This window comes from Helianthus annuus, chromosome 4 (genome assembly GCF_002127325.2).
Source record: "Helianthus annuus cultivar XRQ/B chromosome 4, HanXRQr2.0-SUNRISE, whole genome shotgun sequence".
NCBI lineage: Eukaryota > Viridiplantae > Streptophyta > Magnoliopsida > Asterales > Asteraceae > Helianthus > Helianthus annuus.
The window spans coordinates 26,906,066-26,978,154 of record NC_035436.2 but is presented as its reverse complement, the minus strand read 5'-3'; the positions used below and the strand labels follow the sequence as shown (position 1 = coordinate 26,978,154).

At 36.8% G+C, this 72,089-nt stretch overlaps 2 protein-coding genes and 3 long non-coding RNA genes across 28 annotated transcripts in view; 2 read left to right on the top strand and 3 right to left on the bottom strand.

Moving 5' to 3' along the window:
• Window positions 1–10,213, top strand: part of LOC118491376 (cytochrome P450 Tp4149-like) — a 19,302-nt gene extending 9,089 nt beyond the window's left edge. Inside the window, exon 2 of the mRNA XM_035989123.1 lies at window positions 9,472–10,213. Within this exon, the coding sequence (XP_035845016.1) occupies window positions 9,472–10,080 (609 nt within the window). The 3' untranslated portion in view covers window positions 10,081–10,213. The remainder of the gene's footprint in view (window positions 1–9,471) is intronic.
• A 29,537-nt stretch (window positions 10,214–39,750) lies between these two features.
• Window positions 39,751–42,060, bottom strand: LOC118491082. Its single transcript, XR_004890311.1, has 2 exons — window positions 41,151–42,060; window positions 39,751–40,181 (listed from the first exon to the last, which is right to left on the bottom strand). It is a non-coding gene; the product is annotated as an uncharacterized LOC118491082 (long non-coding RNA).
• A 2,122-nt stretch (window positions 42,061–44,182) lies between these two features.
• On the bottom strand, window positions 44,183–48,531 carry LOC110935871. Of its 5 annotated transcripts, none has more exons than XR_004890310.1 (9): window positions 48,247–48,531; window positions 47,898–47,971; window positions 46,909–47,505; window positions 46,688–46,764; window positions 46,475–46,593; window positions 45,706–46,389; window positions 45,448–45,608; window positions 44,986–45,096; window positions 44,183–44,246 (listed from the first exon to the last, which is right to left on the bottom strand). It is a non-coding gene; the product is annotated as an uncharacterized LOC110935871 (long non-coding RNA). The 5 variants fall into 5 exon arrangements; XR_002589508.2 differs by lacking the exon at window positions 46,909–47,505 and having other exon boundaries at window positions 45,706–45,927; window positions 46,118–46,389; XR_002589507.2 differs by lacking the exon at window positions 46,909–47,505.
• A 171-nt stretch (window positions 48,532–48,702) lies between these two features.
• On the top strand, window positions 48,703–52,422 carry LOC110935872. Of its 20 annotated transcripts, none has more exons than XR_004890308.1 (11): window positions 48,703–48,965; window positions 49,102–49,163; window positions 49,276–49,312; window positions 49,408–49,469; window positions 49,599–49,720; window positions 49,793–49,932; window positions 50,107–50,192; window positions 50,328–50,460; window positions 50,546–50,692; window positions 51,057–51,202; window positions 52,068–52,422. It is a non-coding gene; the product is annotated as an uncharacterized LOC110935872 (long non-coding RNA). The 20 variants fall into 20 exon arrangements; XR_004890307.1 differs by having other exon boundaries at window positions 49,382–49,469; XR_004890309.1 differs by having other exon boundaries at window positions 49,276–49,336.
• A 3,836-nt stretch (window positions 52,423–56,258) lies between these two features.
• Window positions 56,259–56,789, bottom strand: LOC118491460 (psoralen synthase-like). The gene has a single exon (XM_035989264.1). The coding sequence runs from the start codon at window positions 56,787–56,789 to the stop codon at window positions 56,259–56,261; it is 531 nt and encodes a 176-aa protein (XP_035845157.1).
• Window positions 56,790–72,089: the final 15,300 nt, after the last annotated feature.

Genomic DNA, 72,089 nt, shown 5'->3' with positions numbered 1-72,089 from the left:
CAGTTGGGTGCTGATGCTCCTGATGAAACAGCATGTTTTGCTAAAATTGTGGAAGAGTTGGTTCACACCAGTGGTAGAGAATCTTCTGCCAGTGGTGGTGAATCGTCTGAAGATGAAGACTCTTCTGGTTATAGCAGGAGTGCTGATGAAGAATCATCCAATTCTGGTGATGATTATGTGGGTGAGACATCGAATGCAGCAATCGATGCAGATATTGATGAACTCTTGGAGGAAGCTGCAGCAGAAACTCAAAGGAGATCTATTCTGGTGGATCAAGCTGCTTATACTTCGTCTTCTCTCCATTCAGCCTTTATGGCTAATGTCGACGGTTCATCAAGTCAGGTATGTGTCGATGAACCCACTGCTGTTAATTGTGATGAATGTGCTAGGCTGCATGCTAGATGTGCTGAAATGGAGAAAAGTATGTCTGAGTTGCAAGGCAAACATGATGCTTTACAAGCTTGTTTGTTTGACTTGCAAGACAAACATACTACTGTGAATGAGAATTTAAGTGACTTGCAAAGCAAGCATGAGGCTTTGCAAGAGAAATATGATGTGACATTCGTCCACAATCAGAAGTTGACTGTGGATCTCTCTAAATGCACAGAAGCCAACATGTTTTATGAAAACCATGAAAAAGAATTTAAGTCAGTAATTGAAACATTAAAGAAGGATAAAACTGAACTGACTAAAATGGTTTCAAGAAAACAAACTGATATTAATTTGTATATATCTCGCCTTGAGAGTATGCAAAAAGAGATGGCTTGTGTGAAAACCGAAAGTGATGCGATCCAACTCAAGCTAGACAGTTATTTGAGTTCTAGCTATGTGTTAGATCACATCATTGACGTTCAGAAGGAAAAGAGAGATGTCACATGCATAGGGTACAAGAAGTGTCCACCACCAGTGAGACATAATTATGACGCCATGCCTGATGAAGAGGACAGGGTTTTCTTTGAACCTTCTGTGCCTCTAGATGTTAAGGAATTTGCTGCAGGACTCGGATACCAAAAGGAAGTATCCTCAGATTCAGATGTGTCAGCAGATACATTTGTGAGTGCTGAACAGAATCAAGATCCTCCAATTGTGATTGAGGATGCTGATTCGTCTGATGATGAATCTGATGATACTGTCCCAGCAAAGTCTGATGCGGTAGTCAAAAATGAGGACATACCTCTTGAGAATCACATTCTATGTGATCCCCCTGTCAAACCCGCTAAGACTGTTGCAACTGAGTCCTCGTCTGAAAAGGAGTCGGAGAGTGTGAATTTGCTGTACACTCTAGTTGGTGATGATAAAATTTACTCAGACAAAGATTTTCCCATTAAGAATGTTAATCAATCCTTAATCTGCAAAGTCTTTGAGAATTCGACGAGTAAGTTCTTGGGAAAGGCAGGACCTAAAGTTACAGTCACACAGTGTCCTCCAATCCCAAAGGCTGAAGTTCGAAAGCAATTTGGCAACAAGAAATTGCCAACAGTGCCAACACAGCAAAATCACACCAAACCCAAAGGTAAATCACCGGCTCCAGTGCAAAAGAAGCCGAATCAAAAGAAGAAGAAGAATGTTAACTTTGTGAAATCGATGGGAACAGACAAAATTGAAAAGTTTGAAAATCAATCTAACTTAGATTTTGTCAAGAAAGCTTTTGTCGAGAAAAGAAATGAACCAAGCAGTTCAAAACCTAGTACCTCGGGTTCACAAAGTTCAACATCATCGGCTAGACGATCACATGATTCTTCGGGGTTTGTAGAACGAAGAACATGTTTTGAGTGTGGAACCATTGGGCACATTATTAGAAACTGCCCATATCTTCATAAGCAGAAAGGAAAGGTTGATGATCCCCGTGGCAAAACTGACCGTAAGCCAACTGTTTCCACAAAACAAGATCCCCGCCTTGTAAAAGAAAGGGAAAAGAAACAGAAGCGGCAACAGGTCAAAAAGGTGGAAAAAGCAATTAAAACCGATGTGGTTCAAAAACAATCTGTTGTTGTAAAACCAGAAAATTCTAAAACTTCAAATCATCAAGAAGTTAAAATTTTAAAGAAAAACACTGGTGAAATCAAACAGACTTGGAAACCAAAAACGGTTGTTGAATCAGGGGGACCATCACAATTCACCAACCATCAAAGACAAGAAGTGATTGTCATTGATGAAAATGGAAGACCCAAGACCACAATGGCTTGGGTCCCCATCTCCAACTAATTCATTTGAGTTCATGTGCAGGGTGCTTCAGGAGGAACTATCAGTAGTCATTGGATTGTTGATAGTGGGGCATCCAGGCACATGACGGGCGACATGAAGCTTCTCTACGACGTTAAATCTATTAGAGGAGGTTATGTTGCTTTTGCTGGAGATAAAGGTGGATATATAACGGGAGAAGGAATGATATCTAACGGGATTGTCAGCTTTGACAAGATCAATTTTGTGCAACAACTTGATCACAATCTTCTTAGTGTTTCTCAAATTTGTGACAAGAAATTTTCAGTACACTTTGATGCTAATGGATGTTATGTGCTGAAACCCGGCTTCAAAATTCCAAAAGAATGGATTCTCTTGTCGGCTCCAAGGATAAATGATTTGTACGTCCTTGACATGAGCCAGGCTATTACTACGTCTGCACAAGCAACTTGTTTCGTTTCTAAAGCCACAGAAAAAGACACTATCTCTTGGCACAGACGAATGGGTCACATTCACTTACGAAAAATGAATCATTTGGTTTCAAATGAATTGGTGAATGGTGTTCCCCTCAAAAATTTCCATCTTCAAGACATCTGTGTTTCGTGCCAGAAAGGAAAGCAAACAAAGAAGAAGCACCCTACAAAGAAGATCAACACAGTGGCAGTTCCTCTTGAACGTTTGCACATGGATTTGTTCGGTCCTGTCAAGCACAAGAGTATTCGGGGTGATCAATACTGCCTTGTGGTTACTGATGACTATTCAAGATTTTCTTGGGTTGCGTTCATGGCACACAAGAGTGAAACCTTTGGCATTATCAAAAACTTGATCATTCAGATTGAGAATTTGTATAAGTTAAAGGTTAGGCGGATACGTAGCGACAATGGTACTGAATTTAAGAATCATTCCATGGCGGAGTTCTGCACTTCAAAGGGTATTCTTCATGAGTTTAGTGCAGCTTATACTCCTCAACAAAATGGTGTCGCTGAACGTAAAAATCGCACATTGATCGAGACTGCTAGGACAATGTTGGTAGAGTCGCAGCTACCTATTCCATTCTGGACTGAAGCTGTGGCCTCTGCATGTTACACATTGAACAGAGTCCTTACAGTCAAAAGACACAACAAGACCTGCTTTGAGCTTCTTCAAAAACGGAAACCAGATTTGTCTTATCTAGAACCGTTTGGAGCTCCATGCACAATCATCGATCCTAATGGAAAGTTTGGGGCAAGAGCAATTGATGGATACTTTCTTGGGTATGCCACCCCTAACTTACGAGTCTGGAATCTAGAGACTAAAAGGGTCGAGGAATGGTCTGAAGTCAGAGTACAAAGGCACACCTTGCCAGTCAAAAATCCGGGTCAACCTTGGATGTTTGAGTACGATGACTTTTTCAATTCGATCAATGTTGAAGCCGTTGAAGAAAATGCTGCGGCTAGGATGTTTTTCGAGAGTGACAATGCAACAGTTTCACCGGTGGTTCGTCCAATTCTTGTGAATCAAGAACCATCTTCTTCGGTGAACAACAATACTCTCAACAATGAGGATTTTCATGATGCAAACGAATTGAACGAATCTTCAGAGGATGATGAATTTCTAGATGCAGATCAAGAAGCTCCTACAACAGCAGTTCATGGTACTTCAGAGGGTACTCCTCCAGTTGATATACATAGAACAGCTGAGACTACTGCATCATCCTCTTCGTCAATTCCGGGTCTTGAATTGGTTGTTGATCTTAATCTTAACAACCTGGGTATAAATGTTCCAGTTCCAGATAATCCAGAAACAAGGATTCACAATACCCATCCTCAACAAAACATCATTGGAAATGTGCAAAGTGGCGTACAAACAAGAAACATGTTGCGAAACAACAACAATGCAGGCTTGTATGCAGCCATTCGAGAATCCGGGCAACAAAACGACTGGTCCTTCGCGTGTTATGTCTCACAAGAAGAACCAAGAACGTGGAAAGAAGCCTTGAAAGATAATGCTTGGGTTGAGGCAATGCAGGAAGAACTGCAACAATTCCAGAAGCTGGGTGTCTGGAAGCTAGTAGAGAAACCTGCTGGATACAAGAAGATTGGTACCCGTTGGGTTTTCAAATGCAAAAAGGATGACCGCGGAGTTGTTATCCGAAACAAAGCACGTTTAGTCGTTCAGGGTTTTCGTCAGATTGAAGGGATCGACTACAACGAAGTCTATGCACCAGTGGCACGTCTCGAAGCAATTCGAATCTTTCTAGCCTATGCGTCTTTCAAAGGATTCAAGGTCTATCAGATGGACGTGAAAAGTGCATTTTTACACGGTGTGGTTGAAGAAGAGGTGTACGTCGAACAGCCTCCAGGTTTTGAAGATCCTATCCATCCCGATCGGGTTTGGTTGCTCAACAAAGCTCTTTATGGTCTTCATCAAGCACCACGAGCTTGGTATGCAACCTTATCACACTATCTGCTGGAGAACGGTTTTCGACGGGGTCTTATCGACTGTACTCTTTTCATCAAGGAACAAAATGGAGATCTTCTCCTGGTACAGGTATACGTCGATGATATTATTTTTGGTTCTACTAATGATGTCTTGTGTAGGGAATTCGAGCGCATTATGCAGGATAAATTCGAGATGAGTGCTATGGGGGAAATGACTTTCTTCTTGGGTCTACAAGTGCAACAAACGGAGTCTGGGATATTCATCCATCAGACTAAATATGTTGGTGACATCTTGAGCCGATTCCAGATGTCTGATGCAACGCCCATTGGTACCCCATTGCCAACTAATCACGGAATTACTCCAGACTTGAAGGGAGAAGCTGTTAGCCCTTCAATCTATCGCGCTATGATTGGATCTCTCATGTACCTCACAGCATCAAGGCCAGACATAATGTACCCGACGTGCCTGCTTGCCAGATATCAAGTTAATCCGAAGGCCTCACATCTTGCTGCTGTTAAAAGGATTTTTCGTTATTTGAAGGCGTACCCTGACACCGGTCTGTGGTACCCTAGGGATAATAACTTTGAATTGGTAGCTTTCAGTGATTCTGATTTTGGCGGATGCAAGATCGACGGCAAGTCCACAACGGCTGGATGTCAGTTTTTAGGAAATCGCCTAGTTACCTGGCAATGCAAGAAGCAGACGTGTGTAGCTACATCAACATGCGAAGCTGAATACATTGCTGCCTCAAGTTGTTGCTCCCAAGTTCTTTGGATTCAACAACAGATGCGGGACTACGGTTTTGAATTCCTAACTACTCCTATTTACGTTGATAATTCTGCTGCTTTAGATATCACTAGAAATCCTGTGCAGCATTCAAAGACCAAACACATCGAAATCAAATATCACTTCATACGTGATTGCTTTGAGAAAAGGCTAATCGATGTTGTTAAGGTCCACACCGATGACCAACGTGCCGACTTATTTACCAAAGCATTTGACAAATCAAGATTTGACTTTTTATTATTGGTAAACGGCATTAAGGTCAAGCAAGAGTAAAACCAGCATCGGAAAATCATTTTTGTAAATACCTTTGTGTTTTAAATTTATCTTAGTTTGTTGATTTTAGGGGGAGTATATCCAAAAATCTGAAAATCCAAAAACATCGAAAAATTTCAAAAACACAAAAACAATAGAAAAACAAAAATGAGTTTCCTGGAGAGCAAAAGAGAAAATGATAGTACATCAGTGGTCTATCCAAACCTCTTTAAACCTTAAATGAAAAACGATAAGCAGCTCTATATAAGATGTATCGGTAGGCTCACAATCATTTTAAAGTGTGCAGGGTGATATAAATCTTAATCAACTGAAGACCAGGTGGGAACCATTCATTGGCATATGGTCTTAGTACCGAAATTTCGTTTGATAGATTGCCGAGGTTCTGAGATATTCGGTCTTTATGCTGCTTATCATCTGGGTATCATGGTTGTATCTTTTACCGAAAAATAACGGGGACGCAAGTCTAGATCTTCCATGATACTATACATACGTGTACATATTGCATACTGCATTCGACCTCAATAAGTGATAAACAATCACATGTCCAAATCAAATAAGTGATAAAATATCACATTTATCCGGGTGTCAAGTTCGTCTCTCTGCTGTACGGAAGTACTGACCTGTTCACGGACTTGCACCTGTGCCCTCATGCATATGAAAATCAAGTTCCTCATCAATAAGTGATTATATCACATAGGGCTTGTTTTCAAATCAAAATAAGTGAGTATCTCACAATTTATACGGTCAAACAGATGATAATCGGTATACTCACCGGTAAGATGAACTCTCGTGCATACCTTGATACGGGAATGTGTCGTGATGTGGATGAACACCGGTCGGTAAGTATAAATCATACCTTAACGTATCCTCTAAACATGATTACATCTGATAAGTTGAGCTTAAGTGGACAACAATACCGATAATTGTTATAGGATGCTTATCTTAATGTTAACTAACTGAACAACAAGAGTGTTTTGGCATGACCGTACACTGATATGATTCTCTTACCCTCGAAACTCGCAAAAAGAATGTTTGTATATATTTATTTATTTACTGCTTAGCTCTTATTATTTCTTTTAAACAGTTTCGTCGTTTGGTGCATATCAGCACGACATTAGCGGTGATGTCGGTTGATAACACTCAAAGGATTTTAACTTGTTGTCTTTTAATTTCAAAAATACCAAAAAGATTTTAGGCTTGTTTTAATATAAACTTTATAAAAGCCAAAAAGATTTTATTTCTGCTTTATTTTCGATCGTACGATGTTGGAGCTCGAGTCTTCGTTACCTGAAACCTGAACTGAAAACCGAACTGACTAAATCTTCATAAACGGTCGAAATTTGCAAGTTTTGAAAGTTAAATCTGAAATTGACAAATTTATTAAACTTTCAAACTGTCGGACGGTGTTTGTTTGTGACATGGTCATTCGTGTGTCATTTGTTTATGTTAACTATATTCCAAGCAGTTGTTCTCATTATGCGTTTAGATTTCTTGCATGTGCAGATTCTAAAGGCTGGGAGAACATAGTCGATGACAAGCTCTGGAACGAAGACACCACGAGAAGGCGCTCAAAAGATGAAGATGATCGAGTTGCCGCTGGCCATCATCAACACCACAAGGATCTCACTTCATAAAGATAAAGTCTTTTCACGAGCATAACTCAAGGGGGAGCTTATGTTAAGGGGGAGTTTGTCAACACACTCCCTACATGATACGGGTAGTTTGTTGATACACTCTCTGCTTTCAAGACGTGAAGACTTTGAAGATCCTCCGACTTTGAAGACGTGAAAGGACATCAGAGTTTGATAACTCGAAGACCAAAGACCGTCGAAGTTCAAGACGAGTCTACAACCATAGAGGATAAAGACAAAGCTACAGCCAAGGGGGAGTTTGTTGGTGCACTTGTGTCTGTACTTTGTCTGTATTCGGTCTTTATGTAACGATGTCCTGTTTGGTGTTGTAAGTTGACCTAGTCAACCATCCTCCGGTTTGACTTGGACAACAGTTGACTTGTTGAAAGTTGTCTGGCTCGAAGGATGAGTGATCGAAGGATAATGTAGATCCTTCGATCACCTCGAAAGATATGCTTCGACTGATGGTCCTCGAAGGATGATCCTTCGAGGTCATTGCTAATCCTTCGAAAGCATTGTATCCGAAAGATGATCCTTCGGACCATCTTTCGGATCCTTCGACCAAGACCTGCTGAGCTGGGTATATATACCCATGCATGTGTTGAGTTTCGGCAGACAGACACAAAGACAGAAAGTGAGAGCATTCTTTGAGAGCATTCTGTTCAAAACTCACACACACACTTTGAGAGTTTATAGAACACTTCTGTAAACATTGAGCTTGTAACCGAACCCTCATTGCATTAATACAAGTTGTGTTAATCGGTGAACTTGTGTGTTTGTGTCTCTACTTGCTACTAACTCGGTTTGCTTGCTAGCTTGGATTCCGCACTCGCTAGTAGGTTTGTATAACAAGGTTTAGGTTCATAATCCTCCGCGAAATAGGGACCTACAAAGGAAATGAGAGTATTCGTGAACGGTTCACGAACACAAATAAATTTGGCAAACGCGATGAAGGATAAAGGTAGATGGCTCAGAGAGTAGCATTGGAACTTGAATCCCTTATTGTGGAACAGAGGTCGATCGTATTCGCCGATGTAAATAATGAGAAATGAAAGGGAAATGGTGCATAAAGAAGTTGAAAGTGGGTTTCCTCGTTTAATTGTTAGGGTAATAAAATAAATAAAAGTTTAATAATATAAAAATAATAGATAAAATATATGAAAGTTCAAAAATATTCAATTAAAACACAAACATATGAACATAAACATAAACAAACGCAAATGAACGAATGTTCCTGAACACGTTCACGAACACGTTACCGAACGTTCACGAACACAATCGAACGAACAAGACCTCTGTTCATGTTCGTTCATTTAACTAGTCGAACGAAATTTCTTGTTCATGTTCGTTCGTTTATTAAACGAACGGACATAAACGAACTTCCCGCCGAACGGTTCACGAACTGTTCGCTGAACGTTCGGTTCGTTTACAACCCTACTTTTAGGGTTAGGTTTTTAGAGGCTTAGAATTAAGATAGGCTTTTTGGGTGTGTGTATGTGTGGGCGCGGGGGGGTTAGACTTTTGGTGAGTGGATAAATTTAGGTTTTTGGGGGTGGGTTAGGTGGTTTAGACTTTTCCGTATTATTGGACCTGTGCAATACAACTTTTTTGAAAAAAAAAATCTTTTTTATATACTAAATAAAGCGAATTTTAATAAAAAAATTCAAAGAAAATTGGTATGTTTTTTAGGTTTTTTTTAATTACTTTTTTTTCTCATTTAAACTAGTTTTTTTAATTAAACTTTTGGTGGGAGGGTAGATTTGGGTTTTTGGGGGTTGGTTAGGTGGTTTAGGCTTTTTCGTATTTTAGGACATGTGCAATACAATTTTTAATTAAAAAAACTAAAAAAAAAAAATTGTATGTTTTTTAGGTTTTTTTAATTAGCCTTTTTCTTCTCATTTAAACTAGTTTTTTGATGATTATCCCTTATATATTATATATACAGGGTAAGGTTCATATGAGAACAACCCTTGTCACGAAGCAATGTGAATACAACCAAAATAAACCCACTACATCACCACCCAAAAACATAAATACCCACCTCTACCCCCCGCCCCCCCCCCCCACCCCACCCCCACCTAAAGAAACATGACTTGTAATATTCTTGAACCTTCTAGTTGGTTTCTTGTAGTATATATCAGCATATATTAAACCATTAAAGAATATTTGTTCCTTGTAGGAGGCATTCGTAGCTGGAACTGATACTATATATTCAAGTCTAGAGTGGTCAATGAGTGAGCTAATAAGAAACCCAAGAGTTATGAAAAAGCTCCAACAAGAAGTAACGGAAATAGCACAAGGAAGATCAGCGATTTCTGAGGACGATTTGGAAAAAATGCCTTATCTTAAAGCTGTCTTAAAAGAGTCTTTACGATTGCATCCTCCGGCCCCACTTCTTGCTCCTCGAGAATCAGTGCAAGATGTAAAACTAATGGGCTATGACATTGCAGCTGGTACACAAGTGATTGTCAATGCTTGGGCAATCGGAAGAGATCATTCCATCTGGGAGGAAGCAAATGAGTTCCAGCCTGAGAGGTTCTTGGACAACTCTATTAATTATCAATCGTTGCAGTTTGGATGGCTTCCATTCGGTGCTGGCCGAAGATCATGCCCGGGTATGCAATTCAGTGTACCTGTTTTGGAGCTTGCATTAGCAAATATCATTTACAAGTTTGATATAGGGTTACCTAGTGGAATAAAAAACGAGGATTTGGACATGAGTGAAGCATTTGGTATTTTAATGCACAGGAAGTCTTCTCTCTTGGTTAGGGTGACTCCTCGGTTCTAATGGTTTCCCTTACTATTTAAACTTTCACTCCTCGGTTCTAGTGGTTTCGCTTACTATTTGAACTTGTGTTTTATGTTATCGACTCTATAATAAAACGTACGATCATATATATTGGACTTTCATTTGCCATTGCAACCACGCAGAAGTCAAATATTACTACACGAATCATATATTTCGTTTTTCTCACAGTTATGTCAACTTAAATCCAAAATCATACACGTGTAGGTACTTTCATATTACACAAGACCTAAACATATGTAAACCCTGTTTTAATTTCTTATCAAATTTTAAGTTAACATGAAACCAAAATTAACACATACGTTGGTACGTACCTACATATATGTATAGGTAACTAAATCAAAATTAATGAGAAAAATGTCCGCATAGACTATGTGATCGATCCATATTTCAATTTTAGTGATCCTCAACGTTTTGAAATTACATTCTTGCTCCTTGTGATTTGCTTAGTTGTTGCTTGGTTAGTCGCCCGAATGCATGGCTATTAGTTTTTCCAACTAAGTCTATGTAATATTACAAAAACACCCTTACTATTAAAAATACAAATTAAAACACTAAAATTAAGAGAAATTTAGTTAATCATTTACCATTAATTCAACCCAACCAAAATAAAAAATAATTAAAAAACCCTTTGTGGGCCCTACCAAACCACCACCTGCAACCACAACGTCACCATAACCACCACCCGCCACCATAACCACCACCATCAACCATACGAACACACATTCATCTTCGCAATCGCAACAATGGAAAGATAAAAACAAAAACAAACAATGTTTCACCATAGATCCAAATTCTAAACCCTAGTCCAACACAAATATCGTCTCCTAATCCACTCATCAACACAAAACAAACAAAACGCAACTGCACAGATCTACCAACTAGACAAACAAATCATCACATTCCAAATCAATGATCTAACAGAACGGATATCGATGACCTAAAAGTAAAGTTGAGGTCTGAAATGGAAGTTAACCTAATGATCGTAATCCGAACCAAACACCGGCTATGCGAAGAGAGGAACGAAGACCAATAGTGCTGCAATGGTGGAGGATCTGACTAAGGGTCGCATAAGGATTGTCGGTGATTGCGAAGATGACTGTGTGTATGAGGTGGTGGAAGGTAGCGGTGATCATGATCGTCAAAGAAGGTGGTTTTGAGTGGCAAAGGTGGTGAGATCGGGGGTTTTGGTGGTGACGCACAATGCTCATGTTGTTATGGTGGATGGATGACGATGGTGGGCAGTGAAGAAGTAGTTGGCGGATGTTGGTGGTGGTGAAAGGTGTAGATGGTGGTAGGTGGTTTATAATGAAGAAGATGAAATGGGTAGAGTAAGTGGGTGGTGGGACCCACCTAAATTCTTATATATTCATTATATTTCTTTTAACCTTTTTAATTATTATATTTCTTAGTAAAGGTAGTTTTATGATTTCACATTAACTTAACTGGACTAACTAAATAACCTTCATCCAGTTAGAGACTATCCAAATAACAATTGAGTAACCCATATGGAACAAAAATGAAATTTTAATACGTTAGGGACTAAAGCTAAAATATTGACAAACCACATAATTTGGTATTTACTATTGGTTCCAAAATGGGCTGATGCTGTTATTAAAGATGTATGCAAAGCTAACAATATTGGAAAATAAAAGAAAACATGTTTGGTTAAAATAATAAAAAGAAAGCAGGTGATAGAATTGAGCTTACAACCATGAGAAAAAAATAGAAAAACTCTTTCTTTTTAAAACCACTTAAATAGATGAGTATCACAAAAATAAAAAATTTGTGATGAAGGAAGTTACCGATAAAAATAATTCAATAACAACCAATCAGGTTTCATTAATGGGTGAACTCATTAGTGACTTAATAGTGATTACGCTTACCTAGAGATAGATACGGTATTAGGGACATGGAGAGGCTTGTGGCCAAGCCACGTGGTCTGTGGCATTCGAGGTACCCCCCATCACCACACGTGGTGAACGTGAGGCACACAAAGGTCTTCACGGGCCTCCTTTGCTGATTAAAAGAAACTATTTTATATATTTTTAAACAAACCAAATAACTTTTTTACAAAAAAAATCCTCGTGTTCTCTATTATTTGTTATTTTCTTCCAAAAAAAAAAATCAATAACCATAGATCTAAACGACCAAAACAATCCACCACCAACCCCAATTCATCACCTGGCTACACACCCGTTGATCCGATGTGATCAACACCACAATATTCTTTTTCGGGATTCGATAAAGTTTCAAACGCGTTCACTCAACTTTAACACATTTAACCCTCAAATGCATTCAACCAAATTCAAGACAATCAACCTTCAAATACATTCTTTCAGCTTCAACAAATTTAATTCCAACAACAATATCATCAACAAATGCAACGAAAACAAAGCCAAATTCGGCCAAATCAACCACTCTAACCTTCTAATGTACAAAATCAACCAACACCGGAGAGCCAACTGATTTAAGATTTTGGCGATGCTGAAGTTGTACCTAAAACACAAATTCAAAAGTCGAAGAAAACAAAGTCAATGAAGCGATTGGTTGGGTCGGAAAAATGAATCTACAAGCAAATCAAGGGTTGAAATATGAACAACTATCGAAGATGAGGGGTTAGCATGGGCGTGGTGCACTGCTTCTACGTGTGCAATAATAGGTTTATTTTAGGTATTATTATTTTTTTCATAAACATTATTTTTTTTTTTTGCTTTCTTTACTATATAATTTTTTTGTTATATACATAATTATTTTTACTTTGTTATTATTTTTTGTAGGGGTGTACAAAGTCCGGTTAATTGAAAAGTATTAACTATAACTGATGATGGACGGTTAACTGTTGTTGTTCAGTTAACCATTGGTTATAGATCTGTTTCGATTAATTTCGGTTAATTATCCAATGTATATTAAACTTGTATAACATAAACTCAGAAATATAAACTTGCAAAATTGTATAGATACCACATGCATATAAACTAATGAATACAAACTTGGAGAATTATATAGACACCATATACATGTTGAATTCATCAAAAATCAAGTGTGTATAGTGTGACAACTATCAAATTTGCATGCATCCGTACATTTAATTAATATTGATTTATGCTTAATGATTGTGCTTAATTTCAACTATGATTAAACTGCTTTCCTTTTTTTGATACATACATACTCATGCATCACATCTTATACTGTCACTCCATTTATTACACACAAACAATAGTGACAAACTTGATGCACAAAGCACACTTAGCACAGTGAGCGGATAACCTAGTAAACATGCTGACAATGCCAGCACCTAAATAGACATTGTTTTTGAGGCTAGTGTGAGCCAGGAATAGAATACTACACTAGTAGGGAGTGTAGAGAGGTGAGGATCATAAAACTGCGTCACTAGGTGATAGTTATAGTGCCCGGAAGTGCCTAAAACATACTTAAAGTGCAGAATTCTGCGCTAAATACCAAAAATTCAGCATTTAACAATGCTAGTAAAGTGTAAAAACTTGGAAAAATAGTCCTAGACACTTTCCAAAGTGTTGGGAATTTAATGTGTTACTAAAAAGAATATAAAAGACACTTTAAAGCTTTATTTAGCACTTTAACGGATCAACATCCAACCGAACAACCGGACTTTACCCGGAACATAAAAATATTGCCAAACATATTATTTCTACTTTTCTGAGCTAGTTAGGGTCCCCGAACACCCTGACGCACCTTATATTACATAACACACACTAATATACTAACTAAATACCTTAAAGCCTAACTAGTTCCTAACTAATTATGTAACCAAGAATTACAACCCAACCCCCTACCTCCCCCCCCCCCACTCGACGGTCACAAGGTGTGGGGACACCCCCCACATTCTTTTGATTATTTAATTTGATATTATTGGTCATTTAGAAGCATAATGTATGATGGGTAAAGAATGAATTGAATTATAAATAAACACCTTGGGTCTTGATCATTTCATTTCACCATCCAACAAACTCAAGCTTTCTTCTCCCCTCCTTCCCCACCTACGGCCGCCACCACCATCCACCCTATCACCACCATCAACTTTCATTCAAGCCATTTTTCATACACTCAAAGGTACAAGAGATCATACAAGTAAGCTTGGTGCACTCGGAAGCTCAAGGACCACTCTTGTTTTCTTTTATCCACCACTTTTACGCCTTGTTTCTCCCCTAGCCTTGTGCTAGTAGTAAGTGCTTAAAAACTTCATCTTGTTCTTATTTTTAGTGGTTAATAGATGATTGAATGGTGAAATATTAAGAAACGCTAAAGAACATAAACTAATCTTGTAACATAAAGGATAAAGAGTGGATAAAGAGGAGATGTATGGTTAAATCATATTGATCTTGTGTTATTATGCTAAATACATGATGTTTGTTAGTAGAGATAAAATGGTTCATCATCTAAGACTTGCTAGATCATGTTTAAGAACAAGAACTAGTAAGATGTAAAGGTTAAAGTTTTGAAGGATGATGAAACCATCCACACATGAACCTTGAACTTGAATAAATATAAGATTTCTTGAAAAATAAAGATGTAAACTTGTAGATCTAAAGATATATGAGTGAGTTTTCGGAAGAACCAAGTGAAAAATACTAGTTTTGCGAAAACCCGGATCTTGTATGAACTAAAATCATTTTTAGTAAGTAAACAAGTGTATAAACACTTGTGTAACAAGAAAATTTCACAAAGAAATATTTTTGGAAATCATGACTAGAAGTTGTGAGAATACACATTCTTTAAAAATAAAATTTTTAAGAAACTAATCACATTTTTAAAGATAACAAGAACTACTAAGTATGCTACTAACTTTCTACATATTTTTACAAACTTTCAAGTGTTCATGAGTTTATGATTTAGCCTTATTTTTGGCAAGATTAGTGATTAAAGATTGTATATTGATGGTTCGTAAATTATTTGAATGATTTTACAAAAGAAAATGATATGCTAAAAGCATGGACACCTCCATTTACAGAGGAAATTCTGGCGAAATTTTTCTAGAATTTCAACACTTAGAAATATTTTTCTAACAAGCGTTTACAAATATATATTTTAACTTGGTTTTCAAAATAAATTTCGTCATGATTTTTATTACAAAAATACCAAGTGCCGGAGGTTAATTTTCGTAAATAAAATTTTATAAATATATATTTAGAATATATATTTTATAATAAAACGCTTGTGTGATTATTTGATTATTTTGTGAACTGGATATATATTATTTTTAGGGTAAAAATAATATAACTTGAAAATATCATGAAATTACTCCAAAATAATACCAACGCTCTCACAACAAAAATATTTAAGTTACACAAGTATTGTTATTACAACTCGAACTTTAAGACGTAACTTATGTAGTATTTCTGAAAAATACTCTTATATGTATATTTTGATAGGTATTATTTTGGAAAATGTATGAAGTAAAATATGACATTTTTGGGATATATATATATATATATATATATATATTTGGAATTAAAACGTTTGAGACAAGTGATTAAAAATATATTTTCTAAGTGGGACTAAAAATATATTTTTCGGAATTATAACGTGTACGTGTATTATTACCCCCATCCTTGGGAAGGAAATAAATATTTGAGAAGTAGGAATACGAAATATTGATTAACGACTATTCCAAACATTATAATGTAAAGTTAAAATAATTATTTTAACTAATAATTATAACTTGGAAAAATTTTGAGAACACAAGAAACGTAACTCAAAAAACCTTCAAACTAAGCAAAGGCACGGCCCGTTCGTCTAATAGACGTTAGTACACTGTAGGTAGTCGTGTTGGCTGAGGATACTTGGGTTACACATACTGAAGACGCAATACTGTGAGTTCATGTCCCCCTTTTCTCTTTACTGTTTTCAGTTTTATACTTCGGGGGTGAAATACATGCTACAATTATTACAGACATTACTTACATGGTATGATTAGCTTAAGGAGGGTTTATACTACTTTGATCATGTGAGTGGGTAGGTAGAACTTAAGGCCATTAATCCTCGTTGTAGGACCGAGGGACATAAGTGATAGATCTATTCGGGTGTAGCGAGCCCCACTCCTGAGTCCGCCGAGTGGACCATGTGGTGACTATGTGCCCGACGCACAAATCTGCTAGGTTTGAGTCTTCCTACATCACTTCACACATATCATTGGCTTTGCAGCCCAATGATGATCTCTTTTTCCTTAATTGCTACATAGCAGGGATTTTCATACATACAAACACATTATAAAGGCTTATACATACTCACTTTCACATGAACTCGCTCAACTTTTGTTGATTTTTCAACTTACATGTATTTCAGCAAAACTAAGGGATCTGGCAAGTGTCTGCATTTGTGTCAAGCTGCGTACTAAATAAAGACGTCATCCAGGGTAGTAGGTTCAGGAGGTGTAACCCTTACCTGGACGGGTTACATGTCCTTATACCATGTTTTTATTCAAGTCTTTTATTATGTCATATGAACACGTTTTTAAATTATGTTATTGTTGTACTTTGTTTTATGAGTCAACAATTTCAAAATGATGTTGTATTGTTATTTCTAAACCTTATTAATGGATGAACATCTCTTGATTTTATCATATTGCATTCTTATGATTGATTGCTATGGTATTAAGAAGTCACACCAAATAAACCCACGCTTCCGCAAAAGCCAGGGTGTGACAACTTGGTATCAGAGCCTCGATCATAGAAAACTAGGATTCTTTCTCGAGTCTAGACAATGATCATCAGGGCTCTCACGAAAATATTTTCAAACATTTTTACATTGCATACACTAAACGTCCAGATCCAGGGTACAAAACATTTTTACAAACAAACGGCACGAATACACATTTCAAAATTTGTGTTTATAATTCAGTCTTAGAGAATAAGGGAGTTCAGCCTTAGAGGTTGGGGAGAGTCAATCTTAGAGATTGGGAAGGTTATTCAGTCTTAGAGACTGGGAGTTGGTCTTAGAGACCAGGGAATCAGTCTTAGAGACTGGGAGTTGGTCATATAGACCAGGGAATCAGTCTTAGAGACTGGGAGTTGGTCTTAGAGACCAGGGAATCAGTCTTAGAGACTGGGAGTTAGTCACAGAGACCAGGGAATCAGTCTTAGAGACTAGGAGTTGGTCTTAGAGACCAGGGTGTTAGTCTTAGAGACTAGGGAGTTCAGTCTTAGAAACTAGGGAGGTTTAGTCTGAGAGACAGGATGTGTTAGTCTGAGAGACTAGGAGATTTGTCTGAGAGACTAGGACGAATATGTGGATACATGATTACATTATGAATTGTCTTTGTTTGCAATATACAAAGTGTTAAAAGTTGCTGTAAATATGCATGCTATGACTATTATGTACCACCACACACGTCACTTTCCTTAGGGAACGAGTAGTCAGATGATGATGACCCTACGGCCACCGCCACAGATGATGAGACTATACCTGCGCCGGAGATATCTACGACAGACACTGAGAATGACCCTGACATGTTAACCCAGGGCGAGGACAATTTCCAACCGTCCGCGCTGCCAGACTTTGGTGATGAATTACCCTTGCTGATGGTTTCCTTGACGAAAGTCTTCCTGTCATTCTTGATTCGGTCCACGACCGCCTCACCATTTGGACACTTTGGTGGAGAGCACCTCTTGACTCCAAACCTCGACAATGCGCCTCCTGTGGACATTCCCTTCGAAGATCGACTACCCAACGAATAATTGATGATGACATTGGCATGTTATTGATGGCCCTTCTGATAACACCTATGATGATGGAAAGTCTGACGAGCACGTTGCTACTAATTTCACTTTTGAGACCCCTGTTAACGAGCTATCATCTGATTCTAGCATACATTCGATTTCAGACTCCTTTGAGTCTGTGACATCTGTAGCCTTACAGACGGCCGGACTACAGCTTTCTGCTACTGACATAGGCGACGAAATCGCTATCACTATTGCACCAACACCTGCTCAAGACGCCACACCTTTACACAACCCAGAGCCTGCTCCTAAGCCAGCTCCTGTTCCTTTTGGGGTCAGCCTGATGTTGTACCTGCTGATCCTGCACCCTTACTTGATCATGACCCTGTTTCTTTTGATTTACCAGGCAATGCACCCCTTATACCCGACCTAGTACCTGCACCTATTAATTCTCCTTTCATTGCAACATTCCTGCTTCACCTGCACCCGCTGATGTTGCTCATATGAAGACCAACGTCCATTGCGCCAACATGCCTATCGCTTTCTTTCAAAACATACCCACACCCCGGGAAGGTACTCCAGGTCAGCACCCGCGTAACGGTCCCTTTTGCTACAGTAGCATTTTCTACGACCTCACAGGTCGCACCGACTGATGCATTCATCTCTACATCGCTGGACGAACCGTTTCGATGGTTCCTATAACACACTATACTGATTTTAGACCCTTACCATCCCTCACATTATGGAGGCTACACGTGGAATGAGTACACCTGTCACATCAGCTGCAGTTTGAGGATATAAGTCGCAGAATGTTGGAGCTTGAGCTGACAACACGTCCTCCACCCTGTCTATTGCCAGTATACTTTCATCAAGATTCCTTTGCGCTCTCACCTGCTGCTATTACACCTTTCCTAGGTTTTGATGCTCGCACCTTTACTGCCAAGCAGCAGAGCGGTTACCGTTTCGAAGTACATACGAGCTCGAGTTTACTTTTCTTTCCTCCTTCACCTCAGTCACCAGTATAGTTGGTTGCTGGATTACGCGGATTTCATTACATTTGGGTAGGACATTAATGACAAGCTGAGATTGTGGAGACTTTTGAAGACCTCATCGGACTGCGTAATTTTGATACACTAACGTATTTAATGGACAAGGGTAGGGTGACCCTGTGTCCCTATTGGTGTGATACATTTTAGAAGACGATACAATTGTGGCCAGGGAATAATGAGAAGTCAATCATCATTAAGCATGCGACAATACTTTGTGACCAATGACCAACGAAAGCTCAGTCGCTATGTCTTCATTAAGCGCGTATTTGACCTATATATGTGTGCTATAATTATAATGCTACGTGCTTACTTGCTATAAATATAATTACCAAGTTGCTTGGTTATACTATGATTATACTATTGCTTAATTGGTTGGTAACCTATTATGTGTATGTGCATATGATCTCTAAACAACTGTATGCACTTCCCGAACGAATAAGACCTGACCTAACCGATCTTCTTCTCAGAAGATGTCGACACAAGGGAACGTCGATACCGACAACCCTCTGCCGCCAACAACGGAGTCGGGACTGCAAGGACGCATCTTGCAAGCCATCGTAAAACTCGAGGCCCTTCGCTCTGAACACGGTGGAGGTACCTCAGGAAGTAACCCACCCAGCGGCTGCACTTACGAGCAGTTCTTGAACCACAAACCTCGAGAATTCGACGGCACTAGGGGTGCCTTAGCTTTTGTGCGTTCGGTAGAGAAGACGAATTTTGTCTTACGGTTGAGCAAATATGCCCTAGAAAATCAGGTCACGTACGTAGCTGGACTATTTGTAGAAGGGGCTCTGTCTTGGTGGAACCTTCAGGTTCAAACAATGGGCGAAACTACTGCATATGCTTTGACGTGGGACGAACTGAAAGAACTAATGCGCAAGAGATATTGCTCTAGGGCGGAAGTCCAAAAGTTGGAAACTGAATTGTGGAACCTAAAAATGGAAGGTCCAAAGATAGCCGAATATGTGCAGAGATTTGGCGAATTATCACAAGTTGCATCGCGTTTGGTGGAACCAGAATCTAGGAAGATCGAACGTTTCATCGGGGGATTGGCACCTCAGATTCTAAGCCTGGTAACAACATCTAAACCTTCAATGATCACCGAGGCTATCAGCATAAGCGTGGCACTCACTGAAGAAGCAATTAGACAAGGAAAATTCTCCGGTATGGAAGAGAAAAAGGAGACTCCTGTAGAGTCATCTGGAGATATCAGAAGAAAGCTTGCAAATTTCAAAATGATTACTCGGGCGAGTAACAAGAAGAAGGCCAGAAAGGGAAAAGACTACATGGGTATCCTACCTAATTGCGACAATTGTCTACGTTATCATGTCGGGCGATGTAAATATGGAAAATGTGATAACTGTGGTAAGAGGGGGCATGCCAAGGAGACTTGTAGACAAGGTATTGAAAGTGGAAATAAAGGTCAAGATGATAGTGAGAATCACGGAGGAAACAACGACAACGATGAAGGCATGACGAGTGACAAACAAAAACGTGCTGAAGGTTGTCTTAACTGTGGGAGCAAGAAGCACTTCAGAAAATACTGCCCTAAGAAGAACCAGGCACAAGGATAAAAGCTCAGTAGCAGAGCTAGGGGAGCACGCCAGGAATTCAAGCATGGATATCGGTACGTCCCATATTACTCAACGTTATGCACTTGCGCTGCTAGATACTATTGCAAATTTTAGCTTCGCATCTCTAGGGTTTGAGAGAATACTCGGCTTAGTAGTAAGTAAGTTAGATAACCTGCACTCGATAGAACTAGCTAATGGGAAGCTAGTAGAAGCCAACGAAGTAAATGGGACATGGCAAGATTGGACCCGGAAAGTGTGAGTTTACGCTTGATCTACTGTCAGTGAATTGGGAGACTTCAACAAGGTAGTTGGATGGATTGGATCGATAGGAGATCGATATCCACACCGCGATGGCGAACGAAGAAACAATCTTGACTCATGAGGCGGGATACGCCTCTGCAAATTACTAATTGCTTGAAGGCATGGAGGATGTTGCGTAAAGGATGTGTTGTGTTCTTGACTCATGTCGTGGACGAGGGAGTCGAAGAACCAAAACATGAAGGTATTCCTGTGATAAGGAAGTTTCCTAAAGTCTTCCTCGAAGATTTTACAGAAATACCTCCTCAACGACAAGTCGAGTTTCCCATCGATTGGATTACAGGCGCCGCGTCTGTAGTAAATGCACTCTAAGAGACATACACCTTCGGAAATGCAAGAATTGACAGTGTAGTTTCAGTAGTGGATAGAGAAGGAAGATAACAGACCAAAATTTCCGTTCTGGGTAACCCCAGTTCTGCTCGTCAAATGAAAGGACAATGACTTTCAAATAAACATCAAACTACCAGGAGTCGGACGAGCTAGCCAACAAGAGTCAGCGACTCTTGCTAAGGATTGACGAGCTACTTACTGGACTAACTACGAGGATCCAGCCAGCATTCCTGACTGAACGATGATCGAGTAGCTGCAAATTCAGGAAGAAAGCATATCGGAAGAAAAGTGTGGGACAATAACTTGTTTAAACGTACACAAGAATGGCGTTTCCTACACGATGCACAGAACGATTCTACACCAAATACGAAACTCTGAGAATTTAGGAAACCTGTACTTAGGACCATAGGGAGCCAGTCCAAATTCACAAAGGTCATTACTTAGAAACCACGTCCGCTCACTCAAGCAGGCACCTTTAACCTGACACATATGCCAGTTCCGTTGACCAAACCGAAAGTACTTGAATTTCTTTTACTTCTAGCGAGTAGAGGTTTGCATCTCTACTCCCCTTTAATGGTAGTTGCATCACGTTAATTTTCTTCACTAAGGGCGAACCCACATTTGCTTCGATATCTAGTCATTTCTTCATTTTAGCAGATACTCATTTTTCCTTTTCTTGGAAACTTATTTGTCACATGCACCATTTGCTACGCATGCGACTTCACTCCATTTCAAACACTTCATTTAAGATCAAATGTTATGACGCTAGATCTAATTACCGAATTGTGAATTCGAATGACCTACATATTGTGATTGTTGACTCTTTTGCTATCAAGCCAACACACCCTCTTGAAATTTCCCTCATTTCAAGTTACATACATGGTTTATCTTTACAACCATGCCGAGATTTCCTTTATTGATACATACGTTTATTGTCGGATTATGCTAAAACCAAGTTCGATTGCTTGAACTTATCCATTTCGTATATTCAGTTTAAGACGTCATATGATGTATTGAAGGCATCATATTCAAATATTTTGCAAAAATTCTTTCGTTTCGAGTCGTGGATCTACGACTCCACTAAATCGTTTGATTGATTTCGATACCTCGCGGTGATGCTTACACAAAATTGAAGATTGCGCTTGTTTGGTTACTCACTTCACACACGGATTTAATTAATTTTTTGATAAATTGCCGTAAATCCGTCTTGCTTATCATGATGAAATCGGTCTCAACTCAGTTGTGTGTTGAGGTAAAGGTACATAAATTCATTTCATATCACAGTGTACCTCCTAACGGTTCTTTTGATCGGTCAAATGCCTTGCGGTACATATTACTTTCTCACCTTCGATCAAAAACAACGACTCTTTGATGTTCCATATTCAACTGAAAACCCCATGACATTGTGTAAATCAAATCTTCTGGCCTGTTTCAGTGCACTTTCATTTGATTTCCAAAATAGTGAACTTGTTCGGTCACCACTATACTTGAACTATGTCATTACGACACCTCGTGGTGTCATTACAAACTTGTAGCTTGTGCTAATCATGGTCAACCGTTTCACACAAAACTGCATATGCTTTCGTTTGGCTCGTCATTTAAACATTTCCGATGCAACTACAATGAGACACCACATTCACTTGAATTTCATTTGGCGTACTTTCGCAATTCAAGAATGTCAACTCACTAAACCTTACCATTCATATACTCGTTAGATAGCAGACCATTTGACTATTACATTTGAGTTATTGATTTTGAAATCTCATAGCGGATGCTATGGTTCGAGAACCTTATTAGCCAAACTCCTCTTTTGCGAAACCCCCCCCACTAGCTGGATTACACTAGACTATACGTCAAATACGTCTTGCACTTTTGACAGCAGATGCTAAAAGCACACACCTTTTACCCATAGGATTCAGGTTGTTATATATTCTTGGACTCACCTGATGTGAGTAAGGTTTGATTCGGTTTAGTGATTATTTACTTCGGTATTATTCATATACACACGCGTGTGACGTCTCCATAGGGAGTTAAGGTAGTACAAATTTCGAGGACGAAATTTTCTTAACAGGGGGAGAATGTGACAACTGTATGATGGGTAAAGAATGAATTGAATTATAAATTTTCTTAACAGGGGGAGAATGTGTCCCCACTCGACGGTCACAAGGTGTGGGGACACCCCCCACATTCTTTTGATTATTTAATTTGATATTGTTCGTCATTTAGAAGCATAATGTATGATGGGTAAAGAACGAATTGAATTATAAATAAACAACTTGGGTCTTGATCATTTCATTTCACCAACATCCAACAAACTCAAGCTTTCTTCTCCCCTCCTTCCCCACCTACGGCCGCCACCATCATCCACCCTATCACCACCATCAACTTTCATTCAAGCCATTTTTCATAAACTCAAAGGTGCAAGAGATCATACAAGTAAGCTTGGTGCACTCAGAAGCTCATGGACCACTCTTGTTTTCTTTTATCCACCACTTTTATGCCTTGTTTCTCCCCCAGCCTTGTGCTAGTAGTAAGTGCTAAAAACTTCATCTTGTTCTTATTTTTAGTGGTTAATAGATGATTGAATGGTGAAATATTAAGAAACACTAAAGAACATAAACTAATCTTGAAACATAAAGGATAAAGAGTGGATAAAGAGAAGATGTATGGTTAAATCATATTGATCTTGTGTTATTATGCTAAATACATGATGTTTGTTAGTAGAGGTAAGATGGTTCATCGTCTAAGACTTGCTAGATCATATTTAAGAACATGAACTAGTAAGATGTAAAGGTTAAAGATATGAAGGATGATGAAACCATCCACACATGAACCTTGAACTTGAATAAATATAAGATTTCTTGAAAAATAAATATGTAAACTTGTAGATCTAAAGATCTATGAGTGGGTTTTCGGAAGAACCAAGTGAAAACTAAATAGTTTTGTGAAAACCCGGATCTTGTATGAACTAAAATCATTTTTAGTAAGTAAACAAGTGTATAAACACTTGTGTAACAATAAAATTTCACAAAGAAATATTTTTGGAAATCATGACTAGAAGTTATGAGAATACACATTCTTTAAAAATAAAGTTTTTAAGAAACTAATCACATTTTTAAAGATAACAAGACCTACTAAGTATGCTAGTAACTTACTACATATTTTTACGAACTTTTAAAGATAACAAGACCTACTTAGTGATTAAAGATTGTATATTGATGGTTCGTAAATTGTTTGAATGATTTTACAAAAGAAAATGATATGCTAAAAGCATGGACACCTCCAATTACAGAGGAAACAAATATATATATTTTAACTTGGTTTTCAAAATAAATTTCGCCATGATTTTTATTACAAAAATACCAAGTGCCGGAGGTTGATTTTCGTAAATAAAATTTGATAAATATATATTTAGAATATATATTTTATAATATAACGCTTGTGTGATTATTTGATTATTTTGTGAACTAGATATGTATTATTTTTAGGGTAAAAATAATATAACTTGAAAATATCATGAAATTACTCCAAAATAATACCAACGCTCTCACAAGATAAATATTTAAGTTACACAAATATTGTTATTACAACCTGAACTTTAAGACGTAACTTATGTAGTATTTCTGAAAAATACTCTTATATGTATATTTTGATAAGTATTATTTTGGAAAATGTATGAAGTAAAATATGACATTTTTGGGATATATATATATATATATATATATATATATATATTTGGAATTAAAACGTCTTAGACAAGTGATTAAAAATATATTTTCTAAGTGGGACTTAAAATATAATTTTCGGAATTATAACGTGTACGTGTATTATTACCCCCATCCTTGGGAAGGAAATAAATACTTGAGAAGTAGGAATACGAAATATTGATTAACGACTATTCCAAACATTATAATGTAAAGTTAAAATAATTATTTTAACTAATAATTATAACTTGGAATAATTTTTAGAACACAAGAAACGTAACTCAAAAACCTTCAAACTAAGCAAAGGCACGGCCCGTTCGTCTAAAAGACTTTAGTACACTGTAGGTAGTCGTGTTGGCTGAGGAGACTTGGGTTACACATACTGAAGACGCGATACTGTGAGTTCATGTCCCCCTTTTCTCTTTACTGTTTTCAGTTTTATACTTCGGGGGTAAAATACATGTTACAATTATTACAGACATTACTTACATGGTATGATTAGCTTAAGGAAGGTTTATACTACTTAGATCATGTGAGTGGGTAGGTAGAACTTAAGGCCATTAATCCTCGTTGTAGGACCGAGGGACATAAGTGATAGATCTATTCAGGTGTAGCGAGCCCAACTCCTGAGTCCGCCGAGTGGACCATGTGGTGACTATGTGCCCGACGCACAAATCTGCTAGGTTTGAGTCTTCCTGCATCACTTCACACATATCATTGGCTTTGCAACCCAATGGTGATCTCTTTTTCCTTAATTGCTACATACCAGGTATTTTCATACATACAAACACATTATAAAGTCTTATACATACTCACTTTCACATGAACTCGCTCAACTTTTGTTGATTTTTCAACTTACATGTATTTCAGGAAAACTAAGGGATCTGGGAAGTGTCTGCATTTGTGTCAAGCTGCGTACTAAATAAAGATGTCATCCAGGGTAGTAGGTTCAGGAGGTGTAACCCTTACCTGGACGGGATACATGTCCTTAAACCATGTTTTTATTCAAGTCTTTTATTATGTCATATGAACACGTTTTAAAATTATGTTATGGTTGTACTTTGTTTTATGAGTCGACATTTTCAAAATGATGTTGTATTGTTATTTCTAAACCTTATTAATGGATGAACATCTCTTGATTTTATCATATAGCATTCTTATGATTGATTGTTATGGTATTAAGAAGTCACACCAAATAAACCCACGTTTCCGCAAAAGCCAGGGTGTGACAGCTTGGTATCAGAGCCTCGATCATAGAAAACTAGGATTCTTTCTCGAGTCTAGACTATGATCATCAGGGCTCTCACGAAAATATTTTCAAACATTTTTACATTGCATACACTAAACGTCCAGATCCAGGGTACAAAACATTTTTACAAACAAAAGGCATGAATACACATTTCAAAATTTATGTTTATAATTCAGTCTTAGAGAATAAGGGAGTTCAGCCTTAGAGGTTGGGGAGAGTCAGTCTTAGAGATTGGGAAGGTTTATTCAGTCTTAAAGACTGGGAGTTGGTCTTAGAGACCAGGGAATCAGTCTTAGAGACTGAGAGTTTGTCATAGAGACCAGGGAATCAGTCTTAGAGACAGGGAGTTGGTCATAGAGACCAGGGAATCAATCTTACAGACTGGGAGTTGGTCTTAGAGACCAGGGTGTTAGTCTTAGAGACTAGGGAGTTCAGTCTTAGAGACTGGGGAGGTTTAGTCTGAGAGACGGGATGTGTTAGTCTGAGAGACTGGGAGATTTGTCTGAGAGACTAGGACGAATATGTGGATACATGATTACATTATGAATTGTCTTTGTTTGCAATATACAAAGTGTTAAAGGTTACTGTAAATATGCATGCTATGACTATTATGTACCAGCACACACGTCACTTTCCTTAGGGAACGAGTAGCCAGATGATGATGACCCTACGGCCACCGCCACAGATGGTGAGACTATACCTGCGCCGGAGATATCTACGACAGACACTGAGAATGATCCTGACATGTTAACCAAGGGCAAGGACATTTTCCAACCGTCCGCGCTGCCAGACTTTGGTGATGAATTACCCTTGCTGATGGTTTCCTTGACGAAAGTCTTCCTGTCATTCTTGATTCGGTCCACGACCGCCTCACCATTTGGACACTTCGGTGGAGAGCACCTCTTGACTCCAAACCTCGACAATGCACCTCCTGTGGACATTCCCTCCGAAGATCGACTACCCAACGAATAATTGATGATGACATTGGCATGTTATTGATGGCCCTTCTGATAACATCTATGATGATGGAAAGTCTGACGAGCACGTTGCTACAAATTTCACTTTTGAGACCCCTGTTAACGAGCTATCCTCTGATTGTAGCATACATTCGATTTTAGACTTCTTTGAGTCTATGACATCTATAACCTTACAAACGGCCGGACTACAGCTTTCTGCTACTGACACAGGCGACGACATCGCTATGACTATTGCACCAACACCTGCTCAAGACGCCACACCTTTACACAACCCAGAGCCTGCTCCTGAGCCAACTCCTGTTCCTTTTGGGGTCAGCCTGATGTTGTACCTGCTGATCCTGCACCCTTACTTGATCATGACCCTGTTTCTTTTGATTTACCAGGCAATGCACCCCTTATACCCGAGCCAGTACCTGCACGTATTAATTCTCCTTTCGTTGTAACATTCCTACTTCACATGCACCTGCTGATGTTGCTCATATGAAGACCAATGTCCATTGCGCCAACATGCCTATCGCTTTCTTTCAAAACATACCCACACCCCGGGAAGGTAATCCAGGTCAGCACCTGCGTAACGGTCCCTTTTGCTACAGCAGCATTTTCTACGACCTCACAGGCCGCACCGACTGATGCATTCATCTCCACATCGTTGGACGAACCGTTTCGATGGTTCCTATAACACACTATACTGATTTTAGACCCTTACCGTCCCTCACATTATGGAGGCTACACATGGAATGAGTACACCTGTCACATCAGCTACAGTTTGAGGATATAAGTCGCAGAATGTTGGAGCTTGAGCTGACAACAAGTCCTCCACCCTGTCTATTGCCAGTATACTTACATGGTATGATTAGCTTAAGGAGGGTTTATACTACTTAGATCATGTGAGTGGGTAGGTAGAACTTAAGGCCATTAATCCTCGTTGTAGGACCGAGGGACATAAGTGATAGATCTATTCGGGTGTAACGAGCCCCACTCCTGAGTCCGTCGAGTGGACCATGTGGTGACTACGTGCCCGACGCACAAATCTGCTAGGTTTGAGTCTTCCTGCATCACTTCACATATATCATTGGCTTTGCAACCCAATGGTGATCTTTTTTTCCTTAATTGCTACATACCAGGGATTTTCATACATACAAACACATTATAAAGGCTTATACATTCTCACTTTCACATGAACTCGCTCAACTTTTGTTGATTTTTCAACTTACATGTATTTCAGGAAAACTAAGGGATCTGGCAAGTGTCTGCGTTTGTGTCAAGCTGCGTACTAAATAAAGACGTCATCCAGGGTAGTAGGTTCAAGAGGTGTAACCTTTACCTGGACGGGTTACATGTCCTTAAACCATGTTTTTATTCAAGTCTTTTATTATGTCATATGAACACGTTTTTAAATTATGTTATGGTTGTACTTTGTTTTATGAGTCGACATTTTCAAAATGATGTTGTATTGTTATTTCTAAACCTTATTAATGGATGAACATCTCTTGATTTTATCATATAGCATTGTTATGATTGATTGCTATGGTATTAAGAAGTCACACCAAATAAACCCACGCTTCCGCAAAAGCCAGGGTGTGACATATAGTGGAAGCATACATACAAATCTTCATCATCTAGTCCCAATCAAAAGTAAAAAGTTTCTAAAGCTGTAAATGCAACAAAGTGGTTAAAGTTATAAGTCAACAAAGTTCTTACACACACACAAATACATACATATATATATATATATATATATATATATATATATATATATATATATATATATATACATATATATATATACATATATATATATACATGTATATATATATATATAGGGAAAGGATAAAATGAGAACCACCTTGAGTTGTGAGAAACATGAGAACAAGGCCTTCCAAAGGGTGTTTTCAAAAAAAAAAAAAAAAATTTCTCCAAAATATTTAAAAAAAAGTCACTTGTTCTAGAAAAAGAATATATCGCATGCAAAAATTTACATCAGGTGTAAACAAATTTTATAGTATGTGTAACTATTGACTCCACAATTTTTTGTATGTGCTTATAACATTTTTCATCTACGTCTATGTAATAAATGGTGGCCCAATTCATGTTGGAGGTAGAAGTTCTCATGGTTCTCACAACTCGTGGTGGTTCTTAACTGAACCGAATCCTATATATATATATATATATATAGAGAGAGAGAGAGAGAGAGAAGTTCTCCGTTAGAAACAACCTTTATTGCGATAACGAATATGAGCACAATCAAAAATAGCTAAAAAAATTAAAAACACACAAAAATAATTTTTTTAATAAAAAAATGCTACATTTCGTCACTAAAAAAAACTAAACAACAGGTGTTGTTTTTTTAGTGACAAAATTTAGTGTTTGTTTATAAAAAAAATGAACAAAAAGTATAGTTGCACATGTGCATTCATCGGTGTTGTTGTTCAATTTTTTTAGTGATAAAAAATTACGATTTTTTTCATAAAAACATATAAAAAAAATTAGCATTTAGTTGTGAGGTTTAGCTTTATGGTTTAGTTTTTAGGATTTAGCTTGGGTGGGGTGGGGTGGGTGGGGGGTTTAGGTTTGTGGGGGTTGGAGGTAGGGGTTATGTTTTTTAGGTTATTGGTGGGTGATTGGTGGGGGTGGGGGGTTAGGTCTTTTTTTTTGTTTTTTAATTTTTATTTTTGGGGTTGGATTTTTGGGGGGTGGGGGTTAAGTTTTTGGGGTATGTGTGTGTGTGTGGGGGGGGGTTAGTTTTTTTTTATGTTTTTTAGGGGTGAGGGATTAGGTTTTTTTAAGAACCTAAGCTACCCTAGGTTTATAGTCTGAGAGGGGGTGGCTCAAATTATGGTACTTTACATAAACCACTTAGATAACCTAAGAAGGAGTCTAGACCAAATAGTGTTCTCAAGAGCCTTTAGATTTTCGTAGGTGTCTTCCTGCGAAGGGTCGGGGGTTTTGTTCGGTGTCTCGATAGGTTTAGCAGTATAAGATGCCGGTTCCATAATAACTTGCATCCTATTAAAACATAACTAGTTACATTTCGGGATTCCAGTCTCGATATTCTTTCATCATCATCTGATTTAAACTCATGTCTTTTTCGTGTCTTAGTTAACTTAGTTAACTAGTATTAATTAGTTGCAATTTTATGATATTTAGAAATCCCTCTCCTCCAAAATATAAAAACAGTTAGAGTGGTGTTAGTCTAAGTCTAGAGAATCTAGTTAACGTAATTAAGTAGAGTTTTGTGGGTTCGATACTCGGACTTACTTAGGCTATACTACATTGACCGATACACTTGCCTGTTGCGTGATCTAAGTTTTAGAGTCTTATATATAAATTTAAATCATAGCGTGTCTTGTTTAGGTTAAAATTAGTTATTTTTAACAGGCCACTTTTAGCGCATCAAGTTTTAGACGTTGTTGCCGGTGATTCTTGGCGATTGAGTTTATTAGCTTTGATAAACTTAAGAGAAGATTTATGCTACTTGCCTTTTGTTTTGTGTTTCTGTGGTGAGTCTTGTGAATCTACTGGGGTTTTATATATTTAGTCGTAGGAGTCAAAATTATGTGTTTTTTAAGCCTTAGTTTTGTGTGAAATTTATGGTGGACCCTATATTACTGTTAAATGTCCATAATATGAGTGATCCTCTACACATTATTGTGCTAACACCTTTGTGCAGCCCACAGTTGTCAAGAACGGCTATACCGACCGCTATAGCGCGCTATATAGCGAGGTGACCAAGTGTCGCTATCTGGGTCATAGCGACCAATAGTGTGAATAATGACAGTTAGTTTTTTTTTAATGTAAATAGCCATTAGATATAACTATAAAATAGCTAGATTAATAGGTTTTTATTAAATATACAAGTAAAATAGCATATGTACCAAGGGTATTTTGATGTAATATACAATAAAAATTTTCAAAATTCTTCTTCCAGTGTATCGCTATTTATAAATAGCAGTCAATATTTGTCGATATTCGCTATGTAGCACATAGGTTTTTTGTCGCTATTTGTCACTATTCGCTATTAACAGCTATGGTGCAACCGCAACCATATTATCGACAAGCTAAGTTTTCTGGTAGCAACTTTGGGGAATGTAGTGGTCTTGCTTGGAGCAGGATTGAAGAGTTGCTAGTTCGATTAGTTGCTAAGGATGATGATACCCTGAAAACCCTTGCAGAGCATGACATCCTTCTGAGAAATCAACAGTCTTTTACTTTTAGATCTCCAACGTTTAGTAGAAAAAATTGCTAGGAGATTGGAAGATGTGAATGGGCTGCTTATCAGAAGTCGTTAGTAAAGAAAGAGGTGATCGAAGAAGAAGTAGAAGAAAAATCCCTTAGTCTGATATTTGGTGTAGAGGAAGAGACGGAAAAGAATGAGGAGAGTCTATCTAGGGGAGATGAGTTTGTGGGAGAGTTGTTAGGTTTGCCTGAGTACGATAAAGTAGGTGAGTTCGATTCGGAAAGAGACTTAGAAATCTTAGAGGCCCTACTAGAAGGTGAACCCATAATAGAGATCAATCCCACACCAAACGATGAAACTAAGTGTAGGGATCACCTGATGGAAGCTTTAGATGTGGAAGTGGTGGAAGATGAAGAACACCACAGCTGGCCATGGAAGTATTTATAAGTACAACTCAAAAATCAAGACCACGGACGAAGGTGAAAAAAAGACCACTTGGGAATCGGGAATGGTTACGGGCCCAAAGGTGGTACAAGGAGGAGAGGAAGGAGTCGTTGAAACACGACCAATCTTTGCACTAAATGTCACGCATTCGCTTCATTCCAGGTAAGTTTAAAGTTTGGTGGTCTGACCTATTTTCTAATTTTTAAAACGTTTTTTAATTCACTGATAAAATTTTAACTGTTTACGAGGACCGGGTGGAATTAAACGGGTTAGACAAGGTCCAAGTCTAAGAGAAACCTCCTGATTAAATTCAAGTGTGGGGAGGTTTCATGGAGTTTGTATAGAGTCATAGTTTTAGTTTTTATATATTCATTGGTGCTTTTGAGTCAATTTTTGTCTAGAGCCGGTACCGCTCTGGTTTTTGCTTTTTTTTATTCTGTAGGTGAATCGTACTACCCGTGCTCAATCGCCATTCAGGTGATTTCGGAGCTGTTCATCAGATGTCAAGGCATTTACCGAATGAAATCGCAAAAAAATCTATTTTGAGTGTTTGGTAAAAAATTAATAAAAACTGATTTTTTACGTTTTGTAGAGATCGAAACGTGATAATCCAAAAGTAGGTCACCCCTTCCTGCAGGAAAACGTGATAATCCAAAAACTGATATTTTACGTTTTCACTTATTTATTTTTTAAAATATATATACTTGCCAAACAACCAAATAGTTGATAATCTGATTATTGGGATATCAAACAACATAATCAAATCCAAACGCCGTTGATTATTATCTGATTATTGTGATATCAAACAACATAATCAAATCCAACCACTATCTTTCTACAGCACGTTTTGTTATAGCTAATTATCTGATTCTGATTATTCAAAACTCATAATCTATTTTGAAAACTCAACCCCAAACACTCTATTAAAGACATAAAAACTTGAGACCTAACATTGTCACTATCTCTCTCAGCAATTTTTAATTGGCCGAAACGGTTGTCCAAATCGCTCGAACTTCGCTCGACGCTCGCTCGGAATTTTTACTGCTCGAAAAACCCTCACTTGATTTAATGCTCGGTTTTAAATGAGCCGCTCCGCTCGGTTCGGTTTGAAAACGAGCCAAGCAAGAGCAAAGGTCCGCTCGGTTCGGCTCGGCTCGTGAACAGTCCTATATACGATCGAGCTGGATTGGACAAGAGTTTTTGGAGCTTACGCGTTACTTAACCAGTTAAGTCCTTTCCGATTCGCTCTTGTGTTTTTTTATTTATTCTTATTTATTTTAGTTTTTTTAGTCGGTTTCTGTTCTTACATTAAGGGCAATGTAGAGTTTAAGTGTTGGGATGAGACATATGAGTCATAGTGTTAATTTAGTTAGATTGAGTCAGTTTGAGTCAAAAAAAATTGAAAAAGACAAAAAAGAGAAAATTTAAAAAATCCAAAAAATGAAAAATAGAAAATGTCTCTGATTTTGAAGTTTGCAAATAAATTATGGAAATTGATGGTACATTTGGGTTTTGTCTGGTTTCCGAATAATAATAATATGAGATAATAAATAGTTGAAAAAGTGTCTAATTTTGGATATGTGGGTAGGCCCAGCCATTGATAGGTTTCCTTTGATCTAAAATACCTAATAATGTTAGGATGTCGATGGATTCTCATCTGGGAGAAGTAGGGAGATCGAAACCGCCAAAAATCTTATAAGAAATGGCGTTGTAAGTTAAAACTTTTAGAATTTTTATCATGAAAAAATTGAAATAATAAACGAGCTATAGATATGACGAGACCAATGTAATATATATTGGGGATGGTGACTCTAATTTAGATTTCCTCTATGTTGAGTTGAATAATATATGAAAATCAAAAGCTCATGTTGTCGTTACTCGGGATGGTGACTCAGGTTTGGACAACCTCTAGGTTAGGTTTAAATATGTGCTCATGAAAAATATAAAATGAGAGAAAAATTGATGTTAAATTCTCTTGTTTTTGGCATAAAATAGTTAAGAAATAGTCCAGTGATTGTTTCTTTTGTTTCAAAAGCTTGAGACGACATTAGGTGTAACTGTGACTTTTTAATGTGAGACCCTCGGTTGACTGACCAAACTTAAAATTAGGCTTGCAAATGAACTGAACGAACACGAACGAGGCATGTTCATGTTCGTTCATTTACCTTTAACCGAACAAACGATCGGACACGAACATTTAAATGAACGGATTTCCTTGTTCTTGTTCTTTGGTTAAGATAATGAACATGTTCATGTTCGTTTATGTTCGTTCGCTAAAAGTATAAACGAATGGTTCACAAACATAAACGCACACAAACACACATGATTGCACATAAAAGAACATAACGAACATAATTGAACAAGGCTTTGAATTGTATAACAATAGTAGAGAAGAAGAAGAACCTAAATATAGGTAAACCTTAATTCACGTTTCATATGATAGAAACGATTACTTTTAAATTAGAAAATATAAATCAAATATATTAATATCATATAAAAGAAAGTTTTGAAAATCGGAAAGTCAAAGCTAGTTATAGAATGATAAAGAAAATTAAGTAGATTTTTAAATTTAATTAGTAATAACTAAATTTAAAAGATGAACATAAACATAAACATAAACAAACGGATATAAACAAACACGAACAGGCGAATTTAAATGAACGGACATAAACGAACGTAAATGAACGAACATAAACGAACGTAAGTGAGCGAACATAAACGATCGTTCATGAACGTAAATGAACAAACAGGACATTGTTCATGTTTGTTCGTTTATTTAAATGAAAAAAAAAATAATGTTCATGTTCGTTCATTTATTAAATAAACGAACATGAATGAATTTCCTGCCAAACGATTCATGAACGGTTCACGGAATATTCGGTTCGTTTACAAGCCTACTTAAAATTAAATAAACATGATAAGGGGCTTAGAACTGATGTTGAGTTTAAAGGGATTGTATACCTGCAATCGCCATTAACACGTGAGTAAATATCTAATTAAGTATTTAGTGTTTTTGAAATCAGATCTAAACTTGATTATGATTTCATAGCATAATTTTTTATGTGACGAAAAAGGTTAAGTATGGGGATATTTGATGTGGTGTAAAATATACATATTTTTATATAAATATTTCCTACACTTTTGAGTAGATTTAGAGTTGTTTTTATTATATTCTACTTGTTTCTGGTCTATATCAAAAGTTAAAGGTTTCAAGAGATAAAAAGCTAAAACAATGGTATTATGCTAAACTTAGAGATTAAAAAAAAGAAATATTCATAATCAGGGTTAATAATATATTATGTTAGCCTAAGAACTGTTATATTTGCGGTCACACACATGGGCGAAGTATAGAAGGGACGGGAGGGGTGCCTGACCCTCCGAACTTTTCACTCAATAGTGTTATATATCTAGTTTTCGTATAGAAATTTTTGGATATATACGTTTTCGACCCCCCAGTTCTATAGAAATTTTTGGGTATATACGTTTTCGACCCCCTCGTCATTCGGGTCAAGCTTCGTCACTGGGCACACACATGGTGGTTATGAGAACTAAAAGAAAATTGTAAAGTGATTATGTGATAGTTTTTTTTTTTTTTTTTTTTTTTTTTTTTTTTTTTTCAGCCAACGTTGGTGAAGCAATTGATAAAGGAAAAGGATTTGAAGCTCACCAATTAATTAATTGGGTTTGTATCAATGATGTCATGGAGTCAAATAAAAGAAACTAGAATTTAGCCCCCGCGTTGCGGGGCGGGCGCGTAAAACCGCATCATCAGAGGCCGGGGCATAAAATCGTATCACCAGAGGTGGGGGCGTATAAACATGTTTGGTAGCAATCCAATAACGATCGAAACCAAAAAAAAACGTAAAACAAAATCATGAATTTATAACACCAATCCACTCAAATGACGTAAAACGGAGATGAACTCGAGTTTATATTGACGGGATAGGGGCCAACAACGACAAAAAAATATTAACTCCAACTTCTATATACATATGATATTATAATTTTATTATAGATATCATAATTTTATTATAGATATGTATCAAAAAAAGAAAAAAATCTTAAACAGAATAAAACTATAAAACTTTAAAGTAATATAATCATGAATTAAAAAAACGCAAACACCGTATTAGGGTAAATTTATGTATTTTATAATTAAACCTAATTAAAATTTCAATTTAATCTATACTAATGCTTGCAACATCCCACAAACAACAGTTTTTTTTTATAAAAAAAAATAAACGGTTATAAAACTAGTATTATTATTTTCTTTATCATTTACTAGGTTAGTTCCCCGTGTGTTACACGGGTTGAACAATTTAAACTATATAATAACAGGGTCGGCCCAAGCCCAAGTATTTTGAGGCTTGGGCCTCAGGCCACCAAATGTATAGGGCCTCAAGATTTAAAAAAAAATTATACTATATTGGTATGAGCCTTGTTATTAAAAGGTTGTAGCCCAGTTGGCGCGCATGTCATCTGTGTACCTTAAGGGGGCGGGTTTGAATCTCCGTTAGGCCGACCGACCGACCGTCGTTTATTCTTTTTGGATAAGAAAAAAAATAGGCAAGAAGGCCCCCAATTTTGAAACTTGCTTTAGGCCTCTAAAATGGTTGAGCCGATCCTATATAATAAATATTTCTTGTAAATGCAAATCAAAGACGGACACACTTATATATATTTGATAAATAATGAAACTAATAATAATAGTAAAAAAATCTCATACGTATGTATACTCATTTAAGTAATCGATATACATTTGATGTTATCCTATATTTTTTGTATTCAATTAACATTTTTCTATTTAGTATTATTTACAATTATTAGAAGATATATATGAAAGAAAAGCTGGAAAACTTAAAAAATATGTGTCTTCAATAAATGACACGTGTTACTATATATAGAGTATAGATGTTACTGAATTTTTGAAGAATAATTTTTAAGTTTGACATATATATTCAAGCTTATAAGTATATAATATAGTCATGAATTTTTAATAAATCCAAAAAAATTATGTGATTAATGGCAAAGTGTGTTTTAGCCAAATCCTAGAATTTAAAACATAAAAGACCAGGTGCAAAAAAGCGTGAAACCCTTGAAAACTTCAATAAAAGGGTTATAGTTATCAGATAAACATTTTTCTATTTGATATTATTTACAATTATTAAAACATTTTTCTATTTAATATTATCTACAAATTAAAAGATAAATTGTTAGAAGATAAATATGAAAGAAAGGCGGGAAAACCAAAAAATAGACGCCTCCAATGAATGACACGTGTCACACATTGGTTTACTTTATTATATGTATAAATATAGATGCGTGGGGAATTGAAATAGTAACATAATTGTCACGTAGATATATACTTTTATTTTAAAATAAAAAATAGTTGAAAAAACAAATTACTTATCTAGCTTTCCATTGTAATGTTCTATCTTATTTTCCTTTTGTACTACCTGCTTAAGCATCTTGGTGAGCATTTTCTTTATAAAATCGCCTTTTTCTTGAGAAAAAAAAAAAAAAAAAAAAAAAAAAAAGAAAAAAAAAACTATTTACTTGAGTCTTGAGCTACCCACAGATCAACCAAAACCATTAACCATTACTTTCAACCTAAAAAGTAAAAACATACACTTTTTGTATTTGTATGTCTCTCTCTCTTAAAAATCTTTAGCTAAGTTCTATCTCTTTCTTCTCTCTCCATCACATACGGCTCTCTCACCACCAAAACCACCACCCACAACACCAAAACTCTAGAAACCTCCCTATGTGTACCCTGTGCATGGTTGCTTGTAAGTTTACTATGTTGCCAATCAAGACCTTTTAGGTCGCCGGCGAGTTGGTTAAGGGATGGCGACGACTGCGGTTACTACCGGACACCACTATAAAATCGCCACTACAGTACAACCGCCTCTCTCCCTCTCTTTGTTTCTCTCCGTCACCGCTGGAAGCGTTGCGGTGCTGGCGAATGATGATGATGACCTTGTGCAGGGTAACACAACAATCCCACTGGTGGTTGTCTGACTGATACGATCTCCGGTGTCGCTGCCGCCATCGACTAATCAGAACTAAGGGAGTTGTGAGAAAGAGGAGAAGAGTAATGATTTTGACATTTTGTTGTAAACTTGTGATCAACGTTAGCATGAATTGATTGTACAAATAAGTAAAAAGTTCGGTGGTCAAGAAAAGAAACTTTGATAATTAAGTGTTGCATCAACAGTTGTAAATTATATTATATATGTACTGGTCTAAGTACCCGTGTAATACACGGGTAGCTACACAAAATAATTTAAACTTTAACATTGTTGATGTAAATAATTTAATTATACATACGTTCAAATATTAAGGTAAATGATGGAGACTATATCAAATAATTGAAATACATGAATACCATAACATGATGAAGGACGATTCAGAGAAGAAGATTAATGGGTATACATTCAAAGAAGAAAGAATTGGGTGGGTGGTAAAGTGTGTCGTGTTCAATTGTAAGAGGGCAGTATGGTAATTTCATATGAAACTAACAACACAAATAGATGAGGTTAATGAAGGTGGACTGAAATAGTTACGAAAGCGAAACCACAAAGACTGTTTTCACCATTTTTAAACTAATGGACTGAAATAGTGATTTTTAATAAACCACAGGATGAAAAACGTAATTAACTCTTACTTTGTAATCAAAATCAATTAATATTATGTTTCCAAAAGAAATTTAAAAAATGTGTCGTAAAAATCTAGTAGCAACATGATGATCGACTAAATGATGGTAGGCACAACACCTCTAGATTATCCTCGTTTTCTTTAAGTACAAATCTTAATTTTGAAATTGCCCCGGCATAATCCTTTACAGCTGGTAACAACCTCACATTTAGCATTTTAGTCTAAAATTTAAACAAAATAATAACGAAATACTCAACTCTTTAATCAAAATAACGAAATATTCAATGTCTGTACCATGTCCATATTTTTACCTTTGAATTCTTCATGGCTTCTCTTTTAAGCCTCTTCGACTCTTGCATCATCTTTGACAACTATCTTTCTTCGTATGCAAGTTCTTTTTGAGCACATGCTACCATGTTTAGATTATATTTTTCAGCTTCATCCTAATCTCTTACGATTCTAACAAAAAAAATATACGAATCAATCACAATACCTTGGCATGTAACTTCTTTTCAATAATAATTTGTACTTTTTCACTCAAATCGCTGCTTATTTGCTTCTTTAATAACATGTTTGACCACTATATCTTCTTTTCAATAATCATCTCCGCAATCACCATATCTATCGCGTACCGAGTATACCATTAGCTTTTTAAATATTATTTTCTTATTACTTGGTATATAACATCATATTTACTCAAGTCGTGTAATACACGAGGGTTTTTAAAGATATAACATTTTTTATTATTTGGTAAACAATATTACATTTATTCAACCCGTGTAATACACATGGTTTTAAAGATATAACTTTTTTATTATTTGGTATATAAAATTACATTTATGAAACCCGTACAATATGGTTCTTATAGATATAGCTTATTATTATCTAATATATAGAATTATATTTATTCAACTCGTACAATAAATAAGGTTATAAAAATATATCGTTTATTATTTAGGATATAAAATTAATTTATTTAACCCGTGTAATACATGGGGTTATAACCTAGTGACTCATAAAGAAAAATAATCACCCTCGCGCATATCATTTGATTGTTGGCACCACCATGCCCCCTAATTTTAATGCATGCTATCTCTTAAATTGTTTTGTTTAATAATCTAAATTATTATTATTATTATTATTATGTTTTCAAAATACTAATTAGCGCATTAATTTCTTTTATAAAAGGTACTGCCCATACTAAAAAATTGTATAGTTGAACCCGAACCTATTTTGACTGTAACTTTCTGAACCTCTTAAGACTTGAAACTTTTTCATAAATTTAAAATATATTATTGTAATAATATTGTTAAGCATTCATAGTTGACACACTAATTCATTAAAAACATGCACACAAAAATCACTACCAGGTCAACTCGACCCAATTCATCCCAAAATAAATTTGCATGTGTTGCCAATCAAACTTGATGACCAAATTCCTGCAAATACAATATAACCTTTTAATGACAGATAACCTGTTAAAAGAAAAACATGTGATAATAATGTGTTCGGGTGAGATAAAGGTATATGCCTTATCATAACAAAGTTCTTATAAGGCATGAATTACAATAACAAATCCTTCTATTTATTTGTTTTTTTTTTACCAGCCAAAAGAAACTACATTCCTAAAATAAAACCTCTTAGCTAGCAGCTAATGAGGGGAGTACAGAACAACTAAGAACCAAAACATAACTTTTGGTGCAGCTTTGACCCTTTGGTTTTGGTCAAAGTCGTCGTTTGAATCCAGTTCCATTTCTGTTTCGGAATCCGTATCCTCTACGGTATCAGAATCGGCTTCGTTTAAACTTTGCTCTTGTTTGGCCGTTTCCCCTCGGGGCGCGCCTCAGACTCGTTTTTTGGCCGTTTCGCCTCGAGGCGCGCCTAGAGGCGCACGCCTCAAACGTTTTCTAAAACCATGGAGACAAGTCAACAACTTTGTTGAAAAGAAACTCCAATATCTTTCATGTATTCAATACATATGGGTTTAAAATTGAAGGTCCGAATATTATGTATTACGTATGCAATACATGAATACATGAGTGATGATTGAGTAAGAACTCGTCCATATCAATTAAATTACTTGCAGGAACTTAAAAATTGGGTGAAATTTAGAGAGAAAATCGGCAAATCGGAACCATACGGTCAGTTCGCTTTTGCGCTTTGCGCCTCAACTTAGAAGACTCTGTCCGTAATGACGTATTATTCAAATTTTCATTCAAAATATTGTCAACTTATGTGGGACTACAAAGTACAAACAAAAAAAGCAACCGACACAGGTCAAATAATAAGATTTAAATCAGATGCGTAAGTATTTTTAACTAAATCCTACATATTACTTTGAAACTAAGCGATGAATAGCAACCACAGCAGAAGCTATAGTTCACTGCCACAAGAAGACATAAGGCCACACGGGGCGGTCCCGTGATGGCCATGTATAACGAGTTATGGAGTTATGCTACACCGCCGCCACTATGTTGAACACGCGTGGAATTGAAAACGCGTTAAGCCGGTCACGCGTTAAACTTTTTGAGTTTTATAGGGTATGACTTGTACATTGTGCATTAATACTTGTATATTGGAATCCCCATCACTAGTGATTCCACCCCTCCTACATTTCTATCACTAGTGATGGAAATTGGATTGATGACATGGCATTAGTTGATTGGATAGTGGGAGTGATGGAATCCATCACTAGTGATTCCACCCCTAGTCCCCTAACAAAAACTTTCTCTCAAGTCAATGTCAATCCACCACCATTTTGTGAGTGGCAGTTGATTACTATCTGCCCACATACAAAATTTAAAAAAAAACACATATGGCTAAAAAACTTGCAATTAAAATAACTGAATGACAAAATGTGATTTTAAGTCATGTACCTTTCTATTTGATCACAATCGGAATACCACTCTACCCAACTGGTGGGCCTTCAACAGCAGCCTGCCTGAGTCGAAAGCGCAGCAATATCCTATAAGCAACAGCACAAGGCCATTGTAATGGGCCTTGAATAACACTACATTAACCCAAACAAGGCTCGGGACCTGACAGGAATCCCGGAGCATGACAGCAACCCCGGAACAAGGCAGCAAACCCAGAACACTGCCGTAACCCCGGATCATGGCCGCAACTCGGACCAAGTCAGCATACTCGGGACATCACGGTAAACTCGAAGCACACAACATGACATGGCGAAACCCCGGAAAACAAACATCAAACCCGGAAATAAATTGTCCCAGGCCATAAAGACGAAACTGCCCCTGGCTTTAAGGCACACCCACTGGCTTTGCTGAAATAGGATTTTATAAGCACCACTTGAGAGGTGAGACTTAGACTGCCACAGACCGAACCCGCAACCACACTTATCCAACAGGAACCGAAAACTTTCATGGGCCATTAAGATGTGACACTCTAGGTTTTTCCGAACGAACACCTTGTAATATTTTGAGTATATAAATATTATTAAATGGAAACGTGACTTTTACATGATATGTGTTGTATATATGTATTATATATATATATATGAGAGCCGAGACCACGACTCGCAACCACTCGGTTGCGAGTGGGCCACTCGGTCTCGAGTGGGCCTTTGGGCCGTAACCGGCTTGGGCCGAAATCCCCTAAGCTTGTGTTGGAACCTTGTATATAATCCCAACCTCCTCCTCACTTCTTTCATTTGTTACACAACACACATCCATACTCCTTCTATTTCTCTCTCAACTAGAAACCCCAAATAACATCCCATCTCTTCCAACTTTCGGACCAAGCAAGGATCTCGGACAAGGACTCGGTCAAGACCATCACTCGGACACTTCATCTTCTCTCATTTTCTTCCTTTATTTCGGCTCATTCTTCTTCTTCTCAAACCGGTTAGTGTTCTATTTTGTGTATAGAAGTTATGTGTGATAAATGAACTAGAAAATGCTTGGTTAGAAACAAAATGCATAATTTTTAGGATGATTGTGAAGATTGACTATATGTGTAAACCCTTAGGTTTGAATGCTTGGTGACATGTTCAAAATGACTAACAAATGGTAGTCTAAGAATGATTATGGCTAAACATACTATGCTTCCCTTGTTTCTTGCAAAATGATGATGTTAAACTTAAGATTTCGGCTATATAATGTATGTTTCTTTGTTCTTGCATAATGATCTTGATGAAATATGTAAGTTTTGGTTCATAAAATGAATGGTTATGTTGGACATAAAAACCCTAGGATGTTGAATATGGATGAACTTGTTATAAACATGTTGAATGATGGTTGAGTAATTGAAAACCCTTGTGATTTGATCCATATTTGGTTGATAGACAGTTTGGGTAAGTTGTTAGTTAAACCCTATTGGTTGTTTCCTGATTTGGGGACTGGTGTTTTGTACCAACTAACCTGACTTAGTCTGCATCATCACGTGTACATGAAAGGGACGTATTACGACTCGCAACCGCACCATTGCGACTCGCAACCATGGCATGACAACTCGAGACCACGCAGTTGCGACTCGCAACCATGGCATGACAACTCGAAACCACACGATTGCGACTCGAGACTACGACGGTTGCGACTCGCAACCACAGCGTGATGACTCGAGACCACGCCATTGCGACTCGCAACCACAACGTGACAAGCCGAGACCTCCTGGTTGCGACTCGAGACCGCCTGGTTGCGAGTGGGCTGTCCATTTTGGTTATTGGGCCGATATGTGTAATATGGGCTATCTGTTGACTGGACTATGTGTTACTGTTTGATTTCGTAAATGATAAGGCCGGCCCAGTAACCCACTGGGTACTTGTATGCATGATACGTGTTAGTTATGTGTAAGTTTTTACGTGAATGCTTGTACACCAAACCTGACCTATACTGGTAACCATGTTAGGACGTGGTGACCAACGTATTTGACAAGTGACCTAATCTGCCGAGCAACCCAAGGTGAGTTCACACACTAAAAGCATGCGTCCCGCAGAGGGACACGAACAAACTACCAACTTTGGGAAAAACACTTTTGACCCATTACTCCGGGGGAAACAGAATGGGTAATTACTATCTCCGGGGGAGATACGTTTGGATATTATTTATAAATCACAACTAGCCAGACTAAACGAAACTCTATCACCTTAAGTCCCTGCTTACAGTACCGATTAATCGCCGGGGCCGAACGGGTTATTAGTTGATAGCGCTATTAGGTTTGACAACCTCACACCGTGACCGGGGGGATCGGGCGTGAACTAGTAGACCTTGCAACATGGTCAATGACGATAGACATTGACTCGGGGCACGAATATTTATATTCCGTCAACAGTTTCGGTATCCACAGTTTAGTGAGCTTACAGATGGGGTAGCTCCCCACAACGTGATTATAAATGCTTTATCTAAACAACTTAAGTTTTTGGTAAACTAAAACTGGACAACTAGTGAACTCACTCAGCATTATTGTTGACCCCTTACTGCATGCTTTGCAGGTAACCATTGACGAAGGAGCTTGCCGCTTGGGAACGAGTAGTGTCTGTCCACCCTTGTGTTGGGTGTTACCTTATTTTGAACTATGAACTTGTTTAACTACTACTTTACTTATGCTTCCGCTACTTATTACTGTTTGAACTTGAAACCTTAAACTCTGAACTTGATATTTGCTAATCCTATGGTTAGTAAGTATTACTTTTGTTATCAACTTAATTATTCAGTATAATTGGTGGCTGGATCCTGGTCAGTCACGCCCTCGAAGCGGGTGTTATCCGCAGGTGGATTTTGGGGGTGTGACATAAGAGCCCTGTATAACCTGAACCATTGTCGTAACATCAGCCCCAGCCTTCCACTTGTTGAATTTTTTGTACTTAAACCACTTGAAAGACTTCACCAGCTGTGATATGTATTTTGGCATGTTAATCCCGCTATAGGCCTGAAGTAACCAGCTCTTTTGGCATGTTAATCCACTTCCAGCGTACCATCACTTTGAATCTTTACAAATTCCACTATAAGCTTTTGCTGAAAGATTTAAAAATAATAATATTACTAATCGTAATAACAATTATATTAAAAATGAAATTTCGAATTCATCCATAAATCATGATAGTTTTAATGCACGAGTATAGATATTGCAAAACATATGCGGCACAAACGGGGCTTATGCCCAGCAGCTACCAGGTGGTAATGTTTTTATCTCATTTACCACTGAACGGGTCGGTTTAGGTGATGTTTTATCTCTAACAGGCCAAACAACTACAGCTAAAATAGCTAAAAGAGGGTTGAAGTGGACAAACAGATTTTAGGTTGCCCAAAATGTACATTTGATGCATAAAACCTCCTAAATCATTTATATATGTATATAAAAGATTATCAAGAAAATAATATAACTTTTGTGAACATATGAAGAAACGCTTTGAACGACATTTAACCCGCTTTCCCATTAAAGCTAAATTATCGGAATTTGCCTGTTTAGCATGTTTGAGATGAAACATTACCTGAATCAACCCATAAGCAAACGGGTCGTTAAGAAGTAATCACTTTTTTCAAAGTAGGTATTAATTGTATAAATTTTGCTAACTTTATAAATCAAAATAATTTTTTTTCAAAGTAAGTGTATAAACTTTGCTAACTATATTAATTAAAATAATAATATATATAATCAAGAAACTTTAAGGTTATAATTATTTCAATTAGAATGTAGTTTGTTTTACCTTTAAGTCAACTATATATATACAGTACAGGGCACAAAGTAGCACACCTGGACGATTGACATTTATGTTTGCCCAAATCTTTCAATGTTTTTTGCAACATCATACTTTTGTGGAGTCATGGAAGCCCAAATCAGGAGTCTTTCTTCCTTATCCTTCCACTGCACCGGAAACAATAGTTCACAATTGTTTAGGCATTTCAACACTATAGATGTTAAGGATTTCTTATCAAAACAGTTTATCAGCCTATAATAAGCAGTTTGGAATTACACAACTTCAAACCACATGTTCAAAATAGCGTATCTCACTCACAACTAATCATGTAAGCAAGTTTAAGTAACCAATTCAAACACCCTCGAAACAGCTTATTGATGCATCAAAACACAATAAGGAGACAATCACTTCGAATAAACAATCTGAATTACTTTCCTTCGCCAGATAGACTATTCCAAACAATCCGAAACACAAAATTACAAGCATAAAACGATGATAGCCAAGTATGTCAGGTTTACCTTAACTGCTGAAAACGATGATCTGAACCCTAACCTTAGATCGATAACCTACTCTTTAGTAAAATCATTTGACATGCACCACTCTTGAGACGTCAGCATTCCGTTTAACACCCTAGAACCTCTCATTGTCCACGTCTGCAATCGTCGGTAACACCATCAAGCTGCTAGCACCAGAACAGAAACAAAAATACAGCATGTCTAAAACATCAAAATCTAACCGTTTATCACATAACAAAAAGATTAAACTTGGAGTTGAACCTATTTTTCAGCCAAATTGAACGGATCCGCTTTTATTACAACCAACATTTTCGTCACCAGAACCGATCTACCATTGAACTCTTTATGTAAGATTCTTCATAAGGTAGCCAACTCCAATGTGTGTACCGCCTTTTTCCATACCTTGTCACCCGGCTGCGTTTTAATGAACCGGAGCTACTGCCGAAGGAAGATTGTGAAGACTTTTGTCAACGTAAGCCATACCTATGGTGGAATGAATGGTTTTAGCATCTAATTCTTGAAATCAATTGACCAGAAAACCCTAAAACCCGTCTACGTGACTCCAGCAAGATCGAACAGATAGTACAATTTACATATTCTGGAACAACTGATCTGAGCATGAAAAGCTGACCATTTAACCATTTTCGACATAAACAACTTTTTATGAGCTCACCATCAACATATGTTGTTAGTTAAATCCACAATCCATGTATACAACTGCAGCCACTCCAATGGAAAATAAGTCGGGAATTGCGGTTCTTGCAATTCGATCGCGGGTGCATTCAGATCAAGGTTTGTTTGGACATTTCTCTCTTTTATCATGCTCTGTAGTTCACTGATTTGTTATTGTAGCGTACACGTTTCATCAATGATCAATCATGTCCTTTACAACTCGAGTGGTTTCGCCTAATACCGAGGCTTTCCCACTGTTTTGTTCTGTGAGTTCTGCAAGGTAGCAAAATAGTTATTAAACAGATAAGGATTCTCGGCGAAAAGAATAAAATAAACACTAATCAGAATCAGATGTTACCAAGTGCACCAGCCAACTCAAGAAAGAGTTCATTCAAATGTTCACGCTTTACTTTTTCCCTTTCAGCTTTGTGAATCCGTTTAGGAACTTTAGCTGGATTCTTCTTGCTTGTTTGCAAGCTGAATCAAAATCATTATTATTGTTATCATTATGTACTTTATTAGATAATGGATAAATATATCGAAAGTGAAAGTGAAACTTCGTTTTACTGACCAAGCGGGCGATCTTTCGGCTGCCATGCTGGTTTAGACATACATCTCCAAAATCCACGTACAGATCGTATTCCTTATCTGGTAACAGCAATAAACCAACGATCTTTTACAAAAGTAACAACAATGAACCAAAGATCTCAATTTAAACATCTACACAAAGATCCAACGCATTAACTTAAGTATAACAAAGTAACAAAATGAAACAGAATAATCAAAATTTACAAACTTTAACCGGTAAGCAGATGAACAACACCACAAGAAAACAAAGCTTCAATTCATATTTTTTCTTAAATCCCCTCATTTCAAAACCAAAAAACAAACCGTGTCCCTGGGATATTGATAGGCAGTTCCCCTAGCCCTTTTAGGAAAGTGTTGAATAAAATCCAAGTTCTGTATACATCAAGATCTCGAATACGTATCCACCACTTAATCCATTGGTTTCTTGCATGGATATATATATATATATATATATATATATATATATATATATATATATATATATACAGGGCTTCATCTTCGCGGCTTGTATTTAAGCATTTACAAAACAGCATCTGGATTGCTTCAGGCCACCACGACGCCACCAGTTTGTTCTCGTTTCCAAACAAAAACTTGTTCCCCTCAGGCACACAAAAGACAACCATATGGTGGCCGAGCAACGATGTTTTGAAAACCATAGGACTTCCATATCTCTCCATTCTATTTCTCACGAATTTCTCCAGGGCTCCATGTCTTTGTGTACGGACGAACTCTATGGTTTCACCTAAAAACAGCCATACGAAGCTTCCATGTGGCAGATTGTTATTGGTTGCTGGTTTTTTCCTATGGATTTGGAGGAAGAAGCATAGGACAATGAACAAAAAGAAAAGTGCTAGCAATGTGGCTGCCATTGACATCTGGTAAATGCTATGAACTTGACATTTGATTGAGCTATATATATTATCTAGTTTCATTTTAATACAAAAATAACAATAATAGTGCAATTATTTTAATTTAACTAATTTAAAAATATGTGGATTGGAATCTAGTATTGAAAACAATAATTTCAGTGCAAAATTTACAATATCCTCAAACAACAATTACAGAAACAAAGTATCCTCTCTAAATAAAACCCTAGGTATACAAAAATTATCATACAGATCCTAAATTCCTCATTATATAATAATATTTTGCAATAACGTAATTATCAAAAGGAGAAAGCTGTGAATTCTCACCATTGTTAACACTGTACAACAGAGTCTTCCGATCTGATCCGATTTGATCCGATTTGATGTGATCTGATTGAGAACTGTATTAGCGAACACGAAATCACATTATGAAATGCAGAATACGTATGAATATGCAAATCGAAATTTCGATTGTTTCATAACCAAAACAACAAACGTTGAAAAGATAAAACCTAAAACCCTAAAATCGGGTTTGTTTAATGAAATCAACAACAAAAGAATAAAAATATGAAAACAAAGATAAAAAAAACAGAGAATTGTGTCCTCCATAAGATGAAACGGATTGACAACCTGGAACAAATGAAAATCGAAGCAAGCAAACTAATATAAAACATACCTGTTGAAATCAAATGAAGAGGAAACTGATATAAGAAAATATGAACACAGAATGAAATTCGTCCTTTGATGTGTAATCGCCAAAATTGATAACGGCAGTGATTTAGGTTTTAGGGTTTTAAGGATTGATTGAAACGTATTGGAGAAGAATTCAACTGATTGCTAATTGATTGGAGTTTCCATATTGAAGAGCATAACAGCGCTTTAACAAAATGGCTGAGAAATGAGGAAAAGGATTTGCCGCCCAAAATCACAATTCTCTGGCCAAAGAGAATAGCCACATCATGGTCAAATAGTCAACCATTATTTTGCTTTAGTATAATAGATAGATATGGAACCCATTAAGTCTAACCACCATCCAAGTCAATATCCACCGTCGGATCTTGCTGAGATTAAATCTCAGCGACTTAAACTCTCATTTTAAACCGCCACCTCGTCGGTTATCAGCAGTTATTCAATTCTCCTCTTTTTCCTCCCACGTCGCCTGTACGTGACAGTTATTTTCCTCTATTTCAAAAACCACCAACCTCATAGATATGTCTCATAACTATCACTCCTTCTCCATCTCTCTATGCTTCTATATCTGTATGTGCCTCATCGGTCTCGGTGATTATTCCGAGGAGTAGTCACAATCGAATGCCTATCTATCCCAACACAGAAGTAGATCGTTGTACATTCACCGTAATCGACCACCGCCATAACTATATCGTCTACAAAAAGGTAACGCCAACGAGCTCTTTATGCTAATTCCAAGGTTAAGTAATGCCGACGACACTAGGATTATAATTTGACGGGATTCTGATTATTATTTTTCGTTTTTTGTAAGATTTGATTTGCAATTTCTTCAATCACACAGAAACTATTTGTCTCTTCACCTAAAGTGCAACCACATGACTCCATTTGAATCACCTCATGAAGGTATGCACGTGCACACAGATTAAGCATTTTACTATGTGCGTTTATGACATTTGATTTAGGAAGCTTAATTGCGAATTTTGATTTGTCATTGTGTTTGATTTTGAGGTACCAGTGGTTTAATTTGATTGCTGCAGTGAAGTTGTTCCAGAGTAAGGATTTAGGTTTGATTATAGGTTGTGCTCACATGATTAACATTCGTTCTACGTTTAATTTGTCAGAAGAAACTGACTACAAAATGATGTAGATGGACCCTAAACCGTTTCCAGAAGAGTACGAAAAGTGTATTGTTCATTCAAATACCCCTTGGTGAGTTAATTCCCTCTTCATTTATTTATCATTGTTGGATAGTACTAAGCAGACATTGTATGAATTCTCAATACTTCCTTCACGTAGACCTGAGTTATTAACTAATGGAAGGCTTCTCGATCCATAAAGGGGGTTTTGCTGTACGGACCACCTGGAAGCTAAAGCCATTGCAAAGGAATCTGGAGTTGTTTTTTATCCATGTTACGGTTTCCAATATAATAGCTAGTGGCTTGGTGATGCTAAAAAACTTGGTAAGTTTATACGCGTATGAGATCATTCTTTTTTTGGTAATTGAAATTGTGTTTACCGTCTTATGGGTGCAGATCTCGATGCCTAAAATGCTTATAGATGTAACATTGGGTGACCAACAACAAAGAAACCTTTCGATGCTGCTTTTAAGAGATTTTGTCATGTTCGTGCGAAGGGGCACGAATGTAGTTGCTTCCTGGCGTTTGCGAGAATGGTAAGTTTTATATATTCTATGGCAAATAAAACTGATGGTGATACTGAAATGAATTATACTCTCATCAATTTCATATAGAATGAGATCCTTAATTTGTATGGTTGGGTAATGGAACCATGTGTTGCTAGACTTGATGTAGCCGGGTTTAATGCCGTTCTTGGTGAATCTTCCTAGGAATTGGATCTCTCAGTGAATCTCGAGTTTTGCCTATTCCAGCTGGTGATCTTAGTTTTGGCTCGAGGATACAACTAAAAAAGGCGGTATGTATTTTAATTTTCACCACCACCTGATGAAAAACAAAAACAGAAGCGAATTTATTGCTAATCATTTGACCTTTTTTATATTTAACTCCTATTTAACTGACCATCTTTCATTGCCGGTTGGAAACTGTTTAGATGTATTAGGAAGGGGGTGTGGCATCGCAAGGGGGTCGGTCTCTCTCTCTCTGTTTAGATGGCTCATGGACAGGTTATCAGTAGACACCAATGCTGCTCATGAAGGCAACACTACAACCGGTGAACTGAGATGGTTCTATATTCTTGATTCATTATGTAATCTTCTAATGGAACCAAAGGACATGATTATGGACCAATCAATTTTTGAAATTTTGTAGGAAATTGGTAGCTTGCATTATGCAAATGGCTCAGTTGGTACCCTGAGTTTGTGTTTTTTTGCGGTGCTCGACACACGGAGTAATTTGTTTTGGATTTCTTATGATTGCCGAAGCTACGTGAAAGGAGTGGTCACAAGAACATGAAGAGTATGTGTTTTATTATGAATTTATTTTTCACTTTACAAAGCTTTACATATATGAGATTAATCGTATTTACTAATTGTTGATCATATCTTAAAATCTATTACAAGTAATTTTGGTAATGATTAGTTTGCTGATGGTTTTTATAGGTATATATGATTGTGTAAGAGTGGCTAGCCTTCAATATATACAACCCTAACACATTCACAACGAGTTAAAGAGTTCTTTGCAGTAGTAGCTCATGTAGACTAAACACCTAGCAAGTGATCCCCATATTACAATACCTCAAACTGGAATTTTCTTTTTGTTCATGGTTTTAATCTTGAAATTTGTCTATTAACATTTGTGATATTGTTATAACCTTGGTCAGGTTTATATCAATTTCTGGAGGTGTCTATTTTCACCTGAGGATGCAGAGTTGAAGACGACTATGTTTCGGTTCAACATTTAAATCATATCCAAAGAGTCGATGCAGATGTAGGATGTTTTATGTGTTGTTGAAATAATTGGCAGAAGGTTAGATTTTAGATAATAATTTCTCTCTTTAGTGTTTCTCAATTTAAAAATTGAGTTTAATATCTTGTATTTTACTTGATTTATGCAAGTTCGGGCCATATATTAACATGTGCTATATAGTTGTATAGACCTACAAACTCAGCTTCAAGCTGCAAAGGTTTTCTTTGTTGATTTAAGTTTGTATACGGTTTGAAATAGGCCATAATTGGTCAGAATATGTACTCTGTGTACGGTTTGAAATAGGCCGAGTCGGACTGGGTTGACCTAAACACTCTTTGTCGAAAATTTTCTCTTCATCTTATGAATAATTATTCAAATATGGTTACAAATTTATATTATTTTGATAAAACATTGTTTTTTGAATAAAATCTATTAGGTCTTTTATGCTACACTTTGAAGTAGGTGGTTATATTATTCATATTGTCGATCGTATGAATTTTGATGTTTAGATTGGATTTATCACTATTTTGAATAAAATCATTTCTCATTAGGAGGTTTGTATGCATTATATATAGGTTTGGCTGACTTTTGGTTGGTTCGACCTACTTGGCTACGTTTTTGACCCGTTTGAGGTAAAACACAACCCAAACTGATCCATTCATAAGTAAGTGGATCAAAATTGTCACCAAAACACAACCCAAACTGTCAGCTAACTTATAATGCAACTTAATCTCATACTTTTTTTTTCTCTTTTTCCCTGAATTTTGAAAATAAATAATGTGTTAATTGTTATTGCAAAACAATGTTATGATAAGTAATTTTAATGCATCAACAGTGCATTAGATACTTTTGCTGAACAGAGTTTAGTGTGTCCTTTATGTCATTTTATTTCATCTTTTTGAAGAAATTAATCTATTGTTTATAGTGAGACAGGTTAGAGGTGTGAGACCCATGTCCTTAAGAGAAATGGCAAATTTATTCAACAGCTTGGGTTTGTTCTGGATTGGTAAGTTATTCATAATATTATTATATTTTAGTAGTGCTAAACTCCGGGTAATACAAAGACACCGAAGTAAAATCAGAGGGTTAGATTAGGAATGGATTATAAATCTTTATGTCTCTCATTTGGTAGCTTAGATGATGCCATCAATTTCAGATGTCAATTTACAGTTGGTAACTTGGATGCTTCTATCCAAATGCTTTGGGTGGTCTTGTACTTTCATATGCAATTTCAAGATCTCTATATGCACTAACAGTTAATGTAGGCAAAGACTTCCGTATTTACTTTTTACTTTCTACCTTGAAACATGAAAGTGATAACGATTGTCAACTTGATGACTAATTTTTACTCGAACCTTGAAGTTACCCATTTTGACCCGTTATCCAAGTAACTAACCCTTCTAACCCAACATTTTTGCTAGATCTTTTAATGATGATGATTTTTTTGAACATTTGACTTATGTATGCTTGCAGCATTGTTGTCATCTAGAAAGGTTTATGCGACTCTTTCAGTAAATTAGTTATAAAGCCATATTTGATTAGTTTGTTGATATTATAGCCTGTTGGTTTGAAAACTCAAGTCTAGCATATTTGTAAAACTGGTCAATGGGTGAAACTCTGTTATTCTTCCGGTCATGGACGATTTAATTAATGCAATATATCCTATGGCAAAAGCTCATGCTCACGTTTACTAAAATCTTTACTCTTTTTGCTGTGACATAACACCACAATTTACTTTTATTATATAATATTTATATGTTTGAACTTGCAACTCATTTTCTTATGTTATATGTAACCAGCCTCACCTACAACTTTGGGGAAAGAAATGGTAATATTTAAGGTTTAAAAGAACATAATCAGGCCTCGAGGCATTTTCCTTCGCCTCATTTGATGAGTTATAATGAGTTTTTGTGGTTTGAAAATAAGAAAAGGAAAAGTTAGATAGTTGTAACTTTTTCAAAATGGAGATGGAAAAGAAGAAAGGGAGAAGTAATTCCAAACACCCTCAATATACATTATCTTTGTTTGTTATGTTGTTAGCGTAACCCGTCCACCGGACGGGTATTAAACTTGTTAATACATATAGACAACTAGTTGATGCCCCACTCGCGTTGCGGGGCGATGGCCGAATAATTCTCAATCAATTAAAAAAACACAACTATAATTTTGTTAGGGAAAAAACTAAAACGATGATAAGACCCTAATTTTCGGCTCAGGGCAAAAATGTAATTTTTCAGGACTAATGACCGAGTGTTAGGCAACTTTTTGACACGAAAAAAATTAAATGGAATAAACCAATTAAAACAAAAAACTTTTATAGTTTTGCTAAAAATATAAAACGATGGGAAAAGCGTAATTTTGAACCGAGGGCGAGATGATAATTTTAATTCAGGGATGAAATCGTAAATTAAAAAGACCAATGGGGGAGTGCCAGGTACCTGCCGGCATGACTGCAAATTTACACCAGGGGCAAAATTGTAATTTAACCAGGAAAACAAACAAAAACGATGGAGAAAATGTAAATTTAAGTTGGGGAAAAAAATCATAATTTGGCTAATGGCAAAACTCTAAATTTAAATGGGGCAAAATCATAATTTTAACCGAGGGCAAAATTGAAATTTTTAGCCGGGAGCAAAAGCGTAGATTTATTTTTAAGCGTGGGGTAAAAACATAATTTTGAACTGATGGCAAAATCGTAATTTTAAGGAAAAAAACTAACGGTAAAAGTGTAAATTTAAATGAGACAAAATCGTAATTTAACAAAGGGCAAAATCGAAATTTTTAGCTGGGAGCAAAAGCGCAAATTTATTTTTAAGTGGGGGTAAAAACATATTTTTTAACTGATGGCACGTAATTTTAAGGGGGAAAAACTAATGGCAAAAGTGTAAATTTAAACGGGGCAAAATCGTAATTTTTAACCTAGGGCAAAATCGAAATTTTTAACTGGGAGTAAAAACGCATATTTATTTTTAAGTGGGGACAAAAACATAATTTTATACTGATGACAAAATCGTAATTATAAACCAAAATAAAATCGTAAATTAAGTGCCAGGCAGCTTGCGTCAGCCGCTTATTTAATCCAACAGTGGGCAGGGACTATTTCCACCGACACATGGATTTGTAGTTGTTGAAAATATGGGCTGAACAAATTTTTCTATGAATCGCAATATATACTGTTTCAAGGAGGAGCCAAGATACGAACTCAGTGGGTACCATACGTAAAATCCCTGTTTTACCCCTTTTGAATTTCCCAAACTACAACTGCCTGCCACCATTTCTTTTACTTTTTTGAATTGGGCTGCTGGAGTATTACGAGGACAGGCCCATACATCTATTAGTTAATCGCTCTTCGTGGCCCAATAATGAAAAATTGTATTTTAAATCAAAATTTTGACACAACATAAAAAGAAAAAAATATATATATATTCGGCAGAGGGGGGACGCAAATAGAGGCTGTAGGGGATATTATCAGAAGATTAAAGGCGATTCTTGGAGGTGGAAAGGTGATACGGTTAAAGATTCAAGGTTGCGATTCAAGATTCAAGTTCGGTTGGTAAATGTATCACTTTTGATTTTTATATATTTATATATTATTCGAACTCATGAACATGATTTATTATTCGTACGAGACTTGTTCTTTTTCTTGACTATGATTCTTGACTAGTGTCGAGTCCCTCATTCCGATGTGAAGTCAACGAGGCTCGTCAACGTTGTAACGGATCGATCTTGTCTTCCCACAAAAAAGAACACCATTAGCCTCGCCCCAGAGGGGGTCCGTGACCAAGCTCCGGCGTGAGAATAAGAAAGCTTGCCGGAGAATAAGAAAGCTTGCCGGAGAATAAGGAGATTATTCCGACGAATGTGCAGTCGCCGGAATATCCTCTTTGGTGTGAACCCTAGGCGAAGAGCCTTAACACTCTGTTTCCGAGTCTCATTTAACAAGGGGAGTGGAAGGAAAAGAGATGAAACTATGAAAAAAAAAACCATGTTCTTGAGATTTTTTAAGGATAGGAGGGGAGGGAAAAGGAGGGAAAATGGAAGAAAATTTGTCCATATATTCATCCTCCCAAATTAGAGAGATTAGGAGAGAAAATCCTATCAATTACTAAATTACCCTCCAATCTAATAAATCTCACCTACAGTTGTACCAGATAAATTTTGGTGGAAATTCTTCATTCCCTCACTCTCTCTCTCTGACTTCTGAAAGGAGAAACTGGAATTGAACGTCTTCTTCACACTTCCAGTTACATCAATCTGGTGCGTGGAATCTGCAGGTAATCTCCCTCCTTAGAATAATCGGTATGATATTTGCTTCTAATTAACACCATGATTATTTGATTCGCTAGTTCTACCTTTTATTTAGGTTAATTTTTACTCAAGTTATTCCCCCAATTCGGGTGAATCTAAATAGAATAGTTAGTTTTAGTTAGCGCTTTAAGTTAAAGATTACAATCGGATATGTAATTTTCGGTCAACGTCTGTGGTTCAGTCGACAGTTAAAATATTGTTCTTTAATCGATTAAGCAGACAAGAATGTGAGTTTGTACTGATCTGGTTGACTGATTGACTCAGATGATCGTCAACGTTTGTGTTGATTACCTAAAATACTGATTTGTGATGATATCTGCTTGATTTTGAGTTTAATATAATAACTTTTGAGTTGTTATTTGAGATGAGATATGTAAATTGTAGTGTTGCATGTGAAGTGGTTGAAAATTTTACTGATCATGGAGATAAGTCTGACGTTTCGGTTTGAATTCTAATTTTAAGCACTAGAACAGTGAATTTGTACCCTAGTATGTGAACGTTATCCGTCTATGATCATTAGTTTTATAGAAATTTATTAATATTGTATTTGTTGTCTGGTGATCTAACTCTAGGTTTTGTTCTTGTTATGTGAATGATCGTTATGTTGTTGTTATGTGCGATCGCTAACAGATATGATTGGCTGCTAGACTTTAAAAGAACATAGCTAGATATTAACTGAATGTGTGCCGTCCAAAAAAAACAAAACAAAACAAAATGTGTGACCATTGTAATCAAATCACATTCAATCACTATATAATCTGAAACAAGATGTCGATTTTCTGTGGCTTGAGAACCTAATAAATTGGAACTAATCTAGATGAGGAGTTGCCACAACCAATAATGGGGACTTCCTATGAAGTGTAAAGCCAGTGATCTCAGTCATGTCAAGTTCTTCCCCATTCACCTCCTCTGGCATTGCAAAGTCATATTTGTACACCAAGTTAGCTAAAACGAACTCGTTAACAACTATCACAAACTGAATAGCTGGACACCTTCTCCTTCCCGCACCAAATGGAATAAACTCAAAGTTAAGCCCTTTATAGTCGATAGGATTGTTTAAAAACCTCTCTGGATGGAACCTATCGGGTTCCACCCATCGTGTAGGATCTCTTCCTATCGCCCACGCATTAACAATCACTTGCGTACCAGCTAAAATGTCGTACCGCATTAGTTTGACATCTTGTGTTGATTCTCGGGAAGTGACTAATGGAAGTGGAGTATGCAACCGCAATGCCTCTTTTAGGACAGCTTGTAAGTACATCATTTTCGATAAATCATCCTCGGTAATTATGGGTTTTCCGTGAGCTACTTCTTTCACCTCTTTCTGTAACTTCTTCATAATTCTTTCTTGGGTGTCTAATTAATTCACTGATTTCCCATTCGATGGTTGTTGATGTAGTATCTGTTCCAGCAGCAAATAAGTCCTACAGTTAAGAAATATAAAATCTTAAACAATTCTTCACCATCAAAAAAAATGTGTTACGTAGAGTTTGGTAATCTTACCATAATGGCAACTTTAATGACATCTCTATGAAGGATAAAGTTGGTGTTTTTTTCGGACCGAATATCTAGTAAGTTGTCAACTAAATCTTGGCGTTTCTCGTTTCCATTTCCATCACCATCCACCATTCTTTTCATACTTATATGTTCTTCAAGAACACCCTCAAGAGACTCATCAAATTCTAGAGCAACATTTTTAGTTCTTTTCAATAAACCACCTAGTCGATCACCCACGACAACCACGGAATATAGTTCCCAACTGAAAAAGTACCAAGAAGATATGTAAATCCTACTGACGTGATGTCGTGGTCATAATCAAATTTAATCCAATTACAACTAATTATCTAGCGGTAAGTGGGTATCGAACACAGGGAGTTTGTGGAATATGTGTTATCTAAATGTTTGTCTAAGTTAACTAAAATTAAACTAAATGCAATAAAAGTAAATTCAAGAGTTGGATTTTGGTGATTGATTTGTTTGATTTTAAAACTAGGATTACTAATGTAATTGCAAAAATGGAAATTTGGTTTGTAAACAATTTAGAGACAAATGACTATCTTAAGTTTCCGGTTTGCTTCGACATTCATGCTAACATTCAAGTAGAAAGAATCACATAGACATGATTCATGTATGATTACTTATTGTGATGAAAGGGAACTAAGTACTCAGATTCCTAGAACGTGAGGTTGTTACCCGATGATCAATCAACCCTTACCCAAGCCTAACTATACCCATGATATCTCGATTGCCAACGGCACCATGAACGTATGGTTTCTAATTAGTTTAACATAAGAATCAACAATTTACAACAAAGCAATCACACACCATAAACCATTGGGTGTCAGCCCAATGGCCACCAGCCCACATTCTAACCCGGAATTGGCGGGTTCGAGTCTTGCTCGTTCCCAATGCCCCTACGGTAGCGGATTTACCTCCAGACTCAGGCTTGATGGGTGGCGGTCTGCGAGGTGGGATCACCTCGGCGGTTGGGAGGACCGTGGAATATCCCCCCACCATAACAAACAAATCATATAGATAAAGATTGTTATTCTAGAAATTAGGAAATCAAACATAAAGTCTTACACAAACCTTCAATCAAAGATAGTCATCAAAAGTGTAGCCACTCATGGCTTGAATCATCATCCTCACACAAGTTTCAATGTTCATTACAATTAAAAACACAAACCCAATGATTGGAAATTGTCTTCAAGCACCAAGAACACCCAAAATCGTCTCTAGAACAGTTGGTAACCGAATGGGATTGATTAGACATGAAAAGACACCATAAATCCGCATTAAAAGGTGGAAGTTACACATTTACGCAGGTCAGCGTCGTAAGCTACGGTGGCCACCGTAGCTTACGGTGGCCTGGAATGGCTTACGGTGGCTTTAAACTGTCATACGGTGACAAAAAGTGCCAATCGGCGGCCGTAGCTTACGGCAGGCTTCAACATGAAAACTTGTTTTCAGCATAACTTTTCCGTTTCAACTCCGTTTTCTTCACCGTTTTCGCCTACGTTCTCGTAATTTCGTCCTCTATCATGCTATCCTCTTAATTCTTCAATTCCAAAAATTGATGTTTTCATTTATTCTCCGTGTTCCTTCCATTTTAAGCTCTCGTTTGTACCTGAAACACAAACAACTGTAGTTATCTAAGTTCAAACAATTAAACGTGTAAAGCATGGGATTTTGGGATTTTAATCTTTTTAAGGCACTTAAGGGTTGTCCTACGGACCACCCATCACATCCCCACACTTACCCGTTGCTTGTCCCAAGCAACCCATTCAAAAACCATTTCAAAACCACAAGCGATCAACATGCAAACCAAGCTACAATGTATCGTCCTTTTACTAACTTTTTATCACACCACAAGACACACCCCTCACAACAACTCTCGTTGACAAGAAATATTAGCACATTATGCTAAAACACCTAATGCACGTGTGTGATTGTGCGACAATACGCTTGTATACAAATCAAATCTCCTCCTATCAAATATTTAGCATGCTTATGAATCAAAAGGACATTCGGGGTGTAACGGGGCTATGTGTAAAGGTAGGAAATTGGTGGAATATATATGCAAGTAGCTAACTGATTTGACCCGGTTTTTATTTCTACTACTAAACAACGCAAACATCAACTATATACACAACTTCTCAACTACTATCACAACTAAATTCTTCTTTTTGTATTTTTTCTCATATTTTTCTTTTTTTTCTTTTCTTTTATCTTCTTTTTTTTTCAAAGATAAGACATAAAAACTTAACAATATATACAAAGACATCAACACTACATACTAATTTCCTAAACCGGGTCATCTCAATAGGTAAAGTTTGTAGGAAGTAGGTTTGGGTCACAACCGAATGATATAAGACTCAAACATGGCTTTCTAAAGACCAAACCCCTACCCCTCACAATACCAAGCTCATATATGTAACGTATGAGGTCCAACCCCCAATTCCCACACTCTCACACATCTAGACGAGGCTACCTAAAAGTCCCCTATCATTTTCACAAGCATGATAATCCTAGGCTTCAACAAGAATTCGTACACAAGTTCTATTAACACGATACACAGACCGCCACTCAAAACAACGAAAGCATCATCTTTACTAATCATGTGTGGCTCAAACACTCACCAAGAAATGACTAGAAAGGGGTGTCGGTGTGTCAAGTGAAACAATATCAAGTGCTCAAATTCCGACAATTTTTTGCTTGGTTCACAAATTTTAAAATTCTCAAAAATTTCCCCCCATCCCCACACTTGGGATACATTGTCCCAATGTATGGTTTTGAAGGGAAGATCGCTTTTAACCAAGAACATTAGCTTTCGCTAATACTCTCAAATCCCAAATTTCTTTTTGTATTTTTTTATTATTTTTTTAAACACACCACCAACTAACACATCCCATAAACATATCAAGCACATTAAACACCACCCATCCGCCCAACCATGATCATATACATGAATATATACAAAGGTGCAAAAAATGAGAACAAGACACAACCTGATCAGTAAATCGGCAGTGTTGGTAGTGATGCGGCTGCGGTAATCGGACAGGAATATAAACAACTCTTGGATTCGCTGATATCTCAACGGGGATGTTGTCAAACATCCCCACACTTGAATCATTGCATCCGCGAGGATTGAAACGTAATAACCTGCCAAAACATAAACACAACACCAAAACAAAACCAAACCAAACAAAACATGAATACAATACTCTACATCCTCGGGCTGCCTCCCGAGAGCGCTAAGTTTAAAGGTCTTTAGCTAGACCATACCTGATATGCGTTATGGTAGTCTCAATGCACACTTCCCCAAAACATTTCCAACGAATGCCCGGAAATTTACATGCCATCTCCATAGATTTGTCAGTATAATTGGCGTGTTAAAACTGCACCTGCGGGCTTTGCTAATCCACTTCATGATATATACCTTAATGTCTTGTAGTTTCACCCTTCTCACCTTCTTCCTCGAACCCTCTTCCCCACACTTGTTATTTTGAATGTCTGATTTGGGAAAAGGTTCGGTATACATACTCATCTCGTTAGACTGTTCTGCCTCATCATCTGCACACACCATCTGATCCACCAGTGACTCTTCATCAGATAAAGGACTCATTGGTGTGGTATTATCCTCCACAACCTCCTCCTTCATGTGAGAATAATCTCTAATATCATCAGGTAATGGTGAAAGGCGTTGTTCTATTTCTATCTTCATTTTTAAATTCTAACATTTAGAAACTAAACAGCTGATTCGATCTTCATTGGAAAGGTTGCGTGTTGATAAATACTGCTCGAGTTTGGACAAAATTACTTCCAATATAGCAAGCTCTTTCTCCTCCTCGGTCTGATAAGCATAAACACCCTCGGGCTCAGAATATTCTTCGGGATGATATTGTCGATATCCCTGATACGGCCTTAAGATGTGTGCATCCATCATTTTTTATTCCAATACTTTGGGTTTTCTGAATACACCGTGCACACATCATAATCATAAGTGTGATCGCGACCGCAACAAAAACATAGACCATCCGTCCTTGTCTTATAATAAACATCCTCGTCCCGATCATATCCATCCGAGTAATAATCATCCTCCATCTCTAAGTCATAATCACCAGCGTATGATGGAGGTGGAAGTTGTGAAACATAAGACACCGATTTTCCATGTGCCCTCCTGTGGTGGGCCTCGTGGCAACCGATACACGGATGACGTGGACCCCCGCACAATATACTCGTAGAGAAGCTGAAATATGTGTAACGCACTGTCATCCTGCACAACACAACTCAACTACCAAGTGTAAATCACGAACATCAAAGAAAATCTTTTTGGGATTTTTAATTTTTTTAACTAATACACAAGATAACACACGTTGCGCACTACTCCCCGGCAACGGCGCCAAAATTTGACGTGATGTCGTGGTCACAATCAAATTTAATCCAGTTACAACTAATTAGCTAGCTGTAAGTGGGTATCGAACACAAGGAGTATGTGGAATATGTGTTATCTAATTGTTTGTCTAAGTTAACTAAAATTAAACTAATTGCAATAAAAGTAAATTCAAGAGTTGGATTTTGGTGATTGGTTTGTTTGATTTTAAAACTAGAATTACTAATGTAATTGCAAAAATAGAAATTTGGTTTGTAAACAATTTAGAGACAAATGACTATCTTAAGTTTCCGGTTTGCTTCGACATTCGTGCTAATATTCAACTAGAAAGAATCACATAGACATGATTCATGTATGATTACTTGTTGTGATGAAAGGGAACTAAGTACTCAGATTCCTAGAACGTGAGGTTGTTACCCGATGATCAATCAACCCTTACCGAAGCCTAACTATACCCATGATATCTCGATTGCCTACGACACCAAGAACGTATGGTTTCTAATTAGTTTAACATAAGAATCAACAATTTACAACAAAGCAATCACATACCATAACAAACAAATCATAAAGATAAAGATTGTTATTCTAGAAATTAGGAAATCAAATATAAAGTCTTACACAAACCTTCAACCAAAGATAGTCATCAAAAGTTTAGCCACTCATGGCTTGAATCATCATCCTCACTCAAGTTTCAATGTTCATAACAATTAAAAACACAAACCCAATGATTGGAAATTGTCTTCAAGCACCAAGAACACCCAAAATCGTCTCTAGAACAGTTGGTAACCGAATGGGATTATTAGACATGAAAAGACACCATAAATCCGCATTAAAAGGTGGAAGTTACACATTTACGTAGGTCAACTCCGTAAGCTACTGTGGCCACCGTAGCTTATGGTGGCTTGGAATGGCTTACGGTGGCTTTAAACTGTCATACGGTGACAAAAAGTGCCAATCGGCTCCGTAAGTTACGGCCCTTGCCGTATCTTACGGCAGGCTTCAACATGAAAATTTGTTTTCAACATAACTTTTTTGTTTCAACTCCGTTTTCTTCACCGTTTTCGCCTGCGTTCTCGTAATTTCGTCCTCTATCATGCTATCCTCTTAATTCTTCAATTCCAAAAATTGATTTTTTCATTTATTCTCCGTGTTCCTTCCATTTTAAGCTCTCGTTTGTACCTGAAACACAAACAACCATAGTTATCTAAGTTCAAACAATTAAACTTGTAAAACATGGGATTTTAATCTTTTCAAGGCACTTAAGGGTTGTCCTACGGACCACCCGTCACTTACGAACAAGTCATTAAACGGCACGCATTGAGTTAAAGTGTCATGTTGTTCAGTTTTAGATGTAGGGTGGCACAGTAAATAAGTAACAGACTTTTGTACATATTAGAAGAATGTTCATAAGATAAATTTTAAAGTGATGTTAGGCTTCTACATGTTTTGGTTATGTCTATGCATTGTGTTAAAGATATGTTTTGTTTTTTCTTTTTTAAAGTGAACTTTGGGACTTTTCTATGGATGCTCAAATATTCCGAGACCAAATACTTTGTATAATTCATGTTGTGCGAGCTAGACAATTGCAAGAAGCTAGACTAATTTGCTTATTGCTAGCTTTCATTACACAACATAGATTGTCTGCCAAAAAACATGCTAATATACCTACTAGAGATGTAATTTTACAACGACGATATGTACGAGAAGAGATGTTATGTGACCTTTCAAACAGTGGTAAATGTCGTGAACTTATCTGTATGAGTGAGAAAGCTTATATGATATTGTGCAATATCTTAAAGCATGATGGTGGTCTTCAAGCTACTCAACGAATGTCCGTTGAAGAACAAGTTGCAAGATTTTTGCATATTGTAGGAAATGACATGAGAAATAGGTTAGCCTCTTGGATATATCGCCGTTCTAGACCAACAACCAGTCGGTGCTTCCATAGAGTTTTGCGAACGATTTTATCAAGACATACCATTGGCTTTCAATTATTTGGTGGAGAATCAAGCTAAAGCGAGATCATTATTTAGTTGTTCTCCTAATATACGGTTGAGTTTGTTGAGAGGTATGATGGGTTTAGGTAAGAGTTAATTGCCATTTTAGTCCCTATGGTTGGGCCATTTTGCAGTGTAGTCCAAAGGTTTCATTTTTAACATCTAAATCCAAAAAGGTTTCATCGTTGCCATTTTGGTCCAACTGACTTAACTCCATCCATATGTGTTAAGTCTGCCAAGGGCATTTTAGTCATTTCATTTTTCTTTTAATTAACCCTTTATTCATTATTGTATAAAAACATTAATGAAAGGGCATTTAAGTAATTTTATAAATCTAACTATTAAAGTATTTTTTGTTATTTCCTAAATTCAATTTTAATCAATTTCATTAAATCATTAAATCCTTAAATCTATTTTTGTCTATTATGTATCCTCAAACCATCAGTTCATTAAAAAAAAAATCAAAACTTCTATACATCACCTTTCATCACCAACAACCCCTCCCCTCCTTCTGCTGCTAATTGTAGGATCGGATTGCCGAACAAACGAGTCGATCAGAAGAGATCTCAGACTGAATCAGAGGTGGAATTCATTGATTCAGTCTTTGTTTAGCTTGTAATCACTATTAACTGTCTCGTTTATTTATCTGGAATCAATTTACAGCACATAGACACTTCGACAGCGCTCCGCCGTCGGAATACACCTCACTAATTTCGTTTTTAAATGGCCTAGACCTAGTACCTATATATAGTCTTCTAATTCCGCTTGAACATACTCAAGAGGAATTACGTTTCAAGCGAAATTACAAGTACAAATGATATTACATTCTCAAGCGGAATTAGGATAGTTAATTCCGTGCGGAATTACCCTTGGTAATTCCATGTGGAATTAGCTCCAAACCTAATTTCGTTTGAGTTTTCTCGTATATCGTGCCTAGATCTGTCATTTATAATCTAAGACTCGAACGAAGATGAAGTCGACAGACAAATGCACCAACAGACTCCCCCTTGAATGTTGACGGAATCTTTAGTGAGAGTCTTCAACATGACGACTCTTCAATCTTGATCGGTCTTCTTGAATGATGTTCCAGGATCTCTCTTTGGCTCTAACCTCGTCAGACTCCCCCTCTCATCAAGCTGGGATCGCTGTCTGGAATTAGCTATCGCCTTGAGAATGCATCCTGACTTTTACTCTGTTCAGCTTATCTCCTGCACAAATCTCATCCACTTATATGAAAAACCGATTTATCATTCATAGACTATGAAGATCACATGTAGGTTAACATTCAACTCAAACTTCAAGTTTAATGAACCATTTTAACATTTCAGAATCTTATATTTAAACGTCAGTTGCGACGTATTCCCAACTATCCCAACGTGGATAGGGACTTATATTTAAACGTCAATTGCGGCGGATTCCAAAATCTCCCAATACGGAGAGGGACTTATAATTTACAACGTCAACTAAGACGCATCTCCAACTGAGGAGAAGGATTCATATTCAATACATTGACCGAAACATATCATTAAAACTCCAACTAATTCCCAACTGTGTGGAAAGGAGAAAATCTTCGTCAACTTTGTGACGATACTTGTTCCAAATCTCTAATAATTCCCAACTAGGTGGAAGTAGAGGAACCATAATATTGCATCGTTAGTCAAAATAAGGACAGTTGTGACATTGTGATCCCTTGTCCAAGGTGGTGAGCTATGCTCAAGCCTCATAGTCTATATGATCAATGCGATCATGACTAATATCATCAATATGATGATCATACTTAACATCCTTAGAGATGTTTGCCTACGAGCTATATTATAATGTCCATTTGTGACAAAGACAGTTGAAATCTTTTATGGTTCCCTGTCTAAGGTGGTGGGTTATACCCAAGCCTAATAGTTTATATGATCAATGCGATCATGACTAATATCATCTAAATACGATGATCATATCATTTAACGTCCTTAGTGATGTTTTGCCTCCGGGCTATAACATGTTGTCCATTTAAGACATTGACATTGTGATCTCTATGATCCCCTGTCCAAGGTGGTGAGCTATGCTCAAGCCTAATAGTCTATATGATCAATGCGATCATGACTAAAATCATCAGTATGCTAATTATATTTAACATCCTTAATGTTGTTTTGCCTATGGGCTATATTATATTATATTGTCCAATTGTGATAAGAGAATTGTAATCTTTTATGATTCTTTGCCCAAGGGGGTGAGCTATGCATAAATCTCATAGTCTATATGATCAGTGCGATCATGACTAATATCATCAATATGATGATCATACTTAACATCCTTGGAGATGTTTGCCTACGGGCTATATTATAATGTCCATTTGTGACAAAGACAGCTGAAATCTTTTATGGTTATGGTTCCCTGTCTAAGGTGGTGGGTTATACCCAAACCTAATAGTCTATATGATCAATGCGATCATGACTAACACCATCAACATCATAATCATATTAAACATCCCTAGTGATGTCTCGTCTACGGGATACATTATATCGTCCATTTGAGGCAATGACAGTTGTTACCATTATGGTTCCTTGTCCAAAGTGGAAAGTTATGCCCAAGTTTCCCAATCGATATAATCAACTGCGATCATGACTGATATCGTCAGTGCGACGACCATTAATCTAACATCCTTTCTGATGTCAATCGAATTGCCTACGGGCCATATTATATCGTCAATTGTGGCGAAAATAGTGGTCTATGACCCCTTATTCAAAGGTTATGACCTATGTTCAAACATTAAAGCCCTTTTGATTAAATGAGATCGTGGCTTATATATATATATATATATATATATATATATATATATATATATATATAGGGGATGGTTCAAATGAAAACCACTTTTATTGTGAAAACTCGAAAACTAACTAAAAAAAGCCTAAAAAACACACAAAATTTTTTTTTTTCAATTTTTTTTAATAAAAATCGCTAGTTTTTATATATAAAAAAACTTTTTTTCAAAAAAAAAAAAAAATTTGTGTAGTGCACATGTGTAATAATACACATGTGTAGTACACATACATATGTGCAGTATTACACATGTGCACTACACAAAATTTTATTTTTTTTTTTTGAAAGTTTTTTTTTTATATTAAAAAACCTGCGAAATTTTGATTGCAAAAAAAAAAAAAATTAAAAAAAATTTTTTTGTATGTTTTTTTGGCTTTTTTTAATTAGTTTTCGAGTTTTCACAATAACTAGTGGTTTTCATTTGAACTTTCCCCTATATATATATATATATATATATATATATATATATATATAGGGAGGGGCTCATGCGAGAATTCCATTTATTGCGAGAACCAATGTGAACCCAACCTAAACCCCCCTCCCCCACCCCCCAAACCTAAACCCCCTCCCCTACCCCCCAAAAACCTAACCCCCCTCCAAGCTAAAATGCTAAAAACTAAACCCCCAAAAAACCTAAAAAATCTAAAAAAAATCAAAAAAATAAAAAAAAATCTAAAGTTTTTTTTAATATTTTTTATGCTCAAATCGCTACTTTTAGTGGCAAAATTTTTTTTTTTTTAAAAATTTATTTTTTTTTGGCTTCGGAAAGTAGCGATTTTTATATAAAAAATATTAAAAAAAAAATTTGTGTGATTTTTAGCTATTTTTATGCATTTTTAGTTGTGTTCACCTTGGTTCTCGCAATAAGAGGTGGTTCTCGCATGATCTTCTCCCTCTATATATATATATATATATATATATATATATATATATATATATATATATATATATATATATTTATATAGGACAAAGATCCGTTAGGAACACAAACAGTAATACCTAAAAAAATCTAAAAAACACCCAAATTTTTTTTTTTATTTTTTTACTATTTTTTATATAAAAATCGCTACTTTTAGTATTAAAAAAAAAAAAATTTTTTAAATTTTTAAAAAAAAAATTTTTTTTTGCTACTAAAAGTAGCGATTTGAACATAAAAAATAGTAAAAAAATAAAAAAAAAATTAGATTTTTTTTAATTTCTTTTTTGATTTTTTTTAGATTTTTTAGGTTTTTTGGGGGTTTAGTTTTTAGCATTTTAGCTTGGGGGGGGGGGGGTGGGGGGTTTAGGTTTTTGGGGGTGGGGGAGGGGGGTTTAGGTTTTTGGGGAGGGGGGGTTAGGTTTTTTTAGGTTTTAGTTTTTAGCATTTAGCTTGGGGGGGGGTGTTAGGTTTTTTTTTTTTTTTGGGGGGGGGGTAGGTTTTTTTTTGGGGGGGGGGGGGGAGTGGGGGGTTTAGGTTTTTGGGTGGTGGGGGTGGGGGTTAGGTTTTTTTAGGGTTTTTTTAGGTTTTTTTAGCTATTTTAGGTTGTGTTCACATTGGTTCTCGCGGTTCTCGCAATAAGGTGGTTCTCGCATGAACCTTACCCTATATATATATATATATATATATATATATATATATATATATATATATATATATATATATATATATATATATATATATATATATCCTCCATGACAAGGCCTTAGTGCCATATCTTCCAATGTTCTTCGTAACAAGGCTTTAGTGCCATATCATTCAATGTCCTTCGTGACGAGGCCTTGCGCCATATCTTTCACGTCCTTCATGACAAGCCAATGTAATATGCTATATTTAGATGTCCTTCGTGATAAGCTAATGTGCTATATTTAGATGTCCTTCGTGATAAGCTAATGTGCTATATTTAAATATTCATTGTGACAAGCAGATGAGTTATGCGGGTAAAGTCCATTACCAATTAAGGTAAGCAGGACTAGTGAAATTGATATATAAACATATAGATATGTAAGATCTAATACAAATAAATTGATTTGCTATTTAGTTCTCAAAGTATTACTAATGGCTATATTATTTCAGTTAAACTTATGGCAAGCCTGAGTATTGGCAAGGCAAGTAAGAAAAACGGTGGTGACGACTTAGAGCACCAAAACCGTAAAGACGAAGAGAATCGTCTTCGATCCATAGTTGCCGATGAAGTCGGTAAAGCCCCGGCTGGATTTATGACCACATTTAAAGGGCCAAAGCCATCAGTACAGAAAGAGAACTCCATTACTAAACCCCGTTCTAATACTCATAAGACTGAAAGGTCTCAGTTCTCCTTAACTAAAACTGAGTAGAATATCAAGAGTATCAAGAAAGTTGAGTCTCATGACTCTAAGAAGGGGTGTACATATAAATACTTTGTTTCTTGTAAGCCCCATGACTTTACGCGAGAGATTGGAGCAATTGATGCTCTAAAGTGGCTGGATGAAATGGAAACCGTTGTTGATATTAGCGGTTGTGCCACCAAGGACACTGTTAAATATGTGTTCCAATCCTTCAAGGAAGATGCTCTGACTTGGTGGAAGGCACTGATCCAATCCCCTGGCAAGGTTGCAATGTACAACCTGAGTTGGTCTAACTTTGTGGAATTGATCCACGAGACTTATTGCCCACCTCGCGAGGTGGAGAAAGTTGAATCTGGCGTTCTAAGGCTAACCATGAATGGCCCCGAGTGCCGAGCCTATGTATCTGAATACAACTCTTTATCAAGACTCGTACCGTATTTAATTTTCCCCGAGTCTTAGCGCATTGCACGGTTTCTTGGGGGGCTCGCTCCAGAAATCAAAGGGATGGTTAAATCCTCTAAACCTGCAACTTATAGATTCGCTGTGGATTGGTTCTTTCTCTCACTGAAGATGAAATTGGGCAAGGGCGATTAAGGCCGACGAGGATCACAAGCGAAAGCGTGATGATACCCCAAGTAAGGGTTACATAAAGGTTAAGACTGGTTCGAATTATAACCAGTCCATGCCGAATGAGACAAAACCCAAACGTAAAACCTGCAGGAAACAATACTTCGGAAAATGTTTCCATGAGCAGACCAAGGGATGTGGCATCTGTAAGAAGATGGGTCACAAGTATCATGAATGCAAAGACTTGAAAGACGCAACGTGCTATGGATGTGGCGAGAAAGGGCATATAAAGAGCCGCTGCCCAAAAAGGGCGACTGACGGGAAGAACAAGGCCATTGATGGTAAGAAAGGCAATGTCTGAGCCTTCCAATCTGCTACAGCAGAAGCAGTTCAAGACATATCTTTACGTATATGTTTCTCGTAAACGTTTTATTTATTAGAAACTTGTTTTAAACTCTGGAGCCAATTAAAGCTTCATCGATTTTAAATTTAATAAAATTTTAATTTTGCCCTTTCAAGGCTTAAATATTAATTATAAAAAACTAAAGTCGCCAATCTAGATGGTTTAACATAAAATATATCCTTCTCAAAGCAATCTGTTCTTGACAATCTTTTTCTATAAATCCTACGGGATTCGCTATGTTCTTAGACATGGATTGGTTAGTCCAAAAACCAAATCCACATTGTCTACAGTAAAGAAACTTATCAAAATTTAAAATCCCCATCTGGTGATATATTCACTATCCGTGGAAGATAAACACTATGGATTGCTCAAGGAAGCTTTTATGCTTGAGGCATCCAAGTGATTGAAAGAAGGATGTGTCATCTACATGACACAAGTAACTTTTGATGAATTAAAATCAAAAGCTGAAGACCGTGCGCAAGAGAGTCAAACATCGTAGACCATTTTTAGTCTGCATCATTGAACTAAAAAATCCCACATGGAACTGAGAAATGGTAACAACGAATCTAATCTCCAAGTTACCAAAGATAAATCGTGTCACCGACGCAATGTGAAATATAGTCTACAGACTTGCTAAGTTGATGCTTCTTGTCAATTAAGGAAAAATTTATAATTCTAACAAGTTAAGCTATATAAAGACAACATCGAGTCTCCTTATAGAGCATCGTTGTCTGAAGTATCGAATTATGGTACTAAATATATTCATATCTTTGGAAAGTTCTAGCATGATGCCCAGTTGATAAACACTCGTCATGTTTCGCCATGACATTCAAACGTGAGATTAAGGTTTATTGAAAAACCATGCCTATTATAGACCATGAAATTTAAAAGTCCCAATTTTACCTCGTAAATGTGAATGGGATTTCCATTATGGCCCAGGATACTCTTGAGAGGTTGAAACCTCCTACTATACGGAATTGACTGTATTGCTCTGAGCAAATCTCGAGGTTGAGATTTCTTTTAAGGGGGTGAGGATCTAACACATTGTAAAATCATTTCCAATAATGTATCGACACGTGTCCCTAATCCTAATTAAGTTAAACGTTGACTAGGAGGGACTATTATCGCCAAATAGTTAAAACTTTGAATATGAGAGGACTGAAAGTGTCAACATGCTTAAACTAAGCCTCTGAGTGACATTATACGGTATTTATGTTCTCATATTAAGCCACATGTTGGATAATCGAAACCGTTTGCGATAAACTCAAAAGTTTCGGTAACGGAGGGTTAAAAGCGTCAACATGTTAATTCTTACCTCTGAGTGACCTTTTAATGATTATGGGGCATTATGATGTTTAATAACGCTCTTGGGAATACTTAATATAGGTCGTTTAGGGATCTGATGCCAATAAACGATAATACGCACAAGTTCGTGCGTTGAAGGAGGTAAAAGTGTCAATATGTTAATTCTTACCTCTGAAAGACCTCTTAAAGAACCCGGAGCGTCGTGATATTCGTTCATACTCTCGGGAATGCCCGATATGAGCTACGTAAAGCTTTGATGTTGTTGGTGCATACGTCTGTCGACTTCGTCTTGTATCGAGTCTTGTAGGATGGTGTATAGATCAGGGCACGAATTTTGAGGAATTTGTCAATAGGATAATTTCGCACGAAATTACCAACTGGTAATTTCGTACGAAATTAGCAGATAATTTCGCTTGACTTGGTAATTTCATGTAGAATTCTAATTTCGCATGAAATTAAATTTCGTGTGAACCAGTTGGTGCGAAATTAGCTTGCCTATAAATAGTAGGCTTGTAATTTCATTTGGGATAGGTCTGTATGTGTGATTCCGGAGCCGAAGTGCTGCCGAAGTGTCTATTCGCTGTAAAACTTTGTCAAATCAATCAGAAAGACATTTAAAGTGAATATCTTGCTGAATCGAACTCGATATGTCTGTTTCCGCCTTTCATATTGAGTAGAACACCTCTGAACGACTCGTTTCGGTCGGTAAAATGATCCTACATGCTAAAGATAGTACATCACAACATGCTAAAGATTTGGAAAGTCAAAAAGTGATAAATGATCTCACTGATGATGTGTCAGTAGGTTTTTACTCATTCAGTAAATTGTTATTGAGATATAAACCTAAATACGAATACTTACTTATATCGTGGAAAACATCTCTCGGATATATGGGTAAACCCCGAAATCTTGTTTGAAAGATTTTCTGTTTCTGACATACTAGGTCTTTGTGCGTGGTGATATCTGGGGTATTATACCAGGACTTCTGATTTTGCGGGAGCAATAGCCTAGTCCTCGTATAATACTTTGCATAAGCTTTAATCTTAAAGCCAGCCCTCAGCATAAAAAATGATGAAACATTGAAAAATGCTAATCATGTGCTGTTGAAGAAAAGATCCCCAAATGGGACACACCTAAAGTCGAACCGTCATCTCTCTGATTTTGCGGAAGCAATCACCTGAGCTCTCACGGTCTCGCATTTACCCGTTTACAGATATCATTAGTGTACATTCACCTGTAAGACTGAATATAGAAATCTGGATACAGAAGTATATTCTGAGGTGGGACACACGAATAAGTTCAAGTGCTTAAAAATACAAAATTCGTATCTCGAAACAGTTGAACTTTGTGTAAAAA

Coding starts and splice junctions, on each gene's coding strand:
- LOC118491460 (XM_035989264.1), bottom strand. CDS start 56,789: ATGAAGAAGTTACAGAAAGAGGTGAAAGAAGTAGCTCACGGAAAACCC.